Source organism: Schistocerca serialis, chromosome 1, assembly GCF_023864345.2.
Source record: "Schistocerca serialis cubense isolate TAMUIC-IGC-003099 chromosome 1, iqSchSeri2.2, whole genome shotgun sequence".
In the NCBI taxonomy this organism is placed as follows: domain Eukaryota; kingdom Metazoa; phylum Arthropoda; class Insecta; order Orthoptera; family Acrididae; genus Schistocerca; species Schistocerca serialis.
In genome coordinates this window covers 211,478,690-211,550,778 of record NC_064638.1, presented here as the reverse complement: position 1 = coordinate 211,550,778, position 72,089 = coordinate 211,478,690, and positions in this window count along the sequence as shown.

Genomic DNA, 72,089 nt, shown 5'->3' with positions numbered 1-72,089 from the left:
TATGTTCGCGAAGTAGGCCTTTTCTCTGCTACATCTTGGACATAAATCGAATCTTCAGTTTCATATAGATACGAAGCGACTGCTATTACAATTTTCATGTCCATCCTATCCTGTGGTAGTAGTTTACTTTACAGTCTATCACCATAGCGTGTCGTAAAGAAACTTGCACGGATAATGTATTTCATACGTTGGCGGTACTTTTCTTACATTTGAGTATTATCAGCGTTGCATTCCGCACTACTAATAAGTCAGAAGCCGCAACGCTTTAGTGTTGTAGCGTGGCCGACCGGTGTGGCCAAGCGGTTCTAGGCGCTTCATTCTGGAACCGCACGACCGCTACGTCGCAGGTTCGAATCCTGCCTCGGACATGGATGTGTGTGATGTCCTTCGGTTAGTTAGGTTTAAGTAGTTCTAAGTTCTAGGGGACTGATGACCTCAGATGTTAAGTCCCATAGTGCTCAGAGCCATTTGCTCAGAGCATTTGAGCCATTTGTTGTAACTTGTTTTAACACCAGTACTGTATAGCCTTAGGAATTCATGTGTTTATGTTTTGTCTTACCAATACCTCCTTGGTACTGACAGCACACAGTAAAACAATACTTCTGAATTGATAACGCAGTAGATTCACGTAAATTGTTTAAACTATGCTCCCTAGAGCTCCATCATGCATAAACTCCATGTTTCTTCCTCATAACCGTCTGTTAAATCATCACAGCACTTTCACATCTACTATACAACCCAGAATATTAATCTCCTCGACATGAGCGAGTCTGGAGAGATCTTGTGCACTTGCATTGGCGCCGTGTGTAAGATTGGCGCAGAACAGCAGTTACAGACTTTATTCACTCTGCTCCATCACAAGACATGGAATGTAGTTCTCTGCTTCTAGTCAGCTACAAATTAAATCGGTGATTATCCTAAGAATGCGAGAATGCTCTGTATCTCCCATCCACATAGGAATCGTAATTGTAAATTACACCCTATGATCGAGGTGCTAGATGTATGTAATCACTGTCTGGTATACTTTGGAATGTGTATATGTCTGTGTCTGTGTATGTTCGAGGATTAACAATGAATGGATGTACTCCATAGTCATCTGTCTACATTCGCAATTTAGCATATCGTAATAGCAAAGTACCGGTAGTTGAGAAGTTGTTTAGCGATGATACATAAACTGGATAGCATGCTGCTGGGTCACTGGTCGGCGATAAAACACTGGTAATATTACTAAAATTGATCGCACTATCAACTGTGATGCTTATTACAGTACAGCGTCGCTGTCTTCTCCATCCCTTCCGCCCACTAGTGCGCTGTTGATTATCACATAATGTTTTACTGACATCACTTGTTCGAGAGGTTCAAAAATGGCTCTCAGCACTGTGGGACTTAACTTCTGAGGTCATCACTCCCCTTGAACTTAGAACTACTTAAACCTGACCTAAGGACACCACACACATCCATGCCCGAGGCAGGATTCGAATCTGCGATCGTAGCGGTCGAGCGGTTCCAGACTGTAGCGCCTAGAGCCGCTCGGTCACCCCGGCCGGCTGTTCGAGAGGGAGAAACAGTCTTGGTGGAGGGGCAATACCTTCTGTGGCTGGCAAGTACTGAAGGAGTTATCGCGTACATGACTGCAGTATGATAAATCAGTCAAAACAGAGCCCCAAGTCATCTGCCACCACCCCTGTGAAAGCAGGGTCATCAACCATACTTGAACAGGTGTTTGGAAACGCTCCACAAAACCAGAAACTCTTCCAGTTTATGTTGTGACTGTCTTTTATTTCAATCATTCGCTGTGCGTGTTGTAGGAGCAGCAACAACATGATTTACACCATGAGAAGTCCAGTTTTCTGTAAGAGCGAATGGACTGAAACATGTAAACAGGGACCCTTCATAGTCTGTGGGATATGGTCCTCCCACAGTACAGGCAATGAAACTTTACACAGGTCCATGCAAGCGACGTTGATCACTGGCCACCTGCTCCAGTAGATCAGTACCCGTATATTTAATAGGAGCACCACATATTCTCGATGCCAACACACGGACGGTATTTGTTTTCCCTGTATTTAACGGAAGACTGCTCCGCAGATGAATCTTATCGAGTTCTTTGTCGGATAATGTTAAGGGGGCTTGTATAGTTCGTAGTTTCCCTCTGTTGGATGGTAAAAAATAACGATGATAGAATGATGTCATTCACAGACGTGAATGCACCCTGAGGGACGCAGATCACCTTCGGAGTGAGGTAACTGCATGTAGTTAGAAGAAACACAGTAATGCAACTGCAAAACCCTTGCCCTTCTTCCAGTCCTCCTTTCAGTTCCTGTACTGTCTTCTATACTACCTCATGTTGCAGGAGAGAACTTCGTTTTGACGCCGACCTTACACATGCTACACCATTGCTGGAGCTACGACAAAATATCCCCATTTACACCGAGTGGTCAAAAAAGATGGCCCTCTCGCACTAACTCAGGTCAACCTTTTACTCCATAGTATGCAGAAAGTGGTAGATATAGCGCTCTCCGACTTCTGCTCATTACCGAATTATATTGGAACAGTCACATTGGCTAAGTTCCAGGGAGGGCGGGGCAGAGACTAAGGAAGGGGGAAAAGGTGACTAGTTTTGGAAGAATATGAGAGTGGGACGAACATAATTCATCAGTGGTTGTAATCATTAAAAGACATCTACATAGGATCCAACACAAGTATGTGGTTGAAAGGAGAGACTTTATTCGAAATCGCAGGCAGAATTTCTACTAGAAAGTGTAACGCTACTCGCGACTTGTATGTACTTGTAGAACCAAGTCCACTTTTTATGCAGGATGGTGGTAACATAGTCATTGTGAAAGTGTTTTTAACATCTGGTAGCTTGTAAGACGATTACGTCTCTCTTTTTAAGACACACTGATGCCACATGTACGATGCTGAAGGTAAAATCCTTCTGCGATCAGTCACAAATATCTGTTCTCAATGGTGTTCGTTGAAAAGAACATCGTATCCATCCAGGGATTCCCATCTGGACTACCTGGTGAGTGTAGTCCGACTACTGAAAGAGAAAATTTTTCGCCAAGCACAGGACTATCATGATCAATCTAATTAATTAGCCTTTCAATTTGATACCAATGATATGCCGCCGCCACGCGGGGTAGACGCGCAGTCTGAGGCGTCTTGTCACGGTCCGTGAGGTTCCCCCGTCGGAGGTTCGAGTCCTCCCTTGGGCTTGGGTGTTTGTGTTGTCCATAGCGTAAGTTAGTTTAAGTTAGATTAAATAGTGTGTAGGCTAGATTAAGTAGTGTGTAGGCTTAGGGACCGATGACCTAAGTAGTTTGATCCCGTAAGACCCTACCACAAATTTCCAACTTTTACATCCCGCCTGTTGGGTGGAGGCGATGGCTAGTGCATCACGGATATGATTCCTGACTTCCCATTTTTTTCATTGGAATGATTTCTTTTAAGAATATTTGATTCTCTCGCCTACACAGGGGGAGACAACCATCGTAATAAATTCCGATATTTTATCTAATTGTAAAGTGACACGTAGTATAAACCTTATATTTACAACTTCTCTATGCCTTTTACCTTAGGAGAGAGTCTGAAAATGACGAGGCTGCCTGTGACAGTAATAGATCTTAGCACTCCATCTTCGTCCAACAATGAGTTTAATATTCTAGTCCTGCGATCCAGGGCGTGGTAGATAAGGAAAGATTTTTCTACTTGATGGAGGAATACTTAGAGGCAATATACCCTATTCCATAGCCAGTACAGGATTTTCACAACAAGCAACAATACTTTAGCGATATGGAAACGTATGTATTATTCGATTTCTTCTATCTTCTAAAAGAACTCGTATAAAAGGGAGAAATCTACATCTCACGTTAGAAATTTGAGGTGAATGCTTCGGCTTGGATAAAGTAAATTCTCTCTGAAGTGGTGGGTTTATGTCGGGGTGTAACTGTTTAGAAGTACTATTTGCGTGCAAGCTGCAAGTTGCAGCTGTTTACTTCAAAGTGCACCGCAGATGTCTGCAGTGCCGGTCACAAGGAGTCGGGAACCAAAACTAACGGACTAGCTCAGCCTGGGCTGGGTACAAAATCCACTGACTTGTCTGATCAGGGCCACAGCAGCAAAGGCTGGCGAAGCGACCAGGGTTCTGGACGAGTGCGTGTTACGTGAGAGAAGATGTCTGCAGTGGACTTAGTGACAAAATCCGGATTCCTGCCACTCCAATCCTCCCCAGATGCCCTTCATGGCCGGGAGTGGTTCACTTTGGCTTAGACGTGCGTCCACGACTACGGCAGTGGCCGCGACTGTGTTTTCCCCTGGTTCCTGAACGACGGCGCTGGCGGTGTACTAATGGACAGCAGTGCTATGTGTGGACAACTTGGAGCTGAGTGCACGGGATGTGCGTGTGCTTCAGCGATCTCCGATAACTGTCCACGGCAACTACTGCACGGAATGCGTCATTGTTTAAGTGTGTCTGAGCCTTGCGCGGCTCGCGGTCAAGCCGTTTATTGCTCGTCATCTTGTTTTTATGGTTCTGTCGGCTCGTTTTCTCCTTAATTCGATTTACTGGCGTCACTAAGTTTCTGGTTTTCCTGCCTGTGAGCGGCAGCAACACCGCGAATCGATAGAGCACTGTCTTATCATCTTTGAAGCGACCGCTAGTATTTCCGGCTCGTCGTTTGTCGGGAGTTCCGTCGGGGGACGGAGCGCCAGTGAGGTGAGGACAGCCAGTACTCGCCGGCCGCTGGCGACTCACATGATCTGTCCGACGGAAGGAGACTGAAGCGGGACGATCGTCGGTTGGTCGTTCGGTTGGTCGTCTCATCTTTTGACCGTTTCTGGGCCTCGTCAGTTGGTCATCTTGCCGGACGTGGGTCGGTTCCTTCCTTGTGCAGAGATGTTGTAGCCAATGGCAAAGAGTTACCTCTGCATGGATGGGTCCGAGCCAGTGTGCCCGGGTCGCCGTGTCTCCGAGTTCCGATTGGAGGAGTTGAGTCGGGCTGGAGCTGCAGTCAGATTCGGACGGCCAAGACTCACCCGACCGTTGCCGACACACGTAACTTGAGTGGGAACGACCTGGGTTGGTCGTTCGGTCGGTCATCTTATTGGACGTCGTGTATTTGGTCGCCGACCGCTTGTGGAAACTCTCTGTGCGTCAGATTGATTCGTCTTTGTTGTTCCACAGTGATTGCTTTTACGATTGTTCGAGTTCTTGTGCAAGTGTGTAGCTTCTGTGATTTCCACTGAGCAGATGAATGCTGTCTGCGTACTGGAGTATGCAGTTGATCTGTTGCGACAGAAGGAATTGATTAGGTTGTTGGTTGGTTATTCAGTCGTCCCTAGGTCGTGTTGGCACCCGATTATTTACTGTTACTCTTGGCTGCCTGTCTCACCTAAACTGTTGTTAGAGTTTCCTCCCCTGGCCGACCCTTGGGGTACTTCTGAGCACAACTGTTTGTTATTTGTGATTGTCATTTTCTTTGTTCTTGGAGTTGAGTGAAAGGGATGTGCGTGTGTTTCAGCGATCCCTGATATCTATCCACGGCAACTGCTGCACGGACTGGGTCCTTGTGTAAGTGTTCTTTGTTCGCAATATACCGCAGTGAATTCTGTCTTGCCAGGCCTTCAGCCATGTATTAATTTTGTCTGTTCTATGTTTAATATATGGCTTTCAGCCGAATCTCATGTGAAGTATTTTAAGATTAGGCCTTCAGACGTGTTTTATTTAAAATTCTTGTTTCCTCTGTATTTAGGCCTTCAGCCGCGTTTGTTTTAAAATCTCTAGCGTTCAGCCGTCATATGTAAATCCCTGTCTGTAAGGTTTGTCTTTAATTATCCTGAATTCTTAAAATGTAAATGCTTATCTTAAGGTTTGTCTTTAATTTTTGAATAAGTGTTTGGGCCTTCAGCTGTCAAGATATTTCAAGTTTTCTTAAGATGGTTTTCTGTTGTAGTGTGTAAATGCTTGTCATTAAAGGTTTCCTTTTATTATGTTGAAATATTATTGGGCTTTCAGCCTAGGAATTAATTTGAATATTGCTTTTTACCGAAATTTGTAAATGCTTGCCTTTTAAAGAACTTCCTTTGCTGATCTGAAATATTATTTCCGCCTTTAGCCAAGAAGATATTTTAATTTCACTTAAGTAAGGCCTTCAGCCGTTTCTCTAAATCCTTGTGTTCTAAAAGGAATTATTTAAACTTATTTTTGAGAAGTCACAGAAAGGGAGCCTAGAATTTGCCGATCAAAAGAATGCTGCCACTTGATGCTTTGTTTGGGGATCGCGGGATCAAAGGAAACCGATATCCAGTCCATGATCGTCAGTATTTAGTAAAGTGATCTGGAATTAAGACATGCGGGAGACCCCAAACGATGACTACTGAAATGCGATAGGGAAAATGGAAATTTGTGGAAAGGTCTTATGGGACCAAACTGCTGAAGTCATCGGTCCCTAAGATTACACACTATTTAATCTACCTTATACGAACTTAGGCAACCTCCGACGGGAGGAGCCACGCGGATCGTGAAAAGACGCCTCAGGCTGCGCAGCTAACCCGCGCGGCTGCGGTAGTGAAGTGGTGCTGAGTGCAGAGGTACTGAGTCATAATGAACTTATTACCGTTTCTAAAAAGCAAAAATCCAGGAATAACATTAACAAAGTTCCTCCAAAACTGAAAAAACTAAATTTCAATAACTCAACTGATGGTAAACACCTCAAAACAACAACTTTATAAAATCACTTCCTTTTAGTAATGAATATTAAATGAAGTAAAAATACATGTACATTACAAACAGCAAAACATATGATCAAATGAGTATGGCACAAAAAATCCACCAGCGGCTATTGTCAGTAATTATCAAAACGCCATTGACTACGAAGGCCGATCGGGATTAGCCGAGCAGTCTGTGGCGTTGCAGTCATGGAGTGTGCGGCTGGTCCCGGCATAGGTTCGTGTTCTCCCTCGGCCATGGGTGTGTATGTTTGTCCTTAGGATAATTTAGGTTAAGAAGTGTGTTAGCTTAGGGACTGATGACCTTAGCAGTTAAGTCCCATAAGATTTCACATACATTTGAACATTTTTTTTTTTTTTTGACTACGAAGCAACCAAACTGACAAACATGGTTCGAATTTATGATGATAGAGGCAGTGGCAGAGGCTACACCAGTAGCAATAAATCCTCTTCCTCTACTAACCTAGGACGGTGGTTGCCGCTAACACAGTACTAGAAACCTTCATAAAAACTATCAATTATGGTAAACAGGAATCTTTAACTAGGCCACAGTTAACAAAAGATACAATGAACTATCCTGCAACACAGAGACTCCTCGTCAGTTATTTAGGAAAAATTAAACATACTACAACTTTGACTTGACTACTCAGGTATAAAATTTTTCTTTAGTTTCTTTTTTTTTGGGGGGGGGGAGGAGGGGGAAGGAGATGCAAACAATTTAGTAAATAGCTCGAGCTCATGATACTAGCCAACAGGTAACTATAGACGTGCCTCGGAAATAAGGTAGCTAACGCAAACAATTTTCACTGACTATAAAGTACAATTCGTAAATCAGAAGAATTGCATCTGCATTCTTTACCCTTAGAGTCTAAAATCGATTTGAAATAGTGAGCCGGCTGCTGTGGCCGAGCGGTTCTAGGTGCTGAGGCCCGGAACCCCGCTGCTGCTACGGTCGCAGGTTCCAATCCTACCTCGGGCATGGACGTGTGTGACGTCCTTAGGTTAGTTAGGTTTAAGTAGTTCTAAGTCTAGGGGACTGATGCCTCAGATGTTCAGTCCCATAGTGCTCAGAGCCATTTGAACCATTTTTTGGAATAGCGACAGCCACAAGCACACACACATTGACGGAACTGAACTCAAGTAGTACCGGGTGAAACCTTCATAAATAACTCATTTATATATACAACAACGGGCGACCAGGATACGGTCGTGCGGTAGCGTTCTCGCTTCCCACGCCCGGGTTCCCGGGTTCGATTCCCGGCGGGGTCAGGGATTTTCTCTGCCTCGTGATGGCTGGGTGTTGTGTGATGTCCTTAGGTTAGTTAGGTTTAAGTAGTTCTAAGTTCTAGGGGACTGATGACCATAGATGTTAAGTACCATAGTGCTCAGAGCAATTTTGAACCAGGATACGGCGTCAAAACAGCCATCCCGCGACATCAAGTGACGTGCACACTAATCGGATGTTCACCGTGATTTCTCGTAAAATCCAGCGTCCATTGACAAACGCTTTCTCAGAGGCCGCCAAGAGAACGATGTAACGGAGGTCGGAAACCAACGGGTATCATCCGGCAGACGTCACGGCTTCCAGTACTTGCAAAGGTCAGACTGGACTCCAACTCGGCACCCAAATGGACCCAAACTGCTTTTAACTTCAATAGCTGAGGACAGGCGGAATACTGTGCGTCCTGCCGCAGCAGCTTTTAACGAGCAATCTTCCAGCTGCGACCAACACTCGGCCCACCAAACCCGCCGTGAGCAAAGGCACCACTCTTGCCAACAGGCCACAACAACACGCCGCCTCACTTGCGCTCATCGCCTCCCGTGTCAAGCACTCCCTTTCTCCAGGTCGCCGCAGCCCTTAACTACCTTCTCCTCCGACCTACCCTCTACCGGTGACAGTAACACTACATGCGCTCTTGCCGCCAGAGGTATTCCAAATCCGCGGGAATCAACGCGAAATTAAACGTGGGCCCACGGCAGAACAACTATACTGCACTTCATTCCATTCCGTGGTACCGAGCGAGGTGGCGCAGTGGTTAGCACACTGGACTCACATTCGGGAGAACTACGGTTCAATCCCGCGTTCTGCCATCCTGATTTAGGTTTTCCGTTATTTCCCTGGATCACTTCAGGCAAATGCCGGGATGGTTCCTTTGAAAGGGCACGGCCAACTTTCTTCCCCATCCGTCCCTAATTTGGGCTTGTGCTCCGTCGCTAATGACCTCGTTGTCGACGGGACGTTAAACACTAAATTTTCTCCTCCGCCTCCATTCCGCCGTGATTACAGTTATTATTTCATGGGGAGCAAGGGTGGAGGGTGCAGTCATGATATCTATCCCAAAAAATGATTAAATAAAGAGTATGTATGAATATAACGTTGGCTTTTATTTGATTTTCATGTCGTCAGATCCTTCCTTTCCAGCATAGAGTGGGTATTTTTCTTAACTATTTCTTCTTGGATGAATGGGGAGGGAAGGGCGAAGGGTTGAGGTTGGGACATCCTCTGGTGGTGGCACTGTGCACTAGCTCAGTCAAGCCCAGCGTTCTACAGCGCTGTAATTATATGATTATGGCATGTAGTTGCTGGGTGTGAGCTTTTCACACCAAATAAAAGTGAGATCCAGCCCCTACGAATTGCATTTTAGAAATAAATTGTATATCCTATGCTCTACAATTTCCTGTCGTGATATCCTTCGTCTCCAGCACAGATGGCAGCTTAGAGCCCATGCTGGAATCCATTCTCAGTTAGGAATTTGCCATGGAGGGAGTCCTCACATGTGTCGGTATTCTGGAGGGGTTTACCGGGTAAATGCTGCTATGTTTGCAGATAGGTCCGACCGCGACCGACGGCGCGTGCAGGAGAAAGAGAGAGAGAGAGCATGTGATTCGATAGTACACCAGTGGCCACTAAAATTGCTACAGCACGAAGATGACGTGCTACAGACGCGAAATTTAACCGATAGGAAGAAGATGCTGTGATATGCAAACGATTAGCTTTTTTAGCTTTTCAGAGCATACACACAAGGTTGGCGAAACGGCGACACCTACTACGTGCTGACATGAGGAAAGTTTCTAACCGATTTCACATACACAAACAGCAGTTGACCGGCGTTCCCTGGTGAAACGTCGTTGTGATGCCTCGTGTAAGGAGGAGAAATGCGTACCATCACGTTTCCAACTTTGATAAAGGTCGGAATACAGCCTATCACGATTGCGGTTTATCGTAGCGCGACATTGCTGCTCGCGTAGGTCGAAATCCGATGACTTTGCAGAATATGGAATCTGTGGTTTCAGGAAGGTAATACGGAACGTCGTGCTGGATCCCAACGGCCTCGTATCACTAGCAGTCGAGATGACAAGCATCTTATCCGTATGGCTGTAACGTTTCGTGCAGCCACGTCTCGATCCCTGAGTCAACAAATGGGGACGTTTTCAAGACAACAACCATCTGCACGAACAGTTTGACGACGTATGCAGCAGCATGGACTATCAGCTCGGAGACCATGGCTGCGGTTACCCTTGACGCTGCATCACAGACAAGAGCGCCTGCGATGATATCCTCAACGATGAACATGGGTGTACGAATGGCAAAACGTCATTTTTTCGGATGAATCTAGGTTCTGTTTACAGCATTATGACGGTCGAATCCGTGTTTGGGGACATCGCGGTGAACGCACATCGGAAGCGTGTATTCGTCATCGCCATACTGGCGTATTACCCGGCGTGATGGTATGGGGTGCCATTGGTTACACGTCTCGGTCACCTATTGTTCGCATTGACGGCACATTTAACAGTGGACGTTACATTTCAGATGTGTTACGACTCGTGACTCTACCCTTCATTCAAAAATTGTTCAAATGGCTCTGAGCACTATGAGACTTAACATCTGAGGCCATCAGTCCCCTAGAACATAGAACTACTTAAACCTAACCAACCTAAGGACATCACACACATCCATGCTCGAGGCAAGATTCGAACCTGCGACCGTAGCAGACCTGCGGTTACGGACTGAAGTGCCTAGAACCGCACGGCCACCGTGGCCGGCCTACCCTTGATTCGATCCCTGCGAAACCCTCCATTTCAGCAGGATAATAAACATCCGTATGTTGCAGGTCCTGTACGGGCCTTTCTGGCTACAGAAAATGTTCGACTGCTGCCCTGTCCAGCACAGTCTCCAGATCTCTCACCAATTGAAAACGTCTGGTCAGTGGTGCTCGTCACAATACGCCAGTCACTACCCTTGATGAACTGTGGTATCGTGATGAAGCTGCATGGGCAGCTGTACATGTAGACGCCATCTAAGTCTGTTTGACTCAATTCCCAGGCGTACCAAGGCCGTTATTACGGCCAGCGGTGGTTGTTCTGGGTACTGATTTGTCAGGATCTATGCACCCAAATTGCGTGAAAATGTAATCACATGTCAGTTCGAGTATAATATATTTGTCCAATGAATTCCCGTTTATCAGCTGCATTTCTTCTTGGTGTAGCAATTTTAATGGCAAGTAGTGTAATTTCTCAGGTGCTTTTGTTCGGGGATTAGTGCGACGTCTGGTCTGTCAGTCACGGGGCCCGAGCAGACACCTCTTGGACACAGCCGCGTGGCGCATCGGCTGACAGACACATCACTTTGCAGGGCCACCAGAGCAGCCAGAATCTGGGCAGCCTGCACAGGTGGTGCGCGCTGGCACTGCATGCTTTAGCGGGCAGTGCGTGTTTCACGATCGAAGGATTTTTATCAGTGTAATTATGAGAATTAGATTTTCACTCCGCAGTGGAGTGTGCGCTGATACGAAACTTCCTGGCAGATCAAAACTGTGTGCCGGACCGAGACTCGAACTAGGGAACTTTGCCTTTCCACGGGCAAGTGCTCTACCAACTGATTGTGTGTGATGGGTGTTTCATGACGGCATTCCTCGTGCGACTGGAATGAAAAAGCATCGCAGTTGTTTAAGTATTCCATATATCACCTTATAACCCGGAAATTGCTTAAATAAACAGTATTCCACACATTGTCCAAATTGCTTAACCAATATTCCTCACACTGCAATCGATTTCCCTCCTAATGACCAATTACCTGAGTCTTTCTCCCACTAATTTCCAGGGTGGTATAGGGGAGGGGGAGGGCTGAAGGGGTACCCAGAAGGGGTTTAATTAATTAATCTATTTAATTAATTAATCAATCAAGTTTCCAGAATGAGATTTTTCATTCTGCAGTGGAGTGTGCGCTGATATGAAACTTCCTGGCATATTAAAACTGTGTGGCGGGCCGAGACTCGAAATCGGGACGTCTGCATTTCTCCGGGCAAGTGCTCTACCAACTGAGCTATCCAAGCACGACTCAGGCCCCGTCCTCACAGCTTTACTTCTGCTAGTACCTCGTCTCCTACCTTCCAAACTTTACAGAAGGTCTCCTGCAAACCCCCAGGCTCCACAATATCCTTTCTTTCAGGAGTGCTAGTTTTGCAAGGTTTGCAGGAGAGCTTCTCTAAAGTATGGAAGGTAGGAGACGAGGTACTGGTAGAAGTAAAGCTGTGAGGATGGGACGTGAGTCGTGCTTTGGTAGCTCAGTTGGTAGAGCAATTGCCCGCAAAAGGCAAAGGTCCCAAGTTTGAGTCTCGGTCCAGCACACAGTTCTCCCAGGAAGTTTCAAATCAATTAAGTTGATATCAAAAACTTGCTTGCATTGCCGAGTAGGAGTCCTCAGAGGGATGTGGGAGGAGGATGGGGAGGTGTGGGGTTGACATGGAAAACCACTTAACTGATCAATAGGTTAAGAACTTATCAATCAAAAGGACAGATTATTCCCCAGAAGGTCATAATCTTCTTAGCAGAACAATAGGTTAAGTACCTGTCAGTCAAAAGACAATAATAAGTTTGCCCCTAATGCAGGGTTGGGTTGGGTGGGGTTTCTTTGGGGAAAGAGAAGAAACAGTGAGGTCATTGGTCTCATCGGATTAGGGAAAGATGGGGAAGGAAGTCGGCCATGCCCTGTCGAAGCAACAATCGTGGCATTTGCCTGAAGCGATTTAGGGAAATCACAGAAAGCCTAAATCAGGATGGCCAGACGTGGGATTGAACCGTCGTCCTCCCGAATGCGAGTGCAGTGTGCCTACCACTGCGCCACCTCGCTCATTCCTGATGTAAGCAACCTTCACTAACACACTGTCCTGAAACGAACTTTGTCCCACTACCATCCTCAACTGTAGAGCCAGAAGAACCACCGTAATATTTAGGATCAAACAAGACAATATCCGCCTGCATGTGAAAATGCTTCCGCAGTTGCTAATCTCTTTTGGCAGTTTACTCATAGAAACTATAAGGTGTGCAGACTTCACAAGTCTTAAAGGACGAAATGCAGTTCATCATAAAAATACCTAATTAACGGGAAGGAGGAAGATATGATAAACATAGCAGCAAACCATGGCGCATAGCATCGATTCGCACTGATGGCCCAAGTTGCTGGAGTGATCTTTTTGCAGAGCGCAACTTTCGCGGACTGTGCGCGCCAAGTTGCTAATGAAACCCCCAGTATCGCTACACCTAAGTTCATTATGGAAAGCAGAAAGCGCAAGTGCAAACCCGAACTTCGCAACCCTAAGAGAAGTTGTGCTTCATGTACGTGATTTATCTTCTCCATTTTGTACCAAGAGACTGTCATAAATCTACGAAGAGGTAACGGTGAGCTATATCATTTTAATCTAAAACTAATTCATTGACAACTGCAGTAGAGCAGGAAGGAAACAACCACTCTGAAAACGGTCAATTTATTTTTCAGAACGGATATTCATGAATCAGTAATACATACTACACATTTAGGTCTAACTGGCCTATGTCTGACAAAGTACATCTGATTTTAATTCATAGCTCCTAAAGTACCTTGGTATTAACATCTACAGAAATTATTAAATAACTGAAAAGTCCAATAGAATACTGTTACCTCCAGAAGATACAATGTCCGTGTTTACTAGACACAAGCTTGTCTGAATAATTCTGTAGCACACCGGTAACTCTGTTTTGCCTCCTTAGCTGTCTGGTGTCGTTCACTTCAGACTTGGGAAAGCAAAATGGTCAGTACCAGCAACCCGGCTAGAACAAGGTGTATTTGAGAACAGCATCCTCCAGGATGCAGTGGTTGCATACACTTCCTTTGTCTGTTTTTAAGTTAAGTGTGGCTGGAGAAAAGCTTGTTTTCTACCTTTAACAATTCTTAACGAATTAATTGGCAGTTAGGAGATTACTTTTGCTCTTGACTCGTAGAAACAAGAGATTTACTGATAAAAGAATGGTTTCAGTAACACTATTGTTCAATATTGGATGTACAGCCTTATAGTAAAGTGACGTAACAGTGTACAACCAAAAATGTACGTCGTAATATATTCTAAAAGTAGGGTAATATGAACTTTAAATATATCTGTCTCATACGGTTTTCAAAAGACCAGCGGTTACAACACAAAACACAAGCAATTATATTTTTTATTCAGACAAGCGTGATTCTCATCAAAACAGAAATCTACTAGTGTGGAACTACAACTTGACAGTTGACAATAATAAAGCAAGACAAGTCACACAAGCGTATACAAGCCAATGAAGCAAAATCTATGAGATGCAAGTTTTATGGCGATTAAAGATTAATCGTGCATGTAGATTAGAACAGTTTTTTTTTGAGTCATCAATTTTCTGGCTGGTTTGATGCGGTATACCGCGAATCCCCCTCCTGTGAAAACCTTTTCACCTCAGAGTAGCACTTGCAATCTACGCCCTCAGTTATTTGCTGAATATATTCCATTCTCAGCCTTCCTCAACAGTTTCTGCCCTTTACAGCTCCTTCTATTACCATGGAAGTCAATCCCTGATATGTTAACAGATTTCCTCTGTCCCTTCTCCTTATCAATGTTTTCCATATATTTCTTTCCTCTCCAATAATGCACAGAACCTACTCATTCCTTACCTTATCGGTCCACCTAATTTTCAGCATTCGTCTGGAGCACCACATCTCAAATGCTTCGACTCTCTTCTGTTCCGGTTTTCCCACAGTTCATGCTTCACTACCATTCAATGCTGTGCTGCAAACGTTCGTTCTCTGAATTTTTTTCCTCAAATTGAGGACTATTTTTGATACTAGTCGACTGCTCTTGGTCGGGACTGCCATTTTTGCCAGTGATAGTCTACTTTTGATGTCTTCCTTCCTGTACGTCGTGGGTTATTTTGCGGAGTATGTGGCAGAATCCCATCACGTACTTCGTGACCATCAATGTTAAGTTTCTCGCTGATCTCATTTCTGCTACTCTGTCCACATTCTGTACTCATTAGACTATTCATTCCATTCAGCATATCACCGGCCGGACTGGCCGTTAGGTTCTAGGCGCTGCAGTCTGGAACCGAGTGACCGCTACGGTCGCAGGTTCGAATCCTGCCTCGTGCATGGATGTGTGTGATGTCCTTAGGTTAGTTAGGTTTAATTAGTTCTAAGATCTAGGCGACTGATGACCTCAGAAGTTAAGTCGCATAGTGCTCAGAGTCATTTGAACCCTTCAGCAGATCATGTAATTCTTTTTCACTTTCACTCAGAATAGCAATGTCATCAGCGATCCACATCTTTGATAACCTTTCTTCTAGAAATTAGTCTCACTCATGAACCTTTTTTTTTATTTCCATAAATGCTTCTTAGATGTACAGATTAAACTATACTGGCGAAAGCCTACATCCTTCAAAATGGTTGAAATGGCTCTGAGCACTATGCGACTTAACTTCTGAGGTCATCAGTCGCCTAGAACTTAGAACTAATTAAATAAGGCAGAAGAGATGATAACATTCCACCAGAATTTCTAAAATCATTAGGGGATGTTGCAACAAAACGACTATTCAATTTGGTGTGTAGAATGTATGAGGGTGGCGACATACCATCTGATTACCTGAAAAATATCATCCACACAATTCCCAAGACTGCAAGAGCTGACAAGTGCGACAACTATCGCGCAATCAGCTTAACAACTCATGCATCCAAGTTGCTGACAAGAAGAATTTTCATAAGAATGGAAACGAAAATTGAGGATGTGCTAGAAAACAATCAGTTTGCGTTTAGAAAAATTAAAGACACGAGAGAGGCAATTCTGACGTTGCGGTTGATGATGGAAGCAAGACTAAAGAAAATCGAGACACATTCATAGTATTTGTTGACCTGGAAAAAGCGTTCGACAGTAAAAAATGGAGCAAAATGTTCGAAATTCTGAGAAAAGTAAGGGTAAGTTATAGGCAGAGACGGGTAATATATTGGCTAATGCCAAGAGGGAATAGTAAGAGTGGACGACCAAGAACGAAGTGTTCGTATTAAAAAGGGTGTAAGACAGGGATGTAGTCTTTCACCCCTATTGTTCAATCTGTACATCGAAGAAGCAATGATGGAAATAAAAAGAAAGGTTCAGGAGTGGAATTAAAACTCAATATGAAAGGATATCAATGATACGATTCGTCGATGACAATTCTATCCTGAGTGAAAGTGAAGAAGAATAAGATGATGTGTTGAACGGAATGAACAATCTAATGAGTACAGAATATGGATTTAGGGAAAATCGAAGAAAGACGAAAGTAATAAGGAGTAGCAGAAATGAGAACAGCGAGCAACTTAACACCAGGATTGATGGCCACGAAGTATATGAAGTTAAGGAATTAGTATCAAACATATTCCTTAATTTGAGGAAGATATTCCTGAGGACGTACGTCTGTAGTTCAGCATTGTATGGTAGTGAAACATGGCCTGTGGGAGAACCGGAACAGAAGAGAATCGAAGCATTTGAGATGTGGTGCTACAGACGAATTTTGAAAATTAGGTGGACAAATAAGGTAAGGAATGAGGAGGCTCTGCGCAGAATCGGAGAGGATAGGAATATGCGAAAAACACTGATAAAGAGAAGTGACAGGATGATAGGACATTTGCCTTCTTTCATCGATCAACTGCAGTATTTCTTCTGTTAATCATAGTTTCATTGCAGTTACCTTCTTTATACCTCTGTTTTACTTCTCTGGTTGCCATTTTTAGAGATACCCACTCCTCTTCAGCTGTACTGATTACCGAGCTATTCCTTACTGCTGTATCTATAGCCTTAGGGAACTTCAGGTACGTCCGGTCATCCCTCATCTTTGCGTATTCATTCTTCCTGACTAATATTTTAAACTTGAGCCTCCTCTTCGTCACTACTATATTGTGATCTGAGTGTATATGTGCTCCTGGGGACGCCTTACAATTTTTATATACTATTATTTGTTAGTTAACTAAATATATTCTTTATCTATTTATTAATATAAATAAATATTCTTTATGTGTGCTTTTATTTTAATTATTGGTTTAGTTATTGGTTTTGGTTAGTTTAGCTTAGTTCCTCATTCCCTTTTATCTTTACTCTCCTGAAAACCTGGAAAATATAAATAATTCGTTTTAAGTACAACTGGAGAGCAAGAAGTGTATTCCGCAGTGGCCATCTCGCGGAAATTCCACGTCGTTATCTGCTCCACCAGATATCTCTAAAACCTTTACTCGCTACGGATATCGCTCGGCACAACTGTGTGCTATGTTGTTTGATGAGTCTGGATGATAGATCCAACAATTTAGCAAGTTAAAGTTTATTATTTCGGAGGTAATCTCTCGACGAATTATGACGTTGGAAAATGCAGGTTGGCACTATCGTTCCAAACTTCAGCTCCGAGCGATCTACGTCTCGCAATATCTGTACCGTAATAATTGGTATGGAGATATACACATCTTAAATACTTGATGTTGGTTATTTGATTTTATTTTGTGCAAAATCTATTTGAACATTTACTATATACCGTAATGGCGTTTCGGAGCCTCCATTTCCTTGAAAATGAGTTCTTAAGCACAGAGATGCATTTGTAGTATGGAACGTCCGATCCTCACAATCGGTATATTTCGTTCACCACAATATCAATTCATCGCTCGCATAACGGTACAGCGTTCAAGGTAGTAACTAAATTTAGAACATCTGCTTGATCATGATGTAATATGGCCTTTATTTGTGTCAATCCTAGTCGCCGATTCCACTCGTCGGCCTTGAGCAATGATGCCATGCGTAAGACAAAGACGCTTCAAAGAGTCAATTCTGGAAAGCAACTAATTATATTCGTAAGCAAATGAATGTAGTAACTGAATTCGGAACATCTGCTTGATCATGATGCTATATAAATGAAATCTTGTTCAATCCTAGTGCAGTAACTAAATTCGGAACATTTGCTTGATCATGATGTAATATAGCCTCTACTTTTGTCAATCCTAGTGCTCGATTCCACTCATCGGCTTTTAAGAAATCATCCATGCATAAGGCAGACACGCTGCAAAGAGTCAGTTCTTGAAAGTAACTGATTATATTCGTAAACAAACTAATGTAGTAACTAAATTCGGAACATCTGCTTCGTCATGGTGTAATATAATTGAAATCTTGTTCAATCCTAGTGTCCGATTCCACTTGTCGGCCTTGAGCAATGATGTCATACCTAACGCAGAGACGCTTCATAGAGGGAATTCTTGAAACCTAACGAACCTAAGGACATCACACATATCCATGCCCGAGGCAGGATTCGAACCTGCTACCGTAGCGGTCGCGCGGTTCCAGACTGTAGCGCCTAGAACCGCTCGGCCACTCCGGCCGGCTAGCCACAATTATATCGACAAGAATTAAAGGTGGCGAAAAATAAATAAGAACAGAAAAAGAGAAGTATACGTGCCTGAAATAAATTATTATCGTAATTTAAGCGAGTAAGAAATGCACAGAGAGCCCTTACGTCAAGTAATGGCGAAATCATAATATTATGAATAAGCGATAACTTTTAATACTAGTTGTTAAATCTAACAGGACGAGCACAAAAGTAACAAAAATTGGCAGAAAGTACGGTCTAGCAAATACTGGAATCGGTAACTGGAACTGACCTATATGGGTTAATTCTAGTCACCGATTCCAACCATACCACAGTTTGTCATTTAGATCGTTTTAACAACAAGTGTGTGCACTAAAGTGTTACAGCATTTCTACATATTAGTTTTTCGTAGTAGTTCTGAGTTCAATAAGAAATCTAAAAATACTACTAAAACAAATTTACTGCAAATGTTTCCAAAATTATGAACCATCGAAAAGTTGGAATCGGTAATTAGGTTCCATCCCGTATATATGTCAGTTCTGGTTATAGATTCTAGCCATTCTATGATTCATTGATTAGATCGTTTTTTCAGCATGTTTGTGCACTAAAATGTAGGCTAATATGATTTCTACATTTGCGATTGCTCTCTGAACTACTACAAAAAAGTTACTAATATTAGAACCGGTAACTAGAAGTGACCTATATAGAAGGTCAGTTCTACTTACCAATTCCAATTTTTGTTACACACCGCAGTAGTTTTAGAGAGCAATGATAAATGTAGAAATGGTATTATGTATCTGTGCATACAACTGCCAAAATAATTTACATATGAATCATGGAGCGGTTGGAATCTGTAACTGGAATTTACATCCATAGGTACATTTTTTATATATTTATTTTTTGTAGAAATTCGTTTATCATGTACTGGCTTTCTTTTAGAATTTAGTGTGTCGGTTTCTCCACACCTTATGCTACCGTTTCGTGTTTATTGTCATTCATTTAGTTTTCCCGTTTTTATGATACATTTTAGTTTCTCCCTGTCCAAAACCCCATTTTCCTGCGCTTCTCCCGGTTATTCAGTAACGAATATAAAATTGACGCTATTTTATAACATTATAACTTCACCAAGAGCTTTACTGTAATGCAATTTTCTAGTCGCATAAATTACAAGAATACTGTTGTAACGGCGACCGGAACGGTCGCGGGGTTGTAGTGACAGAAACGCGGCGGGACACGCGGAGCGGCCCGCAAACAACAACACAACGGGAGAGGACGGACACGACCAACGAAGGACCTTACGACAACAACAAGACAGAACAACAGAGTCAAGAAAACCTAACTAGACAACCACGTCCACTCGTAAACAAAACACGAAAGTCAACACGCTGTCTAATGCGATGCGATACGTCCTGAGACGCACGCGAGGTTAGACTGGCAGGCTGAACGACAGGCAGGCGCTCGAGTACTTGATCGGGGACGCCGCTATTGGCCGCTGGAACCACGTGTTCCGCTGTGGCGCCCTCACTCTAATGTGGGCCAGGAGGCGCGCGCCGCCACAGCTTACGGCGCGATGGTACAGAGACCCCTATGGGTCTTCGATGTCCATGACGTCTGGCGGAGATTCAAATTCCGCCGCGCGCGGTACCAGAAATACTTCTTACCGACATGAAAATTTGTTTTTATTCTTGTTCTTAATAATTTCTCTTATCTTCAGTTCATTTCGATATAATTCATAACTAGGGAAATAGCTGCGTGAATGTGATTGTAATTTTGTCGTATGATACATCCGTTTGCTTAGGAGTATGATCCGCTGCTTTCATAGATTGCCTATACGTAGAGTCTTTGGCTTAGGTATGACGTCATTGCTCAAAGCCGACGACTGGTATCGGTCACTAGAGTTTATCAGAAATCTTCCTTTATCACTCAGCGTTTTCCAAGTGTATCTCTTCCTCTTGTGATTTTTGAGCACAGAGTTCGCTATTACTAGCTGAAATTTATCACATATCTCAATCAGTCTTTCTCCTCTCTCATTGCTTATCGCAAGCCAATAGTCTCCTGTAACCGTTTATTGTGATCCCTCCCCTACTACTGCACTCTGGTCCCCCAAGCCAAGTGAGTGACTATTCCGGAATTTTTTACCAATAGAGATGTCATCATGACACTGTGGATGCACGTTATCTGTCTTTAATTCAGTGATTTCCATTACCTTCTGCATCCTCATGGCGTTTACCATTGTTTATTCTTCCGCCTTTGCGAGAATACTAATTTCACGGAAGGTTGCAGTCTGAGGTATCAGGCAAGGCATGAAGACGTAATAATTTAGTTGAGTATTTATTCAGGTGACGTATGAATAAAAGAATAGAGAGTAAAATGGTTAAAAGATACGGAAAGGAAGTCAAAGAAAGAATAACAAAACAAGTGCGAAATAAAACCAACAATAAAAGCCAGATGTTAGGAAACCATCGAGTAGGTGTCTAGACCGAAATCTGAACAAGCGAGGGGCTGATCCATGTAGTGAAGAAGAAGATAAAAATACTGTTCTAATTTTGTGGCAGTTCCTCGGTTCCTATTCGAGTAGTGGTAGCTGACGCTACCTAAGGGAGAATGTTTTTTAAGTATCGCTAACAACAGCTAATTTGGTTACATTTATGTATTATTGTAAGCTAACGTATAAGCGATGCAAGCTTTCTCAAAATTAGTGTATTCTTGTAGTATCCGCCTGCTACTTCGTCGCTAGAACTTCGTCTCCGCAAAATGAAGCCGTGGAAGCGCTTCCGCACATTCCGTACATTTACAACGCACGCGATCCCGAAACGCGAAGTAGTTTCGTGAATGTCGATGATGCAATCGCTGTTGGGCTAAAATCTTGTGACTATTGCCCACCGCGAGACTGTTACTCGCCTTGTGTTGTTCGGCTCGAGGCACTGTAAGGAGAGTAGAGAATCGGACAAAAATATCGAAATACCAAAAGCATAACACAGTACTAATACGGTACAGAAAACGCGTAGACATTTAAAGCAGCTTTTTGTGTCACAGAATGGATAAATGCAGGACCAGTATGGTTCTCAAGGGAATCTTATACCGTTATTTCTGCATAATAGTGGCAAGTCCAAGTAAGGATGATGGAGGTGGATAATGATGACGTTCCCTTCTCCTCAAAGTCGACAACAAAAGCTCAATAATATTGAGATCTGGTGGCTGTAGTGGAGAGACGAGACGAGACAGGACGTCCTCGTGCTCACAAAATGAGGTGTGTATTTGATGGGAGCTGTGTGAACAGGGGCCCTGTCTTCTTGGAACACAACATCATAGTTGGGGATAAAACACTGTATCAAGAGATGGACATGACCAGCCAAAATGCCCATATAATCCTTGGCACTAACGCGACTTCGCAGAGCAACAGCGGGGCCCACGGAATACCGCGTTACGGCTGCCTTAGCCGTGCGTGACTGGTGTTCACGCCATAATGTATTTTAACCCTGTTTTTAACGTACTTCCACCTCACTACGTTAATTTAAATTACTACTGTCACTGAGTTGCTGCTTTGCCTGACCGTGAGCGGCTTTAGCAGCGCGTGTCGATATATCCCCTCTCGTAGTATCTTTGCTCCACTACTATGACTTCCTGGTCGTTGTCTGCCGTAAGCGAGTTCGGGCAGCCAGTCAGTTGGAACATGTCTGAAGGGCAGTCCGGACCTGCCAGTCGGGGAGTTGCAATGCGGCACTAGTGCAGACCGGTGGGGCAGCCGTGAGGTCTGCGTCGACATAGCTCGCTCGACCACTGTCGCAACGCATCACTTGAGCCAGGCCACGATTTTGGTGGATCGTCGGTCGGCGTCCTACCGGACGACTCGTTTTGGCTCGCCGATCGTTCGTGAGTCGGCTATGTGTGTCCGTGTCCGCGTCCGTGTGTGTGTGTGTGTGTGTGTGTGTGTGTGTGTGTGTGTGTGTGTGCGTGTGCGCGCGAGCGCGAGTGCGCGCGTCCATCGACTCCCGATTTGTCTTCGTGTGTGCTTAGTTACTGTTGAATATCGTTCAGGTCTTCGTGCAAATGTTTGTTAGGTTGTTTGTGTAGTTGGTGTTATTTTCACTGACGACTATTTTAGCTGTTGTCGGCATTCTGCAGTGGGTCGGTCGGTTGCTGCGGACCAGGGAAGTTATCTCCGCGCGGTGCCGTCGGCTAGGTCCGCTGGCGGTCCCTGCGCAGTGTCGGAGCGTGTGTGGTGCTGTCCGATCGCTACGAGCTTCGTGGTTCACCGAGCCAGGACGTCAAAGTTGAGTAGCGGTTTCAAGTACCCAAGCCACGTCCATTCATGTTGTGTGGTTCTTTTCGGTGGTTCGATTTGGGGAGGTTTTCCCGTCAGCAACAACGAGTGTTTGTATTGATGAAATTTAGCCACCATGCGGTGGAATTAACTATATTGGTTGACTGCAATTCAAGTGCACCAGCGGAATTTTCTGCCTTGTGGCCGTTAGTGTTCGGTTACCTACCCTGGCCACTAACGTAATTTCAGGCAGTGTCCTTTCCTCACCTGTTGTCACTGTCCAACACAGTGTGTAGTTTTGACAGCTTAATACATATATATATTTCATTGTGGATAGTCACATTCGTAACTGTTTTGTTTGAGTTCTCATGTACCGATTGGTGGCAAGCAAGTCGTTTGTCGGTCGGTCTGTGGCTGTCCCCTGGTTGGGTTCCGACGGATCAAATATAGATGGGCTCACCACCTGTCTCACCTAAGTGAAAGAGGGCAGACCGACCTCCCTGAAGGCTTCTGAGTGCTGTTTTCTTTATTGTCCTTTTCTCCGGTTTTTAATTGCCTGTTTATAATATATCAGAGCCAATGATTTAAGAAATTCTTGCTTTTACTGGATTTTATGTATTGTTTGAATTTTGGAAAATCAATTGGGTGCCTTCAGCCACTTAAATCCTTATTCGAAGAAAAGAAAAAAAACACTGCGGCCTTCTGCCTTTGAAAGGTTATGGTAATTTATTTTAAAATCTTGAAAATTTTACTGTGGGCCTTCAGCCGTTTGTATTGTATTTTGTTTATGTTTATCTATTCACCCTTGCCTTGAGGCTCTCAGCCCGCCGTATTATACTTTCTCCGCATTCCTAGAATTCGGTAAATATCTTCACTGCGGTGCCTCTTGAATCACAAAATACTTCGGACCCTTAGTTGCAGAAGCATCCATTATATATATATATATATATATATATATATATATATATATATATATATATATGTGTGTGTGTGTGTGTGTGTGTGTGTGTGTGTGTGTGTGTGTGTATGTTAATTATTATATTTGCAATTTTAACTACATGTTTTTATTACTTGAGATTTATCTTGTTGCTTTAAGATTTCTTTTTTGGAAGCCTTCAGCCGTGAAATAGTTGCCCTTTTAAAACTCGTAGTTCTAAAGGTTCGGCTACATGACGTTTTGGTTTAAAGGTGTTATTAAATTACAATAAATTACAGTTTTGAGTGAACCTGACCGACACCTTATTTGGTCCTTTCCACAATCCCAATCACCTGTTCTGCCCAGTCGTTTTAGCGGGCGTTTCACTGCCCAAATCACCACCTAACCTCCATCATGCTTCACTGCTGGGACATAAATTTGACCAGAAGTTGAAAAGAAGGTGAAACAAGACTCATCCGACCAAATGACCCCCTTCCATTGCCCATTGGTCAAGATCTTATGGTTTCGGCAAAACACCTTCCTCTTACGGGCATTTGCATCACTGACGCTTGTTTTTATAATTACAGATCGCCCGTGCAGTTCCCTGCTTATGGAGCTGTCTTCGTGTTATTGTGGTGCTGACAGGTTTCGCAAATGCGATATTCAGATCTTCAATGACATTTTCCGCTGTCATCCTCTTAACTGTTCGTCACAATGCTCTTCAGTTACCGTCTGTCACGATCTCTCAACATACGCATTCGTCCGGACTGTAGCATGCCGTATTATGCTTTTTCCGCATTCCTAGAATTCGCTAAATATCTTCGATGCGGTGCCTCTTGAATCACCAAATACTTCGGCCCCTTAGTTGCAGAAGCACCCATCATACGATTATCAACGATTTTCCTACGTTCGAGTTCACTTGACTCCAACACTTTGCGTTCACAGCGACACAAAACACAGTTCAATTTGCAGCGTCTTTAGTACATTGCTTAGGTGCCGTTCTTGGTTAACTATACAACCTGCAGACGTAGCTAGTATCTCTATCTATGTTCAGGGATGTATTTATTGCAATGATTCCATATTTTTGTCCAATCTTTGCAGAGCATAAGCGAAGCACAGTCAGTGATGATACGGGACACGAACTGGGTAATCCACAAACATAACCGATGTCGACAAAAGGCAGTTTGCTAAGGGTAGGCTCCTTGAAAAGAGCTTCTCGGAAATGGCAAAGATGGTTGGTCGTTCACGTACTACAGTAGTTGATGGAAGATGACCTACGAGAAGCGAAAAGGTGTTGGATGTCCACGTCTTATCACAGAATGTGGAGGTGGGAGGATTGCGCGCTCTACAAAGTAAGATGGGTGGTAATCTGTGTCAGATCTCACAGCACCTCAAAGTTACGTATATCTCAAGTATTAAATATATAACTTATAAATGAATTTACTGATATCACAGTTTTTTTAAATGCCTGATTGTCTTTTTTGGCCGCCTCAGTTACCGAAATATTAGACATCCAATGGCGACAGAATGCTGCTTATGTGTGGCAGATTCGTAAGATTTTCATAATTTTTGTGTGGAATATATTTCACAGTGCCTTTAATTTGTGTATGCAGTTGCAACTTCTAGAGAGCCATCACTCGCTGCACTAATTCAGTTTCCGAACCAACGATACAACTCTTTGTTACTACCGCCAAATTGCTGGACGCACAACAAACCCAACAAACAACGACTGAAGCACAATATTCCAGCAGCCACTTGCTGACTCCTTCGCTCTTTTGATACAAAACAAAAGGAATGGACAAAGTACCACTTGCAGTTTGAGCAGCGTTTTTCAGCATTCAGCACATCGGGTGAATCACAATACTCTTTCTCTTTATCTGGGTATGTATGTATCTATTGAACTGGGGACCTAGAAACGACGGAGAGGTTTCGTCCCCGCCTTAGCACTCAGTGGCAAACAACCCCACAACAGGCTACGTACAACAGTCCACACACCCCACCATGGGACCCCCCACGGGAAAGTCTCATTCTCATTCCAGACGAGTGGAACCCCAATGTTTGTGTGGTAGAGTAATTATGGTGTACGCATACGTGGAGACAGTGTTTGTGCAGCAATCGCTGACACAGTGTAACTGAGGCGGAATAAGGGGAACCAGCCCACATTTACCGAGGCAGATGGAAAACCGCCTTTAAAGCCACCCACAGGCTGACCGGCTCACCGTACCTCAACACTAATCCGCATGGCGGATTCGTGCTGAGGACCAGCACGCCATCCCGCTCCGGAAGCAGTGAGGTAGACTGCACGGCTAGCCGGCGGGCGTTTATCATGGGTAATAGTAAATAGTTTAGGCTGTTTCGGAAGTTGTTCCCTCAATTAGAGCCCAAACCCCTACCGTGTCAACACAATGTCAGCAAACTTGAAGCTCAGAATCTTATAGTTGCTGCTTGTTTCAAATTTCTTCGAATGCATCATCATGATCAGTCTTACAAGTAATGCATCGCTGTACTCAAGGGCATAACTAGAAATTAAATTTAACTATTCTTGCCTTGCCTAGTGTTCAACTACGAAATGCTTCATGATGTTCCAGAGAGGTGGCATAACACTCACTCTAACAACACTGTCAGTTAGATTAATATTCTAACATTTGTTATGTGTGGTTTATGCCTTCTTTACATGAGGAAATTGTGGGCAGAATGTTCATATAACTGCATGTGTAGCCCGTAGAGAGCTTGTACGCTAGGGGCCGTAGTGGAAATGACGAGAACAGTGAGAGACGTGGATTGTCGGCCATAAATGATGAGTCCAGTGACCTGGCTGTGGAGTGATTCTGGGAAGTAGCGCTCTGTGAATTGTACCTGCAGAGAGTCTTCAGGCCACGGGACTCCCCTTATTCCACTTAGGGCCAGAGCAGGAGGGTGCCGATCCACAAAACGCTTCACCTGGGCCAGGAGCAGTCCATCAAGATGGTATCCAGTTGGTGGAATACGGGCTGAGACAGCCATTCAAAAGACATTACTGTAACTGAGCTGCAAATGGTGGGAAATTCATGAAACGTTGGGACGATACGGTCAGAACGGCTGGTGCACATGCTTAGTGGCAAGACAGTAACTCCCCTTACTCCTAGAAGTCGCCAGATTCTTTTTGCGAGCGGTGAAAATATGGACAAGACTGTCCGGGAAACTTAATGGCCTTCTTTCACAAATTAGAAGTGGTCTGCCCGGAGAGATTAGATCTCTCCGTACATGAGGGACTGTCATCCCATCTAGATAGACCCTTTTTGCCGAGACATAGCCATACTTACCATGAGAATGACGCTTGCCCAGTCCAAAAAACTTTCGAGTCACTGATTGGCTCCTCTCACGAGATGCAAAGCAGAATCTTTCTCCACCATGGATTGGCTGCCAGGCAAGTAGGACAGTCAAGAGGAAGGATTCAGTGAGTAGAGAACTACATTTGGTTTGTACAATGTGGAAGCGGTTTCGTCTGCGGTGCTTCTGCTCTCGTACAAAGTCTTGGTGGAAATTGGTTGTGGTTCTTTGCCTTCTTTTTTTTCTCGTCCTCTCCTAGTGGAGGACTTCAGGTCTTTCCCTAGTGGGTGAGACTTGTTGTCTATAACGTATGGTGGACTTAGAGCCAGTGGCAATTTGCAACCGTTCCAACAGCTAAACTGCATATCACCTTGGACATACAGTATGTTGCGAGGGTGAACTTATTCATCCTGATTTGACTTTCTGACGTTTGACAATTCCAGCATACACCATCGTGCCTGTGAGTCAAATTGGTTTGGCTGGACCAATGAATGCGTGCATCTCACACTGAAATCTGCCAGCATTTCAGGGCTCTGATATGGAGGTTTCCCGCGTTCTAATAATCAGAACGCCAGTCCATGTAGTGTGCAAATTTTTGTGGACGCATGAGAACATTATAGCCACCATAGCGGGCCACCACTCAACCTCAGCGCGCCATTTTCTGGTGCTGCCTGAATCAAGCCGAAAGGGTAAAGCATTGGTGCACCTGCGTAGGATTATTAAATGGTATTAACAGATCCCTACTCTCTGGTGAACCATACTTCGTGGCGTATTTGGTCGTAGTTGATTCCATTGGAATAGAATATTGGCCTAACAGTGGAATTGTGTAAACAAAGTCAGATTGCGTTGTAGACGGGATTAATTCTGGAGAGAATCTCTATAGCTTCCAACCCAGTGAACGCTTTACCAATCAAGCACCATTCATTTTCTGATTTGTGTGTGTAATTCTTTTGTGAGGATTATCGGCTCACTGTGGTTACGAACGCATTAATAAAAACTCATCATTATTTTTGTAAGCTTAAGGGGCTTCGGAACGCCCTATACTTGCAATGTTAAAATAACGCTTATAAATTACATCTTTCCTCACAAAGTATTTGAGGTAGGAAGTTGAACTTTTTAGAGATTATTTATTGGAATATGGGCTACAACTTAACACCGGGATTTTACAAAATTTTAGTTCAGTTATTAAAGATGATTTTTTTCAATTGTAATGAAAATTCACAACATTTTTTGCCATTTTTTATTTATATATTCAAAAATATACAGTTTTTTGGAAAAAGGCTGTGTCAAATTATGCAGAAGGTACTGTGTAACATTTACTGAAAGTTTGAAACAAATATGTTTGGAAGATCCTTAGAAAACATGTAATTAGTATGAGAAAATAAAAGTTTTGGGAATCGAGCGACAAAGATTGGATTAACTTTTTAGTGCATTCCAGGTCCATAGGATGGATTATCTTCATCCTCTGCAAACTCCTCCTCCAGCTTCCTCTTGTTCCTCCTCCTGTTTACTCTTGCTTGTATTTCCAGACTCTTTACAGCACTGTCTGCAGCCCAAAGGAGTTCCTTGTCTAAAGCAAGCATCGCTCGTTGTTGTGTTCGTAGATTTTGCTACCATTTTCTTCAGTTGCAGTTACTGCAACACTGTTCCAAAAGGTGGTCATGTATGAACACTTATCACATTTCAGTTGTATTTCACTAGCAAGTCCTACGTGCTTTATTATGGAGAGTTCCAGACCAACTTCACTAAAATGAATACATCTTACACAGTTTGAAAAAATTCCTTTGAGAGCCGACATATCAAATATTTCATTCACATCCGATTCACCCATGAGACATTCATAGTTTTCACTCATTGAACCAAACATCTTCTGTGAAGTATTTTCTTTCCCACTTTGACTGCTATGGGCAGGTGTACTTGAGAGGTTAGGTTCACTCACTTGGTTATCGTCTTTATTGTTTACAGTAATAACACATACCTTTGGCTTTCCAACATTTCTCCTTTTCTTAAAAGCCTTCAGAGGATTTCTAATAACTTTACTTTTACTCATTATTATACTTCAACAAAACAGAGACTCAAGAAACAGAATTAATTACGAATATTTTCGAGATAACGACAGAGTAAATAAACATGAAACAATCGACAATCACACCAGCGATATATATTGAACCATCACAGGTTAGCCACAACACATACTTTATCTCACATCACTCAAATGTACCTGATGAACACGGACGTTAATAATAACACCATTTGACAGCAGTTTAACAGCGCCACAATAGAACACATTTAAAAAAAAAATTTAAAAATAGTTGTAGTCTTCGGAATTGAATAAATTATATATCTATTAAAAGGTAATAGTCTGCAGATAAAGAAAACGCAAAAAAGTAAAATTTGAACTTTTCATGATTTTGAGCCTTTCCGGAGCCCCTTAAGTACTTGACTGTTCTCATTATACTCCCTCAACTATTCACTGTTTTTATTTAATTGTGGTAATACATGGGTACACCAGCAAGTCAAGGTGCAATCTTATTAAGTTAGTTAATTTGATAATCAATTTGAGTTCCAAAAGTTACCGAGGACATAGGCAACAAATGTGCCACCAGTAAATTCACTAATTTCGTGTATAAAAGTTAAGGATTTAGATCACGATTTTAAGGCTGTTGAGAAGATAGTACTTTTCTTTATGTAAAGATAATAACATTTTGCATCAGTCGGACGTATATTTGTAATTAAAGCAAGTGTCTCTTGCACCATTATCAAAAACTTTGCTGATAACATAATATGGACTGAGATTCTAGAGCACAGAAAACCGAGCCTCAGTGATGTGATTAAAGTGATCGACGCTCAGGAAGAGCAGGACTTCGCTGAACTTGACTTTAACGTGCTTGTTGTTGTAATCTGACCACGGATTGCTCGCAGTTTGGCACGGCACGGAACAGTCGCCGCCACAGACAGAATCAAGTGTCATCAATGCAGTGCACTGTGCCCGCCCGCTTCCTCTGCAAGTTCGAGGCTTCCGAAAGGCTGCGTGGAATGTTACGCAACGCACGATTGCAAAAACTGCTTTCTCCGCTACGAGGAATACCGACACTGCCATTAATAAAAACACACAGCAAGTGTGGAATCGCACAGTCAATTGCACAGCGCAAAACTTGCTTCATTCTAACCAGCTCTCCTCTCGCAGACGTGGAGCTAAACGCTTCGTCAGCCACAATTCAGTCAAATACGGTCTTTCAGAATGTAGAACAGATAATCACATTGAGATGTGTAATGAATTTGTAGCATTTCGATTGGCTACTGGTGCTTCACTGACAGTAATTTTATACTACTGATAAGTAACTGTGGAAAGCCGGCCGGAGTGACCGAGCGCTTCTAGGTGCTACAGTGTGGAACTGCGCGACCGCTACGGTCGCAGGTTCGAATCCTGCATCGGGCATGGATGTGTGTGATGTCCTTAGGTTAGTTAGGTTTAACTAGTTCTAAGTTCTAGGGGACTGATGACCTCAGAACTTAAGTTCCATAGAGCTCAGAGCCATTTGAAACATTTTTTGAACTGGGGAAAACCTGAACTAAAAAATTTACGCCTGCACCATGAAAGTGTGTCTGTTCATGGAAAGTGCACTTTGCAAGCAAAATTCACTTACATTGGTGACATTCACAGCTGTCCAGTCGCGTTCTACTCTCATTATTTTTGGTACCGATGCTATTGATTTAATTGATTTGGACATTTGGAACAATGGGCATGTAATTGGTACACTCCCACGCTAGTACTCGTCATCTGCTATACATGGCACACTGGGACACGCCAAGAATTTTCACATACATTTTACCCAAGAACAATGCACAACTAAAGTTTTGCCGCTCTAATCCGGTACCTCTTACCCATTCGGGACGAAATGGCTTTTAAACTCTGCATATTCGAACAAATAGTTATGAAATCAGTTTCTGCAAAGTAATGGGCATCTGCCACTCTGGCCACAAGAAAAGCGAGAGGGAACGTCAGACTTTGTGCCGGCTTTAAAGCTACAGTTAATGCTTATAAATTGCACAGCAGCTGGACGATTCTTTTAAAAAATTGGTTTAGCCGATGCTTCTCTTCCTTTCTCCTGCATGAGGAAAGAAAACAGATTTTCGTGGTTAACACGCACGTCAGCTTGTGGTAGTAGCACAGCCTTCCCTTCGCAAGCGCGTTTTCTCTAGCGTCATTTCTACACTTTCTTGAGCAAGTGACGTCGGAAGGTTCTTCGTGTTAAAATTTGCAGATGCCATCACTATGTCGGGACAAACACCGGAATCTCATTTTCAAGTTTAAACCGACGCAGAGCTTCAGCACACACTGATGCCCATGGCGCTCGTCCCCCGTCTATGCGTTTTGAGATCATAGGGAGATTACCTTCTTCTATAAATATTTGAGAACTGCAAACTGTTCTCGGTAAACTGACAAACTACACTACTGGCCATTAAAATTGCTACACCACGAAGATGACGTCCTACAGATGCGAAATTTAACCGACTGGAAGAATATGCTGTGATATGCAAATGATTAGCTTTTCAGAGCATTCACACAAGTTTGGCGCCGGTGGCGACACGTACAACGTGCTGACACGAGGAATGTTTCCAACCGATTACTCATACACAAACACCAGTTGACCGGCGTTGCCTGGTGAAACGTTGTTGCGATGCCTCGTGTAAGAAGGAGAAATGCGTACCATCACGTTTCCCACTTTGATAAAGGTCGGATTGTAGCCTTTCGCGATTGCCGTTTATCGTATCGCGACATTGCTGCTCGCGTTGCTCAAGATCCAATGACTGTTAGCGGAACATGGAATCGGTGGGTTCAGGAGGGTAATACAGAACGCCGTGCTGGATCCCTACGGCCTCGTATGATTAGCATTCGACATCACATCTTATCCGCATGGCTGTAACGGACCGTGCAGCCACGTCTCGATCCCTGAGTTAAGAGATGGTGACGTTTGCAAGACAACTCTCATCTGCAAGAACAGTTCGACGACGTTTGCAGCAGCATGGACTATCAGCTCGGAAACCATGGCTGCAGTTACCCTTGACGCTGCATCACAGACAGGAGCGCCTGCGATGGTGCACTCAACGACGAACCTAGGTGCACGAATGGCAAAACGTCATTTTTTCGGATGAATCCAGGTTCTGTTTACAGAATCATGATGGTCGCATCCGTGTTTGGCGACATCGCGGTGAATGCACATTGGAAGCGTGTATTCGTCATCGCCATACCGGCGTATCACCCGGCTTGATGGTACGGGATGCCATTGATTATACGTCTCGGTCACCTCTTGTTCGCACTGACGGCACTTTGAACAGTGGACGTTACATTTCAGATGTGTTACTACCCGTGGCTCTACCCTTCATTCGATCCCTGCGAAACCCTACATTTCAGTAGGATAATGCACGACCGCATGTTGCAGGTCCTGTACGGGTCTTTCTGGATACAGAAAATGTTCGACTGCTGCCCTGGCCAGCATATTCTCCAGATCTCTCGCCAATTGAAAACGTCTGGTCAATGGTGGCCGAGCAACTGGCTCGTCACAATACGCCAGTGACTACTCTTGATGAACTGTGGTATAGTGTTGAATCTGCATGGGCAGATGTACCTGTACACGCCATCCATGCTCTGTTTGACTCATTGCCCAGGCGTATCAAGGCCGTTATTATGGCCAGAGGTGGTTGTTCTGGGTGCTGATTTCTCAGGATCTCTGCACCCAAATTGGGTGAAAATGTAATTACATGTCAGTTCTAGTATAATATATTTGTGCAATAAATACCTGTTTATCATCTGCATTTCTTCTTGGTGTAGCAATTTTAATGGCCAGTAGTGTACATCAAACAGCAACCGTGGAGTTCAAATAGGGCTTCACAATTCTGTGACAAGGAGATATCAATGGCCGGCAAAATTTTCCATAGTGACATTCTGCAGCGCACAACAGTAGACTTAATCCTAAGAGTTCTTATTACACAACCGTTCAGCCAGAATGTTGTTCCGCGCAGTTCTGTGATGTGAAATAGTCCACCAAAATATAGCTGCTTTTCTTTTCGTGAGAGTATAATTCTGCTGTCGTCCGTAGTCACTACGTCATCTTCAATTAACCCTTGAGAAGTAGCGACACTCCAGCTGTGCTATTCCCAATTGGTTGCATGTTTGTGAACAGCTGACAGCTGAACAACGATCTTACAACCTGAAACCACATCGAAGAAGGTCGGCTCAAGGACGACCCACACGAAGTGTCGCTCTCAAAGAGTCTATAGATCGTCAGTATTATGCCCGCACGATCTCGTACTCTGCCAGTTCACGAGTGAGAGCCGCTTGATATAAACCACGCAGCCATAACCATGAATGAAGGGCGCCTGATACTACCTGTTCGTTTCCGTACTCGAGGGTACAAACGCAATTGGTTCTCGCCACTCTCTATAAGATCCGTACTCTCCAACCATCCATCGACTTGAACCTGGCCTCGTTGCCCAGCTTCCGTGAAAGTGAAGTTGTGTTTGTCAAGTGAGAGTTTTCGCTCTTTGTTCTCGTGTGACGTAATTGTGGTACTACATACGTTAGGCCTCGTGTTATTTCTGTTACGTGCCATATCGATCAGCCATCATGATTATGTGATCGGCAAGTCCAACTTGCTATTTGTGAAATCCTATTTGAAGCTATCTAACACTTTTACTTAAGTATTGCACACTTTTTGTATCAATCAATTTAGGTTTCATATTTGCTAACTCATCCGGCATTTGATATTTATGCTCACATTTGTCCACACAAATTACATGACACGCTTGTGACGAACTATGTATATCTATTATGTTTTTTTGTTGGTCTTGAAGCAGAACAAATAGGGAGAGTATTAATAATTTCATATTTTGTCTCTGCTGTCACACATTTAAATTTACTTTTTTGTCCTTTTAGGACAATGCATCTTTACCGATGTAACACGTTTCTGTCTGTGGTCAGCTATCCTTTAATTTCTTACTTTTGTTGTCACAGAATTTAATTTATTCTTCTGTGCCGTTGATACGAAATATCTTTACACATGTAACACGTATTTGTGGTGGTAGTGATTTATTCGGATTTCATTACTGGTCCACCACACACCTTGACTTTGTGCATCTACATGGTTACTCTGCTAATAACACTTAAGTGCCGGGCGGAGGCTTTATCGAACCACCTTCGTTCTAATTCCCCATTATTCCACACACCAACAGCTCGAGGAAAACGAACACCTGTATCTTTCGGTGTGAGCTCTGATTTCCCTTGTTTTATTATGATGATCATTTCTAGCTAAGTAAGTCGGCGTTAACAAAATACTTAAGCATTCGCATCACAAAATTGGTGACTGACATCTCATGAGAGATGTCCCTCCCAAATCCCTCATCATGCCAGAGACACGCTCTGCCCTAACTCTAGATAATACGAAACATGCTGCCATTCTTTGAACTTTCTGGGTGTACTCCGTTAATCCTTTCTGGTAAGAATCCAACATCGCAGAGCTGCACTCCAAAAGTGTAGGACAAGCGTAATGTAAGCAGCCTCTTTAGTAGATCTGTTGCATCTTCTAATCTGGCATCTGCCAATAAAACGTCTTTTGTTTGCTTTACCCACAACTTGAAAAAAAATCAAATGATTCAAATGGCTCTGAGCACCTTGGGACTTAACATCTGAGGTCATTAGTCAAAAATGATTCAAATGGCTCTGAGCACTGTGCGACTTAACTTCTAATGTCACTAGTCCCCTAGAACTTAGAACTACTTAAACCTAACTAACCTAAGGACATCACACACATCCATGCCCGTGGCAGGATTCGAACCTGCGACCGTAGCGGTCGCGCGGTTTCAGACTGAAGCGCCTAGAACCCCTCGGCCACAGCGGCCGGCTACCCACAACCTTATCTATGTGATAATTCCAATTTAATTTATTCGTTAATGTAATCCCTAAGTATTTACTTGAATTGACAGCCTTTAGATTTGTGTGATATCGTGTGACCTAAATTTAGCGATTTCTTTTAGCACTCATGTGCATCACGTCACACTTTTCATTATTTAGAGTAAACTACAAATTACCACAGCATACAGAAATCTTACGTAATTCGTTTTGTAATTTGTTGCATTTCAGATGTGGTGCAACAGACGAATGGTGAAAATTATATGGTCTGATAAAGGAAGAAATGAAGAGGTTCTGCTCACAATCGGAGAGAAAGGAATATGTGGAAAAGATAGGACATCTGTTAAGGCATCAGGGAACACTGTCCATGGTGCCAGAGGGAGCTGTAGAGAGCAAAAACTGTAGAGGAAGACCGAGATAATGCGTCAGGGAAGAGCAGCTGGAAGGGATCCGCATATGTGTGAGAGTACAAGACTGCATCCCCCAACGAAATGACCCCACTGCTATTAACACGGAGGTGGCTGGCCTCAAAGTGATGGACATAGCGCAGGCATTCGCCGGTCACTATGGGACCTTGTACATGGAAGATCCACGAAACATACGTGGTTATGACATCTCATACCTAGGATGTGGCTCCTGATAATGTATTGTTGTTGCCCACCACATCCGATGAGCTGACAAAGGCAATGGCATGTGGAGCACTGAACAAAACGCCGTGGCCAGACGGTTTACCCCTGGAATTCTAACTCACTTTTTATGACCTTGTGGGCGAAAAGTGGTTCTATACGTTTCAAGAAATTATTTCACTGTCCCCACGAAATTCACAGACGGCATGCTGATGCCAGCATCAAAATCACCCACACTCCTCAACAATGACTACAAGATCTTTGCCAGTATACTCCACGTGCTTCACCACACTGATATAGGGAAAGCCATCCACACCGACCAGACATGTTTAGATGGTGTCAGAAACATTCATACAGTGTTGGGAGCATATCGTGACGTAATGGCGGCCAGCAAAATACGAGGAGCTCTTATCGCCATCGACTTTGACCATGCATTCGACCACGTACTCCTAAGCACAGTTTTGGAATGCATGGGCCTCTTTCCAGAGTCTGCACTGGTAGTCCTTCGACTGATCAACGGGTGCGTTCCCACATGATGATATATGGTTACCAGTCTGGTCACATTGTTGCTGGAAAGTCAGTGCGGCAAGGATGCTACATGTCAGGCATATTATTTGCGGCAGCACGTGAAACAGCTTTGCATTTTCTATGGCGGCGATTAGGAGGCACTTGCTTGGTGGACATGACCTTTCGATGTGGAGCATTCCCCGATGATGTAGTGTTCCTGGACAGATCAGGGCATGAAAAACACATGGTGATTCGGTAGCGATGCCAGTATGGGGTGGTCGCTGGCAGTGTCATCAGCATGAAGAAGACAAAATACACGGACGTCGGAGACAGCTTTCCCACACAACGGCGGTGCCCTTTGACACGGTGCCTGTACGCAAATGCTTAAGACAGCTGCTGCAAAGCGATGTTCGCCACGCGGCGGCAGTTATGTACCACCGGGAACAGGACAACAAATTGCATGCTCCTATGAACACGTTATGTCAGCACCTATGTTGTCTCAAAACTGCACATGTCCTTCCCTTGACGTTTAAGATGGCCGTCAGGTTTCAAGCAGCATGTGGATATTTTGTCAGCGCTGGGCTTCTTCCTAAGTCCGATACGCCTTGCTGACACTACCGCAGGCAGGAGGTATCAGTTTAATTCGTGTCTATAACCGTGTTTGATCACTTTATCTCAACACTATGTGCCACCTATGGACTTCTGCCCCGCCAATCGGACGAGCACCCTGATACCTGAAGCGGCATGACACACTCTGCTTTCATCAGTTTCTGTGGGACACATTTCGCTGGATCTCGCCCACATCAGAGAATTCTCGATTGTCCTCATCTACTTACGATCGGATCTTACGTCAACAAGGATGCCCAGCACGAAAGACTATTAATGCCTTTACCAACAGCGACAAGCTATCAATACAGTCGCACACCAGTACCCCAAAGTGGGCTGGAACATGGTGTGGTGAGCAGTGTGTACGGCTTTTCTACCTACGGTGGTGCAGTGTAGTACGTGGTCATTAATGGGAAGTTTGCTAGTCATCAGATGCTCTATTCCATTCATCTGACGGACGACTCCTTGTGTCGGACGTGCTCAGCCGATGAATCGGATGCACCCCATCTGACTTCTGCCGCAACCAGCGACTGCTGGCTACTCATGCAGCACATGCTTGCCATTACTTTTGCCATTACTGCCAGGGTCTACCTCACCCTGACTGCATATACTTTCCACCACCCAGGATGAACACCATAAACTGGAGTGACGCGCGTAAAGGCAGACTCTATTTTGGTCCCTACAGATGACGATTCATGCGACTTTCAGCTGCCACCCAGGTACAGGACCCACTTCGCTAATAATTTAGGTTCATTATTTGTGAACCCTCCTTCTCACTGGGGCGTTCTGGGTATAAGACGCTGTACCTGAAAGGAATTCGAGGAGCATATTGGTCCTCCACGCATTGGAATTGGGGAAAGCCCCTACCAACAGGCACGAAGACCACTAGGACGCTCATTATGGTAGTTGCAGGACCTTTTGTTAAAACAAAAAGATGTGGTAAACGTCGTGCAATCTGGCAACGACGTCACGAGATCGAAAAAGCTACATTCCATTTTCTTTTCTAATCGCCTTTCGGTTGTCTGCGAAAGTACTCAGTCCGATGCAGCTCAAAAATAATTCCCTTCACTTTCTAACCCACCCGTAATATCATCTCTGCAAGAATTCCGCCACACAGTTCGCGGCTGTGTCAAGACCAAGTTTATGCTCGGAAGCATCCTCATCCTACAGCGCCAGCGGCAGCAGGCTACCCGCCGCACACCACTCGCCAACTTCCTCAGGCATCTTACAACAGAGGAGCAAGGCGCCATGATTGTGTTTATCAACTGTAAATTTATGAATTCAAGTTCTTTCATCGTTTACAATGGATTTTACGTGCTCAAAATTACCAGTGTTGTTGAAGAGTTGTAAAATAGAGTCACAAGTGCAAAAAATTCAACATTTGCAAGTTATTGTTTGCTTTGGGCATAACGGAGGGGCGAAGGCAGAGGTGTGTGTGTGGAGTGAGTGATTTCGGGCAAAACTCGTCAGCAAAGGAGTTTACAGTATCAAGAAACATCGTTCGTTCTGTCATGACTCATTTTCTACGTTCAGACAGCCTCGATAAAGGAGATACATGATGAACGTCGACCATTTAACATATATCGCCACTAGCATTAGACAGAGAAAGTTCATAAATAGTGTGTAGGAGCATTAACAGGCTCTAACTGCAAGCAACCAAAATCAAAGGGGTGATTATTACTGCGTTTAAGCTTGAACGCAATTGTTTCGCCCATTGAGAATTCCTAAGCAATATTGTTACTGCTGTCCAGTTATGACGTGCAGATGTTAATTTCTTAAGATTGGTGTATCATGGTAACCCAACAACGGAACTCTATATTAATAAAACAGAAAGTACTGTAGAATAAGAGTGCCTATAACAGAAAAAATGAGTAAGATTTCCGATTCTGGACTTCGAAATGATTTGCGGTTTTTTTTTTTTTTCCCCTGTCCCATGTCGAACTGAGACCGTATGCAAGTTTCACATTTCATGGTTGTAATTTATTTACCGAATTTGGATCTGACTACCTGCAGTTCTGCCACGAAAAGGCTAAAAATTCTGGCTTTTAGCGAGATTGAAACTGCCCTCGCTTCAGAAACAAATTACTTCTGTGACACTGAAGCGCTGCTGTCACTTTGTCTTCGTTATTGTAGCAGTGATGGCTGGAACTGATCAACTGCAACGGAAAAGACGAGATTAGTTGCAATTTCACCGTTGAATGACCTCCCTGAACTCAAGATCATAAAGTTATACTCCGATATCACGTCTTTAAATAAACAACTCAGATTATTCAATATCAAGTGAATTTGTCAACTTATTCATATGTCATACAGGAAGTAACTTGGCGGTTACACCAGAGCAAAATGTATTCCACGTTGTTGCTAAGTTTCAGTTACACAAGGAGCAGGAAGATTACGTTTCGCCAAGATGGTGTGAAGCCTGGCGTGGAACTGAGCATCTCTTGTGTCTGAAAGACGCGCCGAAAGAGGGTCTGAATACCAATGGAGTGTTTCACGTTTATGAAAAATAGCGTATTTACTAACAACACCCAGATGCTCCGACTCCAGACAAAACTTCATCACTTAGGTATCAGAATTATTTCTATTTTTCTGTTGTAAGCACGTTGAAAACTGAAAAACTGAGTTGCCAAAAGCGATCCACTCGTCTGGAGCATCTCGAGAGGCCATATTGCATACGTTATGAGAAAGTAGCACGTCTTTTGATCATTACAGACTTTGAACAAGTATTTGTTGAGAATTCTGTCATTGGCACAGCCCCCGAAACACAAGAGCAAAGGAAGTAGAGGTGAGCTTTTATTGCAAAACGTGAACACCCAAGAAGAGGCTTTGTAAGCTGACGATAACGTTACATTCCAAACCAAGAATTAAGAGACGGCAGTGTCTCGGATAAGTCCTTCTCAAGCAACAATTTCATTAAGCCCATAAATACTGAAAGAATGACGAATATGTACGCATAATAATTACTGTATAATCACTGTTGATGTTTTGTCAATACAAGCGAAGAGCATGCATTTTGAAGAACTTTCCTACTTGCATTATGCTGAAGACAGAGAGATAGAGAACGGTCACCATGCTGAACGTTGTGCTAATTTCTATGTAGTTCTTCACAGTCGATGCACGGTGCTGTTAACTGAGTCGCTGATGGGCTCTTTTATTAAGGACGCCTCTATCCTGCCACAGTACTCAGATGAGAACTATAAGTGTGTAGTACGACGTCACAGGTGGGCAGACAGCCTTATGCCTGCAGAAGCTATGTATAAGCTGCTGGTTCTTGACGCTAAATTACCAAAACGTCGGATTTCAGCTGAGACTTATTTTCCGCTCGTGAAAGAGTTGCTCAGCAGTGGGTGAATACCTTCCACACCCTGGTACCACACACATCACAGACCAATAATATGCCAGTTAACCGCAGTGAAATGTCATATGCTCGCTTCTTTCTGGTAGCGTATATTTTTGTTTCTTTTATCTTCTTTTACAATATATAGTAACGTCGTTTTCTAAGCAATAGACACTGTTACAGTCTATCACACCTTAATTCACATCCACTCCCTTCCCGCCGACTCACAACAACAATCGTCGATATTTCTCAAAATTTGACACTGGATGCAGTATGGCACCTACCTTATCGGATTCTTGTAAACTTTGAGTGGCTATTCTGCTGTTATTGTGAAGATGACTGCGTAAAGTGAAGACTAATATTTTGTTGTGGTGAACACCCAATGTCTCCATTCTTCCAACTCCACCATTCAAAATGCAGTGAAAATGATCGACATAAAGGCACTTATGACTGATAAACAACACTATTGTAGTAACTGGCGAAGGGTGACGAACTCAATCAGTCATCTGACGATTAAAAACTCAAGTGTTTCATTCTTGATTTCGGTGCGGTCGTTTCCAGTTGAAACTGAGGAAGAGGGGAAACATCTGGTTTTAAACATACAAATGTAGTTGGGTCTCGGTGCATGGAAATAGTTGCAGCAGTACACAGCTAATGAGATTTCGTCGGGAAAGTGAACATTCTCTCATTGCTTTTGTACAGGCTAAGGCAGAAATCAGCTGTTTATATTTAATTTAACATACTGCAACCCATTTCTAGCATGCGTTGCTCTCATCAGATATTTGTGCAAACTAAACATTGTTCCTTCAACTGTCTGAGCTGTATGGTCCACTGTTCGCCGCTGGAGTAGCTATTGGAGTATTTGAGGGTAGGCGCTGCCAGTGAGCGGCCAGAAAGCGATTGTCTGCGCTGCCTTCTGTGGGCGCCCAGCTGTGTCTCCGCGTCTGTCGTGATTGAAATTACGGTTTCGTGCGGGTTGCCGAAACCGTTGGATGAGACGACGCTAGCCAGGTATTCAGGACAATATACTCCACAGCATACCTAAGACTCATCAAAATCCGTAATTAACTCGTCCGATTGTCTCCTTGTCAGTTCGATACCACATCGTTTGATCGGACTCAGCCAGTCTCTCTCAATTTGGCTTCCAGGCTATGATTCCCACCACATACTGGACACGATAAAATGCACTCTTAATCGGAATGTTTAACTTACAATAGAGCTCTCACCTACGATTGAACCTGAATTCTTAAACGCAGTAAGAAAGAATATAAAAACTGATAATACAGTGCGTGAATTACAAATACATTCTTCGAATACTAATGTATGAAATAACTAGATGCTTGCAGTGGCTGTTCTCATAATCAGTCAAGCGTAGCTTTATAGCAGCTCTTCGTCGTATAGGTCCATTATCTTCCAACCTCCTTCACACAGTTCACGGTTCAAATGGCTCTAAGCACTATGGGACTTACCATCCGAGGTCATCAGTCACCTAGACTTAGAACTACTTAAACCTAACTAACCTAAGGACATCACACACATCCATGCCCGAGGCAGGATTCGAACTTGCGACCGTAGCAGCAGCGCGGTTCCGGACTGAAGCTCCTACAACCGCTCGGTCACAGTTCATGCACTGCCAGAAAACAGAAATTGTTCGTAGTTGACGGCAACTGAGGAATAAAATGGCGCTAATGTTGTCTACCAGACACTGGACTTCTCTATCACTGGACAGAATGGCTGTGTGTGTGTGTGTGTGTGTGTGTGTGTGTGTGTGTGTGTGTGTGTGTGTGTGTGTGTGTGTAAATTCGTGGGGAATGTTTTACGTCAGTAATATATTTTGAAAAGATCGTACAATCTAAATGTTGTCACTCACAACAAGTGTAGAGCGATAAACAGTGCCCAATGTGTTTGTGTTCACTGACCGACGGACACTCCGAGACGGGCTGAGCGATATTGTCTTGGCTCTGAACGCAGTGTGCCGACATCGCTATCTGCAGATTCTTCGTGTAGCCAAAGTGAAATGATATTCCAAAATCCGATGGAACATGTGGGACCTGTATCACGTCATTAGTCATCAGAAAATTAACCAGTGCCGGCCGTTGTGTCCAAGCGGTTCTAGGCGCTTCAATCCAGAACCGAGCTGCTGCTACGGTCGCAGGCTCGAATCCTGCCTCGGGCTTGGATGTGTGTGACGTCCTTAGGTTAGTTAGGTTTAAGTAGTTCTATGTTTAGGAGATTGATGGCCTCAGATGTTAAGTCCCATAGTGCTTAGAGCCATTTGAACCATGAACTGTGTGAAGGAGGTTGGAAGGTAATGGATTATGAGAACAGCCACTGCAAGCATCTAGTTATTTCATACATTAGTATTCGAAGAATGATTGACGACTCTTTTCTTACCCCAATAGGAAGAGAACTTACTCGCAAAATAAAATGAGGTGACATCAAAAATTACATAACACACGCAAAAGGGACTGAAGAGCTTTTCTAAACTCAGTAGTAGCATACAAATAAATAGCTTTTCTGAAAAGCATATAATTCACTTCCTGCTCTTGTATAACAGCACTTGTTTCAGTATGAACCATTCAAATAGGAGATAAAAGTAACAGAGAAAACAACATCTATTAAACAACTGATGGTTTCACAAATGCCTTAAATTATTAACTTCATGCAGGCTAAGATCAACTTTATCTGGACTTATCTATTACAAACCAGAAATTAAAAACATAATCGAAATTTACAAACAATCGAACGCTATGCTGTTATAATAAATGTCCACTCATTGTATCCTTAGCTTTATAAAATAGCATTTCTTACCGTTTAATATGCTTAGGATTTCAACAAAAGGAAATCGACAAAAAGCTTTGAAAAAAATCGCTGAAAGGAACTGTTACATTAACACTCGTAGAAAAACTAAAACGATTTACATCGAGCGCAAAAGGGCTGATAATCCCAAAATTGTGAAAAAAGGAAACAATATTGGTTATAAAATGGGAAATCTTACAAAACGTTGAACACTATTTCGAAAAATCAGACGTCGAGATACGTTTTCAGACGAAGAGTACCGTCATTATCATAAAACTGGACCCAAGCAATTTCTTGAACTCAGATGCATATAAAGTTAACTACAATGATTGTGGTCTACATTTCATAGGCCAGGCAGAGCGTTGATTTGAAAAATATTCACAAAATTAAACGACATTTGGTTCACAATTTGCTTAAAACAAAAATTAGACGTAATTCATAATACGAACAGAGTCTCACATATAGCATCTGAAGGAAGCTTACTCCATGTGGTAGAGGAGATGAAATTTTTAAGTAACGAAACCCGTTATCAAATTCACGTATTAAATGAAGAGCGTTGGTTCGTACAGAATTGCTATTTCATTATTTTTAAGCAGTTTCAAGATGTCACACCTCGAATTTATTTGTAGACTTGTGGTAGGTTAAGATAAAGTAACAAGAGAAGCAACGCGTACTGCTTCACATGAAATGGAAGAAACCACGGAGAGCCCCTTCTGGCCCGTCTACCCTCTTTCGCTACAAAACAGCGACTAGACACGACAATAGTAGACCAGAGTGCATCTGAGCAAAGTGACTCATCATACTTGCAAAGAACCACTACAGTGCTCTCTATAAAATTAATGATTTCCATTGTATGTTCTTCCACATATCAGCTTGCTCATTCGTATTACACTGCAACTTATCGACTACTCCTAACGCTCTTCTCACATTTCTTTAACTGTTCAGATACTGGTTCCTTCATCTCAGTCATTTAACTTTGTTCCCTCATACCCCTCTGACAAACTAATAACTTTACTAAACAACTAATTTAATTACGTAACCGCACAAACCTTCGGGCCATCTATTCGATGTGTAATTGCCTTCTTTTTGGAGAAAGGAGTCAAAACTGGGGTTTAACGACCCGTCGATGGCGAGGTTAATAGAACTGAGAACATGGTCGGAGTGTTTCATGGATGGAGAAGGAAATCTGCCGTACCCTTTCAAAGGAACCATCCTGGTATTTTCCTGTAGCGGTTTAGGGAAATCACGAAAACCTTAATCAGGATGCTCGGACACGGATTTGAACAGCCATCCTTAGAAATCCGATTACTGCGTGCTAACCACTGCGCCATCTCGCTCGATATCATGTTATAATAAGTCGAATAGAATGCAGTAAGATAAGGGCTTTGAGGGCTTTGAGAAATAATTGATAGACTGCAACAATATCGTCGTCTTCTGCAGATGGTAAAAATGAACTGAATAATATAGGTACTTGGGTTCTATGCGCTTCGCAGGGCTAGTGCCGCGAGCGAGCGGACAAACTTGGTGTTCAGTGGCTCCGCGCTCTGACCTTAGAAGCTTCTCACTCAGAAGACCTAGGCTGTCTGATCATATATGTATCAGAACACTGCCATATAATGCGCAAATCACCACTAGGTGTCACGTGACACCGAACCGCCAGTATAAAAGGTGGCGGGTAGTATCCTCTGGTCGGTAGAGAAGACAGTGAAAACTTTTGATCACCAGAATTCTATACAGCCTGCCTCGAAGTCAAATGCCGCCGCAGAAGCGTGCGTTAGCCGCCTCGACTGCATAGGCGCGTAGTAAAAGTAATACAAAACAGGGTTAATGTCATTTTATTGCTAAAACAGTTCATAGAACTGCACTGCGCAACAGAAATAAAGCATCGCTCTTTCGAGACCCCGTAATTATTTCCCATTGTAATGTATAAGTTTGAAACTGGCTCGAAAAAGCTGCCCTTCGACGCAACGCTCGGGCTCTACAACGCTCCCAACGCTAAGCTGTTGACACATGCGAACAATAGGCCAGACCCGATATCATCAGTGTGGGATCCGTACCAGGTCTGGTTGACATAGAGAAGATCCAAAGAAGAGCGGCGCGTTTCGTCACAGGGTTATTCGGTAAGCGTGGTAGCGTTACGGAGATGTTTACCAAGACTCTGCAAGAGAGGCGCTCTGCATCAAAAAAATGGCTCTGAGCACTATGGGACTCAACTGCTGAGGTCATTAGTCCCCTAGAACTTAGAACTAGTTAAACCGATCTAACCTAAGGACATCACAAACAACCATGCCCGAGGCAGGATTCGAACCTGCGACCGTAGCGGTCTTGCGGTTCCAGACTGCAGCGCCTTTAACCGCTCTGCATCGCGGTGTAGATTGCTGTCCAGGTTTCGACAGTGTGCGTTTCTGGATGAGGTATCGAATATATTGCTTCTCCCTACTTATACCTCCCGAGGAGATCACGAATGTAAAATTAGAGAGATTCGAGCGCGCACGGAGGCTTTCCGGTAGTCGTTCTTCCCGCGAACCATACGCGACTGGAACATGAAATGGAGGTAATGACAGTGGCACGTAAAGTGCCCTCCGCCACACACCGTTGGGTGGCTTGCGGAGTATAAATGTAGATGTAGATGTAGAAATTCACGTGAGCTGTAAAGTGGGTTAATGATGTCACAGTGGCACCAAATACCACCATAATTCTGAGCAACGCCACCACAGACGTGTTACACGACGGGGTGGTCGTGACTTACCCACATTTCACCACTTCTTTTGATACATCTGCGATGGAGATTTAAACCTCGAAGCTCAGTATTGAAATCACGCGATTTCATTATGTGTGGCTGAGTAAAACGTTTCAGAAACAAAAAGGTATCAGATGGTGGTATCGAATCAACACAAAAGGCCTCACGTGCTGGCATAAATATCGTTAGTGATTTCCCTTGTTTCGTTGATTCCCACACATTTTACAACCTAAAAAGACAATTCACAGTGCCATAATTGACAGGGCGACGTTCTTGACAGTCTTCGACACTGCAGACGCTTCAACCCTTCAAAGTCATGGGCGGTCAACAACTCCATTGAATGCGATCGCACCCTTTTAGAATGCAGTGCAACTGCATTTTTCGCTCTGGTGTGTGCTGTGGAACCACAAGGGACCGTCCAGAACCATTCGACGAAATTTTAACATAATCTGAAGCAGCAAAGGGTGTTAATGCTGTTTCAGCCCCAATGTTTTGCGCCCTCCTGTAGCGTGATCACGGAGGGATATAACATTGACACATGTGTGAATAAATCGGCTAATGATCCCTATAAGACACCCCATTTCAGCAACACCTTCCTTTTTTGAGACTTTGAAATGTACCTGTGTGGACAAATGTCGTGACAATAATCCCACAAACCAGCAGGTAGGCAACCGATTGACACTTTTCGATTCTGGCATGCATATTATCAGGCGGCCAAGACTAACTCATGGCTTTTCGTTGTACAGGTATAGTTTCAAAGTGCTCAAGAAATATCGGCAGGTGGCACTGACAGTATTGCCGAACTGAGTGGTCTATGAGCGACCCTTCACCACTTTATTCATGTATTTGTCAATGTCGTACCTCTCGGTCATCATATAACAAGAGAGCACAAAACAGGAGGGATGGGAAACCATAACCACACTTCGCAGCTTCAGAGCACGCCGAATGTTTTTGAACAGTCCTTGGACGACCCACATTGTACACCATATCAAACACTGAGGACACACTACACTCCAAAGGGTGCGACCACATTCAGTGGGTTGCTGGCCCACGATGGCTGTCCCTGGAGAAGAGATGAAGCGTCTGTAGTGTGTCAGAACTGTCAAGAAGGGTATGCTGTTACTCATCCCGGATACGAAATGACGTTTTCGACCGCAAAATGCTTTGGAACCAGTGCCTTCATGGAAGGGTTGGTTTTACTGACCCCATATATGCCAGCGACTGAGATTTTCAGCTGTCGTGTGTCAGAAACGTTTTCTGCAGCCACACATAAAGCGGAGGTGTCAAAAGAAGGGGTAAAATATGGGAAAGAGTGAGTGCGACGGCAACCCGTTTTGTCTCACGTTCACGCTGATATTGGTCAAAGTTGTGTCAATATGATATCAATAATCTAGCTTACAGCTCACATTAACTTCTGAGCTCTGGCCTGTTTTCACATGTATCGACATCTTGCTGGTTGAAGCGTAGCCAAGCCCTGGGTGACGTCACAGGGCATCATGCATTTTCACCTTTACAGAGGAAGGTTGTAGGCACCTTTGAGCCAAATTTCAAACCTACATGACTCAATGGGAAGTAATTACGGGAATTCGAAAAAATTATACTTTAATTTTGCGCATTGTAGTTTCTGACTGCCGCTGTATTCTTTGTTGATATTCAGTTCGCCTCCTTTCAAAACAGATAAATTTTTCCTCTTTAGCAATGGTTAAATGAACAAAGAACATCTAATACAATGAGGTTTGCGAACTTGATATAGGTTTGAAATATTATATTAGTTCATTCATTTCTTGGTTTTCTTGTTGCAGTGTGCTGTGAATATTAAGATCTTGTACACAGGGCGCATATCTGGGCAAGTATGAAAGCCGTCAGTTATAGGGATTCTATAGAAACAATCCTCTCATTCGTGTGAATATATTTAGGCACACAACAGAAAGTTTAATTCAGATTCACCGTATCACAATGAAAATGCACTCTTTCATTCCTTATTCGCCTAAGTTGTAACCCCTTTTTATAAATGTTTGAACCATATTAAGTAACATTCCTCTGGATAACATAGTAAAAAGGACTTCTGATCATAACGCACAGGAACCTGCTAGGAACATTCAGCATCTTTCCAAAAAGGAGAGAGAGAGAGAGAGAGAGAGAGAGAGAGAGAGAGAGAGAGAGAGAGAGAGAGAGGGGGGGGGTAATGCCTGGGACAAAAGTATTGAATTAAATCTGTAAATGGCTGATGGTGGGTTCATAAACAAGGATTTTTGCTAGTGAAGCCTAAGAAAACACAGGCTTGCGCCAGAGAGACCTGAAATAACGAATGAGCTACGCGATAGAAGTAAAACTCTATTCGGAGTTCGGAGTCTCGAAGAAAACACGCTGAAAAGTTGACGAAACATTTGATTGCTCCAAAACTTGACGGAGAAAAACGGCTGCAGATTCCGAAAAAACTCTGAGCGAATTGGTGAGTGCTGGTTCTACCTACATCTCACCGAATGAAATATAGCCTTAGCCTCCCTTTTTTCTGTTCCATGAGATTGCCTGCGACATATAGTGGAGAGAAATGTTTACACGACAAAGTTGTTGAGATGTATCTTGCAAACACGACGTGATATCTGCAGAATCAAATTATCGTGTTAACTTCGGTGTAAATATTCATCATTATTATATTATTAAATATTCATTATTATTAAATATTCATTATTATTATATAAACTTCGACAGCAAAGATCGTAAAAAATAATTTATTTTTGATAACTGGTTCGGCAAATCTAAATTGCCACCATCGAATCTTATGCAAATACACCTCGGTACAGCTTCATCATATGTACAACATACCGTGTCAAGTCGCTACACGTCATTCCAGGCACATGAAGGAAGATATACACCAGATCGTCAGTAACAAAATCTTGTTTTATTAATGACATGCAGCATGAGTTTCTTCGTGCTGCTAGAATGACGTGTCGCAACTTGACATGGTTTTTTCTACATACGATGGACATGTACTGAGATCCAATGATGGCAGGTTAAATTTGCCGAAACCGGTTATCAAAATAAATTATTATTAGCGATCTTAGATTTTGAAGTTTTGACTTCTCCCTGTCATATTAATCTATATCACTTCCTTATCAGAGTGACGTCAAGCACATATATTTTTTATCTGTTGCTTCTACCATGATAATCACTGAAGACTCGGCAGTTGACAAATTTTATTATTTGCAGAAAACTTGCATCATATGATCTTTTATTTATTTATTTATGAATGACTTTATTTTAAGTGACGAGATAAGAGCATTCAGCCCTCCTCTTTCACCTCTCACCAAACATCTTTAAAAACTGTCTTTTCAGATGTGTCGTACGTGAGTTGCACATAATAATAAGAGTAATAATGATGAATTTATCAGTCCTCTAACCATTGTGTTACGTGCGTTTCCCATTGCGTCCTGCCAGATGTTAATAACAACATATTTTAAGAAATACCGGGCGATCAAACAGTCAGTATAAATTTGAATACAATAAATCACGGAATAATGTAGATAGAGAGGTGAAAGTTGACACACATGCTTAGAATGACGGGTTTTATTAGAACAAAACAAAAGTATTGCTAAACGCGTGAAAGATCTCTTCCTCGCGTCGTTTTGTGATGATCGTGTGCTCAGCCGCCACTTTCGTCATGCTTGGCCTCCCAGGTCCCCAGACCTCAGTCCGTGCGATTATTGGCTTTGGGGTTACCTGAAGTCGCAAGTGTATCGTGATCGACCGACATCTCTAGGGATGCTGAAAGACAACATCCGACGCCAATGCCTCACCACAACTCCGGACATGCTTTACAGTGCTGTTCACAACATTATTCCTCGACTACAGCTATTGTTGAGGAATGATGGTGGACATGTTGAGCATTGCCTGTAAAGAACATCATCTTTGTTTTGTCTTACTTTCTTATGCTAATTATTGCTATTCTGATCAGATGAAGCGCCATCTGTCGGGCATTTTTTGAACGTTTGTATTTTTTTGGTTCTAATAAATCCCCATGACATTCCAAGCATGTGTGTCAATTTGTACCTCTCTATCGGGTACATTATTCCGCGATTTACTCAGTTTTCAAATTTATACTGACTTTTAGATCACCAGATTTATGAGAACAGTATCGAAAGAAACAAATATGGAGACGAAGAGAAAGATGCTTTTTGATAAGAGCTATTCAGGACACTAGTAACCAACAAACCGATAAGGAAAACAGAGCGTGTGAAAATCACATTTGCTGTCTATACTTATGAATTAAACCTCAAAATAGGAAGGCAGCTGTCACTGACGAAGAATTCTGTTATCATAAAATTTTGTGGAACAGTTTTTTATACCCTAAGTAACACTGCATTTTAGTAAATAAATGGGCAGTGCAGCCTAATGATAAAACCACAGACTTGACCGCACACAAAGACTTTATAGTGAGTAAATTACGAATTTATCGATGTTTGACAGTCGCTGCTATCATAATTTTTCGGCAACTAATATTGTGTGACTAATGTACTTCTCAAATTTTCGAAGCAATCTTTTTCAAATGTCCTGTTTCTCTGAATTATTATTTCCTGAAAGTTACGTTAGAGCGATGCACTAAACAATGATGAAAGGAAATTCTTATTATTATTTTAAAACTCTACATATTTTACGGCAACGTAACAGATTGATGTTATTGTTGTTGTTGTGGTCTTCAGTCCTGACACTGGTTTGATGAAGCTCTCCATGCTACTCTATGCTGTGCAAGCTTCTTCATCTCCCAGTACGTACTGCGACCTACATCCTTCTGAATCTGGTTAGTGTATTCAGCTCTTGGTCTCCCTCTACGACTTTTACCCTCCACGCTACCCTCAAATACTAACTTGGTGATCCCCTGATGCCTCAGAACATGTCCTACTAACGGATCCCTTCTTCTAGTCAAGTTGTGCCACAAACTCCTCTTCTCCCCAATTCTATTCAATACCTCTTCATTAGTTATGTGATCTACCCATCTAATCTTTAACATTCTCCTGTAGCACCACATTTCGAAAGCTTCTATTCTCTTCATTTCCAAACTATTTATCGTCCATGTTTCACTTCCATACATGCTTACACTCCATATAAATACCTTCAGAAACGACTTCCTTACACTTAAATCTATACTCGATGTCAACAAATTTCTCTTCTTCAGAAACGCTTACCTTGCCATTGCCAGTCTATATTTTATATCCTCTCTACTTCGACCATCATCAGTTATTTTGCTCCCCAAACAGCGAAACTCCTTTACTACTTTAAGAGTCTCATTTCCTAATCTAATTCCCTCAGCATCAACCGACTTAATTCGACTACATTCCATTATCCGCATTTTGCTTTTGTTGATGTTCATCTTATATCCTCTTTTCAAGACACTGTCCATTCCGTTCAGCTGCTCTTCCAAGTCCTTTGCTGTCTGTGAAAGAATCACAATGTCATCGGCAAACCTCAAGTTTTTATTTCTTCTCCATGGATTTTAATACCTACTCCAAATTTTTCTTTTGTTTTCTTTACTGCTTGCTCAGTATACAGATTGAATAACATCGGGGAGAGATTACACCCCTGTCTCACTCCCTTCCCAAATACTGCTTCCCTTTCATGCCCCTCGACTCTTATAACTGCCATTTGGTTTCTGTAAAATTGTAAATAGCCTTACGTTCCCTGTAATCTACCACCGCCCCCTTCAGGATTTGAACGAGAGTATTTCAGTCAACAATGTCAACAGCTTTCTCTAAGTCTACAAATGTTAGAAACGTAGGTTTGCCTTCCCTTAATCTATCTTCTAGTGTAAGTCGTAGAGTCAGTATTGCCTCACGTGTTCCAGTATTTCTACGGAATCCAAACTGATATTCCCCGAGGACGGCTTTTACTAGTTTTTCCATTCGTCTGTAAAGGATTCGCTTTAGCATTTTGCAGCCGTGACTAGTTAAGCTATAGTTCGGTAATTTTCACTTCTGTCAACACCTGCTTTCTTTGGGATTGGAATTATTATTTCTTCTTGAAGTCAGAGGGCATTTCGCCTGTCTCATACATCTTGCTCACCTGATGGTAGAGTTTTGTCAGGACTGGCTCTCCCAAGGGTGTCAGTAGTTCTAATGGAATGTTGTCTACTCCCAGGGCCTTGTTTCGACATCGGTCTTTCAGTGCTCTGTAAACTCTTCACGCAGTATCATATATCCCATTTCATCTTCATCTACATCATCTTCCGTTTCCATAATATTATCCTCAAGTACATCGCCTTTGTATAGATCCTCTATATACTCCTTGCACCTTTCTGCTTTCTCTTCTTAACTTAGAACTGGGTTTCCATCTGAGCTCTTGATATTCATACAAGTGGTTATCTTTTCTCCAAAGGTCTCTTTAATTTTCCTGTAGGCAGTATCTGTCTTACCCCTAGTGATATGCGCCTCTATATCCTTACATTTGTCTTCTTGCCATCCCTGCTCAGCCATTTTGCACTGCCTGTCGATCTCATTTTTGAGACGTATGTATTCCTTCTTGCCTGCTTCATTTACTGCATTTTTATATTTTCTCCTTTCATCAATTAAATTCAATATTTCTTTTGTTACCCAAGGATTTCTACTAGCCCTCGTCTTTTTACCTACTAGATCCTCTGCTGCCTTCACTATTTCATCCCTCAAAGCTACCCATTCTTCTTCTGCTGTATTTCTTTCCCCCATTCCTCTCAATTGTTCCTTTATGTTCTCCCTGAAACTCTGTACAACCTCTGGTTTAGTCAGTTTATTTAGGTCCCATCTCCTTAAATTCCCACCTTTTTGCAGTTTCTTCAGTTTTAATCTACATTTTATAACCAATAAATTGTGGTCAAAGTCCACATCTGACCCTGGAAACGTCTTACAATTTAAAACCTGGTTCCTAAATCTCTGTCTTACCATTATATAATCTATCTGATACCTTCTAGTATCTTCAGGCTTCTTCCAAGTATACAACCTTCTTTCATGATTCTTGAACCAAGTGTTAGGTATGATTAAGTTATGCTCTGTGCAAAATTCTACCAGGCGGCTTCCTCTTTCATTTCTTACCCCCAATCCATATTCACCTACTACGTTTCCTTCTCTCCCTTTTCCTACTACCGAATTCCAGTCACCCATGACTATTGAATTTTCGTCTCCTTTCACTATCTGAATAATTTCTTTTATCTCATCATACATTTCATCAATTTCTTCGTCATCTTCAGAGCTAGATGACATATAAACTTGTACTGCTGTAGTAGGCGTGGGCTTCGTGTCTATCTTGGCCACAATAATGCGTTCACTATGCTGTTTGTGGTAGCTTACCCGCACTCATATTTTTTATTCATTATTAAACCTGCTCCTGCCTTACCCCTATTTGTTTTTCTATTTATAACTCTGTATTCACCTGACCAAAAGTCTTGTTTCTCCTGCCAGCAGCCGGCCGGAGTGGCCGAGCAGTTCTAGGCACTACAGTCTGGTACCGTGCGACCGCTACGGTCGCAGGAACGAATCCTGTCTCGGGCATGGATGTGTGTGATGTCCTTTGGTTAGTTAGGTTTAAGTAGTTCTAAGTTCTAGGGGACTGATGACCTCAGAATTTAAGTCCCATAATGCTCAGAGCCATTTGAACCATTTTTCTTTCTCCTGATAACGACCTCGTCTTGAGTAGTCCCCGCCCGGGGATCCGAATGGGGGACTATTTTACCTCCGGAATATTTTACCCAAGAGGACGCCATCATCATTTAACCATACAGTAAAGTTGCATGCCCTCGGGAAAAATTAAGGCTGTAGTTTCCCCTTGCTTTCAGGCGTTAAACAGTTTGATATTATTATAATAATTTTCATGTCTTTATATTTATTGTGGTATTGATTCCGAAAACTGGTTTGATTCAACTCTCCTCTACAATTCCCTTCATTTCCGCACTACCTTAGTGCAACAGACATTCGTTTGATCTTTCTTAGCGTATGCATTACTTGGTCTCCCTGTATATATTTTACCGCCTGTACCTCTTTCCATTACGAAATTAAGATTCCTTGTTTCCTGAAGTGTCGTATCAACCGATCCCTTCTTTTACTCAAATGGGCCACAAATTTATGTTTTCCTCGATTCGATTCAGTGTCTAGTCATTGGTTATTCTATACACCTATCTAGTTTGTTACATTCTTCTGTAACACCACTGTTACAGTCTTCTGTAGCACCAGTGTTCAGAAACCGTTATTATCTTTATATAAAAAAGGTAATAATTGTTTACAGTCGACGTTTATCTACCGTACAAGGTTATGCTGTATACGAATACTTTCAGAAAATGCTTCCTGACGTCTAAATCTATATTTGATGTCAACAAAATTATTTTTTCTGAAACTTTTGTCACTAATTGCTGGTCTGAATTTAAATATTCTCTACTTCGGCCGCCATCATTTTGCTGCCCAAACACCAAACTTCGTCGACTGGCTTTCATGTCTCATTTACTAAACTAATTTTATCAGCATCATTTCATTTAATTCGGCTTGTTTTACCTTAGCTGATGTTTATCGTGGACTGTCTTTTCAGGACAGTACCCATTTCTTTCGATTGCTTTTGCAGGTCCCATGACATCTCTGAGAAAACTTTTATCAACGACGATCTGAGCTTTTACTCACTTCCAAATATCTACTTGATTTCCGTTAATGCTTGCTCAGTGTATAGACTGAATAACCATGTCTTTCACCTTTTTCAACTACTTTTTCATAACTGCAGCCTGGATTCTGTACAAGTTGTAGATAACTTTTGATCTCTGTATTTTACCCACTGTCTTCAGAATTTGAAATTCGAGTTAACATTGTCAAACGTTTTCTCTTAATCTTAATTCTATAAATATCATTTGCCTTTTTTCAGTCTATCTTCTAAGATAATTCTAAGGGTTATACGGCATCTCGTATTCCTACATTTCACCGGAATCTAAATTAACTTTCCACCGAGCTCAGCTTCTAGCAGTTTTTCTCCTTTTTTCTGTATATAATTCCTTTCAGTAATACGTAGTAGTACCTAGGACTGACAGTTCAGTAACATTCACATATGACAGCACCTACCTTCTTCACTATTGGACTATTACATTTTCTCTGAAGTCTGAGGGTATTTATACCGTCTGGTATATCTTACATACGAGGTGGAATAATGGTGTTATGTATGTCACTTCCAAAGTTCTCAATAATTCTGATGGTATTTTGGCTATTTCAGGGAACTTCTTTCGACTTAACTCGTTATATACTTTGTCTACTTCTTCTCGTAGTATCGTATCTCCTATTGTACCTTCATTTTCTTCCCCACTTCTTTCCATATTATTGTCTCCAAGTTTGTTGCCGTTGTAGAAACCCTCTATGCATTTCTTCCACTTTTCATCCTTCCCTTCTTCGTCAGTTTTATTTTCGGTGAAATTTATTTCTTGCTCGCCCGTGCTCAGTTTGCGTGCTTCATTTGTTGCCTTTTTATATTTTCTCCCCTCTCCATTTATATTCAATATCTCATGCGTTATGCAAGGATTTTATTCTTTTTGATCCCCTGACGCTCCCACTATTTCACTTCTTCTATTGCGTTCGTTATTTCTATTTAAATCCATGGTTGTCCAACGATCAGTCTGAAGCTTTCAACAACCTCTAGCCCCGAGCCCTTAATTTCCTATCTTTCTGCAGTTTCTTCAGTTTTAGTCTGTAAGTCATAACAAATAACTTATGGTCAATGTCCACATCGAGTCCCCTGGAGACGTCTCATAGCTTAAAATCTTGTTCTGAAAGCTCTGACATACCATTCGATAATCTGTCATTCTGGTGATTCCAAGTCTCTTCCACGTTTACAATCCTATTTCATAATTTTAAAACCAATATGATCAATGATTTAACCGTCTTCAGTGCAAAATTCTACCTCTTTCATTCTCCTTCTATTTATACTTAGTTTCCGTTTCCTGCTGTCGAATTCCAGTCCAGAATCACAATTAAATTTCAATCTGCCTCAACTTTTTTAATAAGTTCTTTTATCTCACAACTCATTCTTTCAATTACTTCATCACATTCAAAACTAGTAAAGGTATGAAGTTCATAGTAGCTTACCTCCACTCCCATTTTCTTATTCAGTATTAGATTTATTCTTGCGCTAACTTTTTTGAATTTGAGTTGATAAACCTGTTCTGACCAGACCAAAAGATCATTTCTTTCGGCCACCGCATTTCATTAAATGCATGCTCGAACAACTTACGGGAACGAAGCCGGGAGATGTGTTCGACAGCCGCCGATATTCTGTAAGATACACAAAACGCGTCTCAAGACACAGTTGTGATATCTGCGCATTGGAAACGACTGTGTGGGGACCCGCGGAATCATCGCCGTGAGTCGATGACAACACTCGCCCACATTCCCATAAGTTGTTTGCACGATTTATACACCGGAAGAAAGTCAAGTTTCGAATTCCCACTGTATCTAATTTCTTCTCCTCCTCCGGCATCTGGTTTTATCCATTACCAAATTCTCATACACCAATACATCATGGATAACAGTTTTCTGGGATATAATAAGTTTTTTGTTATCATCATCAGTGACATCATCATCATTTCAGGAATTATAGCCCAGTCAACGCACACCAGACAGCGTCAAATAGGAGAAAAATTGGTGAAGTCGCCAATTTTTGGACTGTGGGGGGGGGGGGGTCATTTAAAGGTAACTTTTTTTCGTTTTTCTTGAATAAGTCGAAAAACCACGGCTCCAAGCGAAAACGTTTGGCAGTACAAAACGTAGCTACATTAAATTTCCTACAGGAAAAATCCTAAGAGTTTGCGCGTTTCAGGAGTTGAAAAAGCGCAGACTATTAAAAAAGTGTTTTAGTGGTATAAGATTGATGTTTATTGCTGAATGAAGATGATTAAGAACAAATAATAAATGTATGTACCCCGTCTTGGTGTAGTAGAGCCGTATAAAAATGGTTCAAATGGCTCTGAGCACTACGGGACTTAACATCTGAGGTCACCAGTCCCTTAGAACTTAGAACTACTTAAACCTAACTAACCTAAGGACATCACACACATCCATGCCCGAGGCAGGATTCGAAAGTGCGACCGTAGCGGTTGCGCGGTTTCAGACTGAAGCGCCTAGATCCTCTCAGCCACATCGGCCGGCAGAGCCGTATAAATTGCGTTCTGAGGGTGTAACAGGATGCAGGGGAGGGTGGGAGTGTCTGTCATACATCTGCAAACTGAAGATTAGTCAGATGATTACGTTTCTTTCTTCTTTCCAGGAAGAACACTGCAGCTTCGTACAGGATGACTTAGATTCCGACCACACGCGTTTCCTGCGTAAGTATCAGAAGTAAGTCGTATCTGTATTCCATATATTGTTAACTCACTTTCTGGAAAACAAACACCCCCTGGCATGTGTGCCCACTGCGTCTCCAGTATGCTTTGTGAACACACTGTGCTCGTTTATAGTGATGGTGTGCGGCAGATACAATGGGTAATCACCCGCTCTTTCTTCAGTTTGCATATCTTTGACGCAGGGAAGTACAAGACCTCAATCTGCCGAACTACCTTCTCTCTTACTTCTACCCTCTTCGACATCCCCAACCCACCCCACCCCCAGCTGCCCCCCCCCCCTTTCAAAAATGGTTCTGAGCACTATGGGACTTAACATCCGTGGTCATCAGTCCCCTAAACTTAGAACTACTTAACTACTTAAACCTAACATCCATGCCCGAGGCAGGATTCGAACCTGCGACCGTAGCGGTCACGCGGTTCCAGACTGAAGCTCCTAGAACCGCACGGCCGCACCGGCCGGCCCCCCGCCCCTCTACCACGTTACACGCCCTATTTAAATTCTCTGATCTGTCTAAGAGAACTAACGTCCCATGTGCCGACCCTTAGAACACCAGTGTCGTCATACTATTCAGAAATGTCCGCCCAAAGTTTTGGAGTTATTATTTAATCCCCGACATATTTTATCCAGTAGGATTCCAATACCATTTTGCCTTGAGGCAGAGCATCAAATCCTCGGAAAATATCAACCGTACAGACGAGTGTCTCTCCAACTATTGAAAAGGTTGCTGCACCTCTCTACAAACAAGTTTGTCTTGCCTGTCCACATAATCTATTCAGACGTGGTTGTGTGTACGGTACGGCTATCTGTATCGTACTCAAGCCACCCCAACTTGGTAAGGTCTGTGGTTCGTGACGGGGAGGGGGGGAGAACCGATTGTTATTGACACTCAAAACATATGCACCTGTCGCGTTAGACGTGCAGGCTACGATTTGGAGGGAAGGAGGAGGGGGGTACACAGTAACAAATTGTGACTTCTGCCCACTATGTACCAGGGTGAGTCAAATGAAAACCTTAAATTTTTTTTTAAATATTATTTATTGTCCAGGAGTGGTACAAAGCTGTATCACTTTTCAACATTATCTCCCCCACGCTCAATGCAAGACCTCCAGCGCTTACAAAGTGCATAAATTCCTTTAGAAAAAAATTCTTTTGGTAGTCCGCGCAATCACTCACGCCGTACCTCTTCATCAGAACGGAACTTCTTTCCTCCCATTGCGTCTTTGAGTGGTCCAAACATATGGAAATCACTTGGGTCAAGGTCTGGTGAGTATGGTGGATGAGGAAGACACTCAAAATACAGGTCTGTGATTGTTGCAACTGTTGTACGGGCAGTGTGGGGCCTTGCATTGTCATGTTGCAAAAGAACACCTGCTGACAGCAATCCACGTCGCTTTGATTTGACTGCAGATCGCAGATGATTTTTTTAGGAGATCTGTGTATGATGCACTGGCGACAATGGTCCCTCTAGGCATGTAACGCTGCAAAATGACGTCTTTCTCGTCCCAAAATAGAGTCAGCATAACCTTCCCTGCTGATGGTTATGTTCCAAACTTCTTTGGTTTTGGTGTTGAGGAATGGCGCCATTCCTTGTTCGCTCTCTTCGTTTGCGGTGGGTGGAAGTGAACCCAGGTTTCGTCCCCAGTAACGATTCTTGCAAGGAAGCCATCACCGACTCGTTCAGATCGCCGAAGAAGTTCTTCACAAGCTTCAAGACGTCGTTCTCTCATTTCAGGAGTCAGCTGCCGTGGCACCCATCTTTGCAGACACTTTGTGAAACTGGAGCACATCATGCACAATGTGGTGTACTGACCCATGATTAATCTGTAAACATGCTGTAATGTCATTCAGTGACACTCGGCGGTTTTCCTTCACTATGACTTCAATCGCTGCAATGATCTGTGGAGTCACAACTCGTTGTGCCTGACCTGGACGAGGAGCATCTTCCACTGAAGTCACACCATTTGCGAACTTCCTACTCCATTCCTAGACTTGCTGCTGTGACAGACATGCATCACCGTATTTAACCTTCATTCGTCGATGAATTTCAATGGGTTGCACATCTTCACTACCCAAAAACCAAACTACAGAACGCTATTCTTCCCTGGTGCAAATCGCAAGTGGGGCGGCCATCTTTATACTGATACTGTGACGGTAGGTTTGCATCTGCACTATGCTGCCACCTACAGGCCAATCTGCACGCTGTTTGTAGCACGCTTACCAACTTACAGGAAAACGGTGCGAAACTTCGTTTTGTTATTATAAATTTAAGGTTTTCATTTGACTTCCTAGAACAGAGACCTGGATCCGCTCCTGATAACCGAACACTGTGGTTGCAATGCCCAGTTTTAAAATACAGCCTAAGCGTCCGCTGAATCTTCTTCTAGCACGCAGTAAAGTAAGCGTCGGAACTGCTAATTCCTACTCGTAGCGTCATTTGGGAACCACAGTGACTCACTATACAACTTCGTAGGTTCAGTTCCGTCAATTCTGCTCCTCTATTCGCCGACCTCTGTAGCATTTATCTCCGATAACTCGTTGGTATCCCCCGCTTACAAAGTAGGTGCATAAACCACTGCGCCATCCGGACACAGTGTTTATCGATTATCTCGGCATGCCTGTCACTCCCACTCTGCGCTCCCTATCCGCAATCCCTGTGCATGTGCTTCTTGCTCGTTACTGTGAGATTCCCATAGCAGGTCAGAAGCAATAGTGCATCTGCACTGAAGAAGGTACACTACTGGCCATTAAAATTGCTAAACCAAGAAGAAATGCAGGTAATAAACGGGTATTCATTGGACAAATCTATTATACTAGAACTGACATAAGATTACATTTTCACGCAATTTGGGTGCATAGATCCTGAGGAATCAGTACCCAGAACAACTACCTCTGACCGCAATAACGGCCTTGGTACGCCTGGGCATTGAGTCAAACAGAGCGTGGATGGTGTGTACAGTTACAGCTGCCCATGCAGCTTCAACACGATACCACAGTTCATCAAGAGTAGTGACTGGCGTATTGTGACGAGCTAGTTGCTCGGCCACCATTTACCAGACGTTTTCAATTGGTGAGAGATCTCTAGAATGTGCTGGTCAGGGCAGCAGTCGAACATTTTCTGTATCTAGAAAGGCCCGTACAGGACCTGCAACATGCGGTCATCCATTATCCTGCTGAAATGAAGGGTTTCGCAGGAATCGAATGAAGGGTAGAGTCACGGGTCGTAACACATCTGAAATGTAACGTCCACTGTTCAAAGTGCCATCATTGCGAACAAGAGGTGACCGAACGTGTAACCAATGGCACCCCATACCTTCACGCCGGGTGATACGCCAGTATGGCGATGACGAATACACGCTTCCAATGTGCATTCACCGCGATGTCGCCAAACACGGATGCGACCATCATGATGCTGTAAACAGAACCTGGATTCATCCGAAAAAATGACGTTTTGCCGTTCGTGCACCCAGGTTCGTCGTCGAGTACACCATCGCACGCACTCCTGTCTGTGATGCAGCGTCAAGGGTAACCGCAGCCATGGTCTCCGAGCTGATAGTCCATGCTGCTGCAAACGTCGTCGAAGTGTTCCTGCAAATGGTTGTTGTCTTGCAAACGTCCCCATCCGTTGACTCAGGGTTCGAGGCGTGGCTGCACGATCCGTTACAGCCATGCGGATAAGAATCCTGTCATGTCGACTGCTAGTGATACGAGGCCGTTGAGATGCGGCACGGCGTTCCATATTACCTTCCTGAACCCACCGATTCCATATTCTGCTAACAGTCATTGGATCTCGACCAACGCGAGCAGCAATGTCGCGATACGATAAACCGCAATCGCGATAGGCTACAATCCGACCTTTATCTAAGTCGGAAACGTGATGGTACGCATTTCTCCTCCTTACAACAACGTTTCACCTGGCAACGCCGGTCAACTGCTGTTTGTGTATGAGAAATCGTTTGAAAACTTTCCTCATGTCAGCACGTTGTAGGTGTCGCCACCGGCGCCAAACTTGTGTGAATGCTCTGAAAAGCTAATCATTTGCATATCACAGCATCTACTTCCTGTCGATTAAATTTCTCGTCTGTAGCACGTCATCTTCGTGGTGTAACAATTTTAATGGCCAGTAGTGTAGATTCGTTGCCCATCGAGATGGATTAATCATATGATTGCGTGATGCCTGCTCTTTGGGATATCTCCGAAAGAACAGACACCACACATTAATACGATTAATTTTCAACATTAATCTGTGTATTTTCGTTTAAGGGACAAAATAAACTTATTACCAGGCTAAAGGAATTACGTGCTTTAGTGTCTACGTAAAAGTTGAAAAAATTACGGGCGCTCTGTCCATGACAAGCAACTGCGAAGACGCAGTGGCGTGAAGGTCGTATGTTGTGATTAGGTTCGCTCTTAGTCGGCCTGCCGCACTCCGGGTCGAGAGAGAAGGCAAGCCGCGGCGGGAGTTCAGAAAGCCTCTCAGCCCGCAGCGCCACTTAGGAATTCAAGAGTAACTCGGCGTCTCGTGCGGTTAATTAAAGAACGGCCGCGTCAAGGAGGTATGGCACGCAAAGGAGGAGAGCGGCTCCAGTGGAGGGAAAGGAAAATGCCGGCGCTCGTGAGGAAAGCTGACGCTCTCGGATATTAAAAGGCGCGGAACGGGGTAGAGGAAGGCAGGGCAAAGACGCGATCCGCGCACTCGTGGAGGTCGAGTATTGCGCCCTGGAAGACGTATTACTGCCGGCTTATACAGGGCCGGCGCGGGTGTTACGTCACGACTGGAAGCGCCTATCGCTTCCAGCACTCAGGTTACAGCCGCGTCTGTCGGGCAGGTAGGCCCTCGGTGCCGGATAATGGCGTGAGAATATTGCGGCTTAAGTCCTCCCTGAAGGCAAAGAAACCCCCTCGAGGCTCTTCGTGACCGCTTTACCCCGTCCGAGAGCGTTGCCACGAGAAGGGGCGAGAGAGGGGGAGGGGGAACATGGTTTTAATCATCGAGAGAGCGCCACACCTCAGCTCCCCGCCTTTTAAGCCTGGCTACGCTTTCGCTCTGTCCCTTGCGAGTGCAGCACAAGTGTGAGCTTTAACTATTGCTGAGTACTACTGCTTCTAATGTGAATTCCTGCACTCATATCTGATTGCCAGCGGTATCTCACGTACACCAGTCACTACTCGACGCGTAGCAGTTTAATAACCTTCGGATTAGTGCGGCAACTGTCCGTCCCCGGTACCTGAGTGGTCAGCGCGAGAGGATTTCAATCCTAAGGGCCTGGGTTCGATTCCCGGCTGGGTCGGAGATTTTCTCCGCTCAGGGACTGGGTGTTGTGTTGTCCTGATCATTATTATTTCATCCCCATCTACGCGCAAGTCGCCGAAGTGGCGTCAAATCGAAAGACTTGCAGCTAACGGTCTACCGTAAGGGAGGCCCTAGTCACACGACATTTACATTTAGTACCGCAACTTGAAGGTTTTCGCTAGGGCTTTCGGGAGCTGGAAGAGTCTATAAAAGATGGGCAGAGCTACGTTTACAGTTACTGCCAGTTTTAGGTGCGAAGAAAAGGTTATAGACGATATAATTATAGAATATTATTTTGTACTTTCGTTACAATAAAGAGGACCCCAAAAGGACCATGGATCTTGCCCTGTTGCAGAGGCAACAGTCTGGATGATTGACTGGTCTGACCTTCAAAAATTAGCCAACTAAGAGTTGGCAAATTGACACTGCAAATGGCTGCTAGGAGAATGAAACTACAGTCTACCTGTGGCCGCGCAACTCCACTTCGTGGTTTAATGATGATTACATCCTCTTGCGTAATATATTTCGGAGGTGAAACAGTCCTCCATTAGGATCTCCAAATGGTGGAGGGGGGCTGGAATACTAGGGAGGAGGTTCGCATTCAAAGTAAATAAAGAAGAGGCGTTCTAAGGAGTGGAGCGCTTGATGTTACATACCTACACCGGATTTATAAATTAGAGATTTGCAAAAGAGCAGTGAACAGGCTGAAGTTAGATTTAGCGAAAATTAGTGAAGTGAGTTGGCAGACGGAACAGGATCTCTTGTCAGGTCAAAACACAATTATTAACATAGAAGTCTTATAGCTAACGAAGAGAAGCTGAATTGAACTGGAAAGAAAATGAATCTGGACTTAGAGAGGGATACGTTTACAGGGCTCTTCCTGGAGGTAGTTGTTGGGGTAAAGCTTGCAGAGGCAGACGAAGCCTTCGCTACTGTATGCTGGTTCAAATAGGTGTATGTTCCAGTATTTATGCAGCGCACTGAAGACCTTTTAATAAAAACAATAACATTTCAATTTCGCCTGTAGTAAGTTCGAACTGTTATAACTTCTGTGTGTCCCTTCTGTTGTGTAGTACCGTAAAACGTAAGCTACATTTCTGTTTCTTTCATAGGCTGACTGCCCTGCGATACTGTGCGCGACACATTCTTTCTCTGAACACTTCTCGGGATGTGCGAAACTACTGAAAGCTAGTAAAAGCAAAAATAACAGAAAATGTGAGAACAAAACTGAAATTTATAGAGGTTTTGTATGGAGACTACCAGTCTCACGGGGTTCACTCAATATCCTACCTGATACTAACTACACCGCCTGAAAAAAAAAGGACTCAGAAGATATCGCCGGAAATCAGTGTAACTTAGTACATATACACACACTCATCGTGCATGTGCTTCATTCGAGTTAAAATTCGCTGTGACAGAACGGAAGGCAGAGTGCTTTGCTGTTGCGCGTGTTTGGTGTCATTAGCAGACCATGTAACTGGCCTTCCAACGAACTTGAGACATCACACTAGTCGGCTTGTCCCACACACTTCGTGAACGCTCGGTTCCGTGTAGTGCCCACGGGAAATCAACATTTAACTGAAAAGGTAACCACTAAAGATTTTTACTTTGTCGTGTTCTGTCGAGAACTTCCATGCTTTTAAATACGCAGTCAATAATTACTAAACTCGTCTGGAACAGTTACTCGCTCCCCGCCGGAGTCGGCTGTTGGCTCTCGTAAAACATGCAGTGACGCGCCACGACTTGTTTTTCTCGTGGGCCTTGGCCAGATAGGGTACACAAGAAACGTAAACATTTTGGATGTTGAGTGATAACTATGATGGACTGGATGCCTCAGTAGGAACAAACAATGGAACGTAATCAAAGGCATCGGGGACAAAGCAGACAGCAGACGGTGATTCACTGTGCAAAGGAGATCTCGTACGAACCATTCGTTCGAACCATTTTACGATATTCTCCAAGCGTGCGAGAGCCGTACAAAGTAGATCAACGTGGATATTCAACGAACACAGAGAAAGGGAACAAGAATGGTCGCAGTTTTCTTTGACCCGCGGGGGGCTGTCACACAGATGTTGAATTGATTGAAGTGGCATTCTGTTGAAGATAGACGGTTTGAGGCGCCGTGTCACGGATTGCGCGGCTCCTCCCGCCGGAGATTCGAGTCCTTCCCCGGGCGTGGATGTGTGTGTTGTTCATAGCATAAGTTAGTTTAAGTAGTGTGTAAGTCTAGGGACCGATGACCTCAGCAGCTTGGTCCCTTAGAAATTCACACCCATTTGAACATTTTTCTACTCTATGTATACAGGGTGGTCCATTGATAGAGACCGGACCAAATATCTCACGAAATAAGCATCAAACGAAAAAACTAAAAACAACGAAACTCGTCTAGCTTGATGTGGGAAACCAGATGGCGCTATGGTTGGCCCGCTAGATGGCGCTGCCAAAGGTCAAACGGATATCAAATGTTTTTTAAATAAAAGCCCCCATTTTTATTACATATTCGTATAGTACGTAAAGAAATATGAATGTTTTAATTGGACCACTTTTTTCGCTTTGTGATAGATGGCGATGTAATGGTCACAAACGTATGGCTCACAATTTTAGACGAACAGTTGGTAACAGGTGGGCCGCTCGGGATTAGCCGAGCGGTCGACATGGACTGTGCGGCTGGTCCCGGCGGAGGTTCGAGTCATTCCTCAGGCATGAGTGTGTGTGTTTGTCCTTATGATAATTTAGGTTGAGTAGTGTAAGCTTAGGGACTGATCACCTTAGCAGTTGAGTCCCATAGGATTTCACACACATTTGAACATTTTTTTGGTAACAGGTAGGTTTTTTAAATTAAAATACAGAACGTAGGTAGGTTTGAACATTTTATTTCATTTGTTCCAATGTGATACATGCACCTTTGTGAACTTATCATTTCTGAGAACACATGCTGTTACAGCGTGATTACCTGTAAATACCACATTAATGCAATAAATGCTCAAAATGATGTCTGTCAACCTCAATGCATTTGGCAATACGTGTAACGACATTCCTCTCAACAGCGAGTATTTCGCCTTCCGTAATGATCGCACACGCATTGACAATGCGATGACGCATGTTGTCTGGCGTTGTCGGTGGATCATTCAACTTTCCCCCAGAAAGAAATCCGGGGACGTCAGATACGATGAACGTGCGGCCCATGGTATGGTGCTTCGACGACCAATCCACTTGTCATGAAATATGCTATTCAATACCGCTTCAACCGCACGCAAGATATGTGCCGGACATCCATCATGTTGGAAGTACATCGCCATTCTGTCACGCAGTGAAACATCTTGTAGTAACACCGCTATAACATTACGTATGAAATCAGCATACATTGCACCATTTAGATTATCATTGATAAAATGGGGGTCAGTTATCCTTCCTCTCACAATGCCGCACCATACATTAACCCGCCAAGGTCGCTGATGTTCCACTTGTCGCAGCCATCGTGGATTTTCCGTTGCCCAATAGTGCATATTATTCTGGTGTACGTTACCTCTGTTGGTGAATGACGCTTCGTCGCTAAATAGAACGCGTGCAGAAAACCTGTCATCGTCTCGTAATTTCTCTTGTGCCCAGTGGAAGAACTGTACACGACGTTCAAAGCTGTCGCCATGCAATTCCTGGTGCATAGAAATATGGTACGGGTGCATCCGATGGTGATGTAGCATTTTCAACACCGACTTTTTTTGAGATTCCCGATTCTCCTGCAATTTTTCTGCTACTGATTTGCGGATTAGCCGCGACAGCAGCTAAAACACTTACTTGGGCACCATCATTTGTTGCCGGTCATGGCTGACGTTTCACATGTGGCTGAACACTTCCGGTTTCCTTAAATAACTTAACTAACAGGCGAACGGTCCGAACACTTGGATGATGTCGTCCAGGATACCGAGCAGCATACATAGCACACGCCCGTTGGGCATTGCATTTTGATCGCAATAGCCATACATCAACACGATATCGAACTTTTCTACAATTGGTAAACGGTCCATTTTAACACGGGTAATGTATCACGAAGCAAATACCGTCCGCACTGGCGGAATGTTACATGACACCACGTATTTATACGTTTGTGACTATTACAGCGCCATCTATCACAAAGCGAAGAAAGTGGTCCAACTAAAACATTCATATTTCTTCACGTACTATACGAATATGTAATAAACATGGGGGTTCCTATTTTAAAAAACGCAGTTGATATCCGTTTGACCTATGGCAGCGCCATCTAGCGGGTGAACCATAGCGCCATCTGGTTTCCCCCTTGCAGCTAGACGAGTTTCGTTCTTTGTAGTTTTTTCGTTTGATGCTTATTTCGTGAGATATTTGGCCCGGTCACTCTCAATGGACCACCCCGTATATATATGTGTGTGTCTGCAGGTGCATGTGACTGTATTATTTTAATTTTATATTTTAATGTTGTGTTGTATTCGTGGTTTTGTACGTTTGCAGCGTTTTTTTTATTTTGCAATTCTAACATTCTCACATTTAATTATTTTATATTTGAAATTGTTTGTATATTATTGTTGTATAACGACATTATTGTAAATCCATACGATAACAAGGAGGTTTAGAGCTGTTTTAGTCAAAGAAATGCTGAATGCACTTTGATTTTGCGCACCAAGCGCAAGGAATTTCGAAAACAAAATATTTTTCGGCAAATTTAGGTGCACCGTTGTAAAACGACTGATCTTGTATTTTAAGTATATTTTATCTGTTACCATTTAATAATATTAACGCAGAAATATGAATCTCAATTTTTTTCAGTTACGTGTTTAACCCTTTCAACAGCTGTACGGGTATGTTAAAGAAATATTTGTGGCTTATTTTGCTCTACACTCTAACATATTCAAAGCCGATAAAAAAGTGCATCTCTTGGGTAGGTTTACTTTTTGGGTTAAGTCTAAATGCGAAATTTATAATATTTATAGCATCTGGTAGAAGAATTCTTTAAAATCAATAAATAATTTCTTTTCAAAAATTTACAAGGTTTGTCCGGAAAATAATAACTTTATTTTACAATTATTCAGGTATTACAATATGGTCTCCTTCAAAGTACTCGCCCTGAGACGCGATACACTTCTGCCAACGCCGTTTCCACTGTTAATAACATTGCTGAAAGTCTTCAGTTGTGATGTTGTTCAGTTGCCGTGTCGTTTCCGCCTTGATGGCTTCCAGATCTCCCAAGTGCCGCCCACGAAGCACCATTTTGCATTTCGGGAACATGAAGAAGTCACACGGGGCTAAATCGGGTGAATAAGGCGGGTGGTGTGTCACGGTGATTGAGCTTCGGGCCAAAAACTCGCGCACAACGAGCGACGTGTGAGTGGGCGCATTGTCGTGATGAAGGATCCACCTGCCCCCATTTGCCAACTCCGGTCGAACTCGGGCCACACGAGCTCTGAGACGCGTCAGAACTTCAACGTAAATATTTCCGTTCACTCTCTGGCCGGGAGGGACAAATTCATTGTGAACAATGCCCCTAAAATCAAAGAAAACAATCGACATTGTTTTCACATTGGACCTTGATTTTGGCGACTTTTTTGTCCTCGGTTCTCCTGCTAGTTTCCAGTCCTTGCTTTGAGATTTGAGCTCCACATCGAATTCGTAAAACCAGGACTCGTCTCCAGTGATGACTCGGTTGAGAAAGTCCCCTCGTTCCTCTGCTTCCAACCAACCCTCACAGCACTCAACCCTCTTTGCTTTCTGTTCTGGCGTCAATAGCTTCGGTACGATTTTCGCACACAATTTCTTCATTTCATTTTTTGTGTCAGGATTTCGTGAACGATTGTTTTGGGGATTGACAGCTCGTCAGCAATCATTCTGACTGTCAATCTTTAAGAACACAAGCCCGAATTCGTTCAAGATTTGCATCGGAACTCGATGTCGACGGGCGTCCTGGGCGAGGGTCATCGTTCACTTCTTCTCGGCCATCCCGGAACCTTTTTAACCACTTGTTCACGGTTGGTTCCTTCAGAGGGATTGTCTCGGTAACCTGTTTCAAACACTCAAAAATCTCACGGCCATTCTTGCCTAGCTTTGCAAGAAACTTGATGTTGACGCACTGTTCCTCAATCAGAGAGAGCTCCATGCCGATGGCAGGTGAAAAAGGGTAACTGTCAACAAGCTGCCGCACACTCCCACCTTCACGCAGAGTGCTCTGACTCGAAATGAGCGTTGATGGGATTGATTACAGCAGTAGTCCCACCTGGCGGTGACTGCAAACATAAAGACATTATTCAACTTTTATACGTATTTTCCGGACAAACCTCGTATTTTCAAAACGTCGTACACCCCGCCCCAGCCGACCCGCTGGTGATTGGTGATTCGACGATTAATTCCATCTGGACTAATTAAAAGCAGTAAATTACCACGATGGAACATTTATGTAGTTGAAGGTCCAGCAGACGGAAATGTCGGCTAACGCGTAACAGGTGTCTAGAGCAGAGTAAGCTTGGCTGCGGTGATAAATAGCTGAGGGTGTTGTGCGCACTGCCGCAGCAGAGGACACGGGAGGCGTGGCGGCAGTGTCTCTGGCGGCCGGTATTGCGGTGCTCTCGAGAACCGCAGTCAGTGGTGGGTGAGCGCCGCCCTCGGGGAACTCCGCATGAAGTATTCACCCCCACGGCGGCCGCTGCGGGCAGAGCGGGCCGGCGCTCACCAGTTCCTGGGGCACTCTGGGGATCAAACAGCGGCCACCCCCGCCCGCTCGCAGCGCTGCGCAGCTGCGGGCACCACTGCCGGCCCAAGTCGTTAGTGCTGCGCCTGAATCGTGTGATGGCCACCGCCAAACTGCGGTAATTGTGTAACGCTCGAGAGCGACGGATATTACTCTCTGGTCTGTGCCACTAAGTAAGGAGCAAAGCGGTAAATCGACACAAACCGTTGTGTTATTGAATTGAAGCGCGCGCGGTTTATCAACAGAGCACACACAGCGCGTGCTATGGACCTGGCAGCTGCACTGCCCAGACCCCGGTGAAAAATTATCTGGTACCACAATAATAACTGGTATCACTGAAACGTGTTCTTGTCCTACGCATACCTCAACAACGCAGTTTGAGAGACAGCATTCGAATCATCAGGTTGTAATAGTTACCTCATTAAGATGCGTTTTAACCGCATGAGCAATGTTTTATAACTTGATGGTGAGAGCATTGTCTCTCTAAACGCGTTGTTGAGTTGTGTGTGGGACATAAATGCCGTTGAATGCTGCCAGTTATTACTGTAAATATATGACAACCGTCTTGGTTCAAGAATCATAACACAAGGTTGTATACATGGAAGAATGCTGGAGATACTAAAAGGTTTCAGATAGATTACATAATGGTAAGACAGAGATTTAGGAACCAGGTTTTAAATTGTAAGACATTTCCAGTGGCAGATGTGGACTCTGACCACAATCTACTGGTTATGAACTGTAGACTAAAGATGAAGAAACTGCAAAAAGGTGGGAATTTAAGGAGATGGGACCTGGATAAACTAAAAGAACCAGAGGTTGTACAGAGTCTCAGGGAAAGCATAAGGGAACAATTGACAGGGATGGGGGAAAGAAATGCAGTAGAAGAAGAATGGGTATCTTTGAGAGATGAAGTGGTGAAGGCAGCAGAGGATCAACTAGGTAAAAAGACGAGGGTTAGTAGAAATCCTTGGATAACAGAAGAGATACGTATTTTAATTGATGAAAGGAGAAAATACAAAACTGCAGTAAGTGAAGCAGGCAAAAAGAAATACAAACGTCTCAAAAATGAGATCGACAGGAAGTGCAAAATGGCTAAGCAGGGATCGCTAGAGGACAAATATAAGGATGTAGAGGCTTATCTCACTAGGGGCAAGATAGATACTGCCTACAGCAAAATTAAAGAGACCTTTGGAGAAAAGAGAACCACTTGTATGAATATCAAGAGCTCAGATGGAAACCCAGTTCTAAGCAAAGAAGGGAAAACAGAACGGTGGAAGGTGTATATAGAGGGTCTATACTGGGACGATGTTCTTGAGGACAATATCATGGAAATGGAAGAGGATGTAGATGAAGATGAAATGGGAGATACGATACTGCATGAAGAGTTTGACAGAGCAATGTAAGACCTGAGTGGAAACAAGGCCCCGGCAGTAGACAACATTCCATTAGAACTACTGACACCCTTGGGAGAGGCAGTCCTGACAAAACTCTACCATCAGGTGAGCAAGATGTATGAGATAGGCGAAATACCCTCAGACTTCAAGAATAATATAATAATTCCAATCCCAAAGAAAGCAGGTCTTGACAGATGTGAAAATTACCGAACTATCAGGTCAATAAGTCACAGCTGCAAAATACTAACGCGAATTCTTTACAGACGAATGGAAAAATTAGAAGAAGCCGACCTCGGGGAAAATCAGTTTGGATTTCGTAGAAATATTGGAACAAGTGAGGCAACACTGACCTTACGGCTTATCTTAGAAGAAAGATTAAGGAAAGGCAAGCCTACGTTTCTAGCATTTGTAGACTTAGAGAAAGCTTTTGACATTGTTGACTGGAATACTCTCTTTCAAATTCTGAAGGTAGCAGGGGTGAAATACAGGGAACGAAAGGCTATTTACTATTTGTACAGAAACCAGATGGCAGTTATAAGAGTCGAGGGGCATGAAAGGGAAGCAGAGGTTGGGAGGGGAGTGAGACAGGGTTGTAGCCTCTACCTAATGTTATTCAATCTGTATATTGAGCAAGCAGTAAAGGAAACAAAAGAAAAATTCGGAGTAGGTATTAAAATCCATGGAGAAGAAATAAAAACGTTGAGGTTCGCCGATGACATTGTAATTCTGTCAGAGACAGAAAAGGACTTGGAAGAGCAATTGAACGGAATGGACAGTGTTCTGAAAGGAGGATATAAGATGAACATCAACAAAAGCAAAACGAGGATAATGGAATGTAGTCGAATTATGTCGGGTGATGCTGAGGGAATTAGATTAGGAAATGAGACACTTAAAGTAGTAGAGGACTTTTGCTATTTGGGGAGCAAAATAACTGATGATGGTTGAAGTAGATAGGATGTAAAATGTAGACTGGCAATGGCAAGGAAAGCGTTTCTGAAGAAGAAAAATTTGTTAACATCGAGTATAGATTTAAATGTCAGGAAGTCGTTTCTGAAAATATTTGTATGGAGTGTAGCCATGTACGGAAGAGAAACATGGACGATAAATAGTTTGGACAAGAAGAGAATAGAAGCTTTAGAAATGTGGTGCTACAGAAGAATGCTGAAGATTAGATGGGTAGATCACATAACTAATGATGAAGTATTGAATAGAATTCGGGAGAAGAGGAGTTTGTGGCACAACTCGACAAAAACAAGGGACCGGTTAGTAGGACATGTTCTGAGGCATCAAGGGACCACAAATTTAGCATTGGAGGGCAGCGTGGAGGGTAACAATCGTAGATGGAGACCAAGAGATGCATACACTAAGCAGATTCAGAAGGATGTAGGTTGCAGTAAGTACTGGGAGATGAAGAAGCTTGCACAGGATAGGGTAGCATGGAGAGCTGCATCAAATCTGTCTCAGGACTGAAGACCACAACAACAACAAACAACCTCACATTCGTAATGGGTAGTATTAAACTGTTTGGTACCGGCTTGGAAATGAAAATAATAATACAGGGTGTCCGAAAAGACTTTCTCTGATTACATAAATTGATAACTCAGGCTAGACGTAAGATACAAATATGAAACTTGTGTCGAATTGTTTACAACTATCAAAGTTTTTTTTCTGTTTTAGTTTCGCAGTACGTAAGTAGTGAACGAGTTGCAGTGCCCAAGAAGCCATGTTAACCAATCAGGAGAAGGCACAGTGTGGTACCATGAGACACGATCACCAACCACAGCGCAGAGACAATTTCAGACAACATTTGGAAGGAATCCACCTGATGTCAAGAGCATTAAAGCCTGGTATGCGAAGTTCAAGCACACAGGATCGGTTGCTGATCTTCCGAGGTCTGGTCGACCAAGAACCTCAGCAGACAGGGTGGAAGGTGTAAGGCAGTCTTTTGTGCGAAGTCCGAAGAAATCGGTGCGCAGGGCCT